This window comes from Lucilia sericata, unplaced genomic scaffold (genome assembly GCF_015586225.1).
Source record: "Lucilia sericata isolate MDLA Ls3-8-SP2 unplaced genomic scaffold, ASM1558622v1 Contig000646F_arrow, whole genome shotgun sequence".
Lineage (NCBI taxonomy): Eukaryota > Metazoa > Arthropoda > Insecta > Diptera > Calliphoridae > Lucilia > Lucilia sericata.
Genome location: NW_023994652.1, coordinates 21,374 through 90,000, shown reverse-complemented (window position 1 = coordinate 90,000; position 68,627 = coordinate 21,374). Strand labels below are relative to the sequence as shown.

The following is a 68,627-nucleotide window of genomic DNA, read 5'->3' as shown; positions in this document are numbered from 1 at the left end:
TCTTCTGGTTTCCAAAATAAATGGACTTTTATGTTTTCACTTAAAAAATCGATTTTTATTGGGAAATATCGATTTTTGATGGGAAATAAAAGTGATCACAGATTAACGTTGTTTTGGCTCTATCTCTTCTAGTTTCCAAAATAAATGGACTTTTATGTTTTCACCTAAAAAAATCGATTTTTGATGAGAAATATAGATTTTTGATGGAAAATAAAAGTGATCACAAATTATCGTTGTTTTGGCTTTATCTCTTCTAGTTTCCAAAATAAATGGACTTTTATGTTTTCACTTAAAAAATCGATTTTTATTGGGAAATATCGATTTTTGATAAGAAATAAAAGTGAGCACAGATTAACGTTGTTTTGGCTCTATCTCTTCTAGTTTCCAAAATAAATGGACTTTTATGTTTTCACTTAAAAAATCGATTTTTATTGGGAAATATTGATAAGAAATATCGATTTTTGATGGAAAATAAAAGTGATCACAAATTATCGTTGTTTTGGCTTTATCTCTTCTGGTTTCCAAAATAAATGGACTTTTATGTTTTCACTTAAAAATCGATTTTTATTGGGAAATATCGATTTTTGATGGGAAATAAAAGTGATCACAGACTAACGTTGTTTTGGTTCTATCTCTTCTGGTTTCCAAAATAAATGGACCTTTATGTTTTCACTTAAAAAATCGATTTTTATTGGGAAATATCGATTTTTGATGGGAAATAAAACTGATCACAGATTAACGTTGTTTTGGCTCTATCTCTTCTGGTTTCCAAAATAAATGGACTTTTATGTTTTCACTTAAAAAATCGATTTTTATTGGGAAATATCGATTTTTGATGGGAAATAAAAGTGATCACAGATTAACGTTGTTTTGGCTCTATCTCTTCTAGTTTCCAAAATAAATGGACTTTTATGTTTTCACCTAAAAAAATCGATTTTTGATGAGAAATATAGATTTTTGATGGAAAATAAAAGTGATCACAAATTATCGTTGTTTTGGCTTTATCTCTTCTAGTTTCCAAAATAAATGGACTTTTATGTTTTCACTTAAAAAATCGATTTTTATTGGGAAATATCGATTTTTGATAAGAAATAAAAGTGAGCACAGATTAACGTTGTTTTGGCTCTATCTCTTCTAGTTTCCAAAATAAATGGACTTTTATGTTTTCACTTAAAAAATCGATTTTTATTGGGAAATATTGATAAGAAATATCGATTTTTGATGGAAAATAAAAGTGATCACAAATTATCGTTGTTTTGGCTTTATCTCTTCTGGTTTCCAAAATAAATGGACTTTTATGTTTTCACTTAAAAAATCGATTTTTATTGGGAAATATCGATTTTTGATGGGAAACAAAAGTGATCACAGATTATCGTTGTTTTGGCTCTATCTCTTCTGGTTTCCAAAATAAATGGACTTTTATGTTTTCACTTAAAAAATCGATTTTTATTGGGAAATATCGATTTTTGATGGGAAATAAAAGTGATCGCAGATTATCGTTGTTTTGGCTCTATCTCTTCTGGTTTCCAAAATAAATGGACTTTTATGTTTTCACATAAAAAAATCGATTTTTGATAAGAAATATCGATTTTTGATGGGAAATAAAAGTGATCACAGATTAACGTTGTTTTGGCTCTATCTCTTCTGGTTTCCAAAATAAATGGACTTTTATGTTTTCACTTAAAAAATCGATTTTTATTGGGAAATATCGATTTTTGATGGAAAATAAAAGTGATCACAGATTATCGTTGTTTTGGCTCTATCTCTTCTGGTTTCCAAAATAAATGGACTTTTATGTTTTCACTTAAAAAATCGATTTTTATTGGGAAATATCGATTTTTGATGGGAAATAAAAGTGATCACAGATTAACGTTGTTTTGGCTCTATCTCTTCTAGTTTCCAAAATAAATGGACTTTTATGTTTTCACCTAAAAAAATCGATTTTTGATGAGAAATATAGATTTTTGATGGGAAATAAAAGTGATCACAGATTAACGTTGTTTTGGCTCTATCTCTTCTGGTTTCCAAAATAAATGGACTTTTATGTTTTCACTTAAAAAATCGATTTTTATTGGGAAATATCGATTTTTGATGGGAAATAAAAGTGATCACAGATTATCGTTGTTTTGGCTCTATCTCTTCTGGTTTCCAAAATAAATGGACTTTTATGTTTTCACTTAAAAAATCGATTTTTATTGGGAAATATCGATTTTTGATGGAAAATAAAAGTGATCACAGATTAACGTTGTTTTGGCTCTATCTCTTCTAGTTTCCAAAATAAATGGACTTTTATGTTTTCACTTAAAAAATCGAGTTTTATTGGGAAATATCAAATTTTGATGGGAAAAAAAAGTGATCACAGATTATCGTTGTTTTGGCTTTATCTCTTGATGGGAAATAAAAGTGATCACAGATTAACGTTGTTTTGGCTCTATCTCTTCTGGTTTCCAAAATAAATGGACTTTTATGTTTTCACTTAAAAAATCGATTTTTATTGGGAAATATCGATTTTTGATGGGAAATAAAAGTGATCACAGATTAACGTTGTTTTGGCTCTATCTCTTCTAGTTTCCAAAATAAATGGACTTTTATGTTTTCACCTAAAAAAATCGATTTTTGATAAGAAATATCGATTTTTGATGGAAAATAAAAGTGATCACAAATTATCGTTGTTTTGGCTTTATCTCTTCTGGTTTCCAAAATAAATGGACTTTTATGTTTTCACTTAAAAAATCGATTTTTATTGGGAAATATCGATTTTTGATAAGAAATAAAAGTGATCACAGATTAACGTTGTTTTGGCTCTATCTCTTCTAGTTTCCAAAATAAATGAACTTTTATGTTTTCACCTAAAAAAATCGATTTTTGATAAGAAATATCGATTTTTGATGGAAAAAAAAAGTGATCACAAATTATCGTTGTTTTGGCTTTATCTCTTCTGGTTTCCAAAATAAATGGACTTTTATGTTTTCACTTACAAAATCGATTTTTATTGGGAAATATCGATTTTTGATGGGAAATAAAAGTGATTACAGATTAACGTTGTTTTGGCTCTATCTCTTCTGGTTTCCAAAATAAATGGACTTTTATGTTTTCACTTAAAAAATCGATTTTTATTGGGAAATATCGATTTTTGATGGGAAATAAAAGTGATCGCAGATTATCGTTGTTTTGGCTCTATCTCTTCTGGTTTCCAAAATAAATGGACTTTTATGTTTTCACTTAAAAAATCGATTTTTATTGGGAAATATCGATTTTTGATGGGAAATAAAAGTGATCACAGATTATCGTTGTTTTGGCTCTATCTCTTCTAGTTTCCAAAATAAATGGACTTTTATGTTTTCACCTAAAAAATCGATTTTTATTGGGAAATATCGATTTTTGATGGGAAATAAACGTGATCACAGATTAACGTTGTTTTGGCTCTATCTCTTCTAGTTTCCAAAGTAAATGGATTTTTATGTTTTCACCTAAAAAATCGATTTTTGATGAGAAATATCGATTTTTGATGGAAAATAAAAGTGATCACAAATTATCGTTGTTTTGGCTTTATCTCTTCTGGTTTCCAAAATAAATGGACTTTTATGTTTTCACTTAAAAAATCGATTTTTATTGGGAAATATCGATTTTTGATGGGAAATAAAAGTGATCACAGATTAACGTTGTTTTGGCTCTATCTCTTCTAGTTTCCAAAATAAATGGACTTTTATGTTTTCACCTAAAAAAATCGATTTTTGATGAGAAATATAGATTTTTGATGGAAAATAAAAGTGATCACAGATTATCGTTGTTTTGGCTCTATCTCTTCTAGTTTCCAAAATAAATGGACTTTTATGTTTTCACTAAAAAAATCGAGTTTTATTGGGAAATATCAAATTTTGATGGGAAATAAAAGTGATCACAGATTAACGTTGTTTTGGCTCTTCTCTTCTAGTTTCCAAAATAAATGGACTTTTATGTTTTCACATAAAAAAATCGATTTTTGATAAAAAATATCGATTTTTGATGAAAAATAAAAGTGATCAGAGATTATCGTTGTTTTGGCTCTATCTCTTCTGGTTTCCAAAATAAATGGACTTTTATGTTTTCACTTAAAAAATCGATTTTTATTGGGAAATATCGATTTTTAATGGGAAATAAAAGTGATCACAGATTAACGTTGTTTTGGCTCTATCTCTTCTAGTTTCCAAAATAAATGGACTTTTATGTTTTCACCCAGAAAATCGATTTTTATTGGGAAATATCGATTTTTGATGGAACATAAAAGTGATCACAGATTAACGTTGTTTTGGCTCTATCTCTTCTAGTTTCCAAAATAAATGGACTTTTATGTTTTCACTTAAAAAATCGATTTTTATTGGGAAATATCGATTTTTGATGGGAAATAAAAGTGATCACAGATTAACGTTGTTTTGGCTCTATCTCTTCTAGTTTCCAAAATAAATGGACTTTTATGTTTTCACCTAAAAAAATCGATTTTTGAAGAGAAATATCGATTTTTGATGGGATATAAAAGTGATCACAGATAATCGTTGTTTTGGCTCTATCTCTTCTAGTTTCCAAAATAAATGGATTTTTATGTTTTCACCTAAAAAAAATCGATTTTTATTGGGAAATATCGATTTTTGATGAAAAATAAAAGTGATCAGAGATTATCGTTGTTTTGGCTCTATCTCTTCTGGTTTCCAAAATAAATGGACTTTTATGTTTTCACTTAAAAAATCGATTTTTATTGGGAAATATCGATTTTTAATGGGAAATAAAAGTGATCACAGATTAACGTTGTTTTGGCTCTATCTCTTCTAGTTTCCAAAATAAATGGACTTTTATGTTTTCACCCAGAAAATCGATTTTTATTGGGAAATATCGATTTTTGATGGAACATAAAAGTGATCACAGATTAACGTTGTTTTGGCTCTATCTCTTCTAGTTTCCAAAATAAATGGACTTTTATGTTTTCACTTAAAAAATCGATTTTTATTGGGAAATATCGATTTTTGATGGGAAATAAAAGTGATCACAGATTAACGTTGTTTTGGCTCTATCTCTTCTAGTTTCCAAAATAAATGGACTTTTATGTTTTCACCTAAAAAAATCGATTTTTGATAAGAAATATCGATTTTTGATGAAAAATAAAAGTGATCACAGATTATCGTTGTTTTGGCTCTATCTCTTCTAGTTTTCAAAATAAATGGACTTTTATGTTTTCACTTAAACCATCGATTTTTATTGGGAAATATCGATTTTTGATGGAAAATAAAAGTGATCACAGATTATCGCTGTTTTGGCTCTATCAATTCTAGTTTCCAAAATAAACGGACTTTTATGTTTTCACTTAAAGAATCGATTTTTATTGAAAAATATCGATTTTTAATGGAAAATAAAAGTGATCACAGATTATCGTTGTTTTGACTCTATCTCTTCTAGTTTCCAAAATAAATGGACTTTTATATTTCCACTTAAAGAATCGCTTTTTATTGAAAAATATCGATTTTTGATGGGAAATAAAAGTGATCACAGATTATCGTGTTTTTGGCTCTATCTCTTCTAGTTTCCAAAATAAATGGACTTTTATATTTTCACTTAAAGAATCGCTTTTTATTGAAAAATATCGATTTTTGATGGGAAATAAAAGTGATCACAGATTATCGTGTTTTTGGCTCTATCTCTTCTAGTTTCCAAAATAAATGGACTTTTATATTTTCACTTAAAAAATCGATTTTTATTGGGAAATATCGATTTTTGATGGAAAATAAAAGTGATCACAGATTATCGCTGTTTTGGCTCTATCAATTCTAGTTTCCAAAATAAACGGACTTTTATGTTTTCACTTAAAGAATCGATTTTTATTGAAAAATATCGATTTTTAATGGAAAATAAAAGTGATCACAGATTATCGTTGTTTTGACTCTATCTCTTCTAGTTTCCAAAATAAATGGACTTTTATATTTTCACTTAAAGAATCGCTTTTTATTGAAAAATATCGATTTTTGATGGGAAATAAAAGTGATCACAGATTATCGTGTTTTTGGCTCTATCTCTTCTAGTTTCCAAAATAAATGGACTTTTATGTTTTCAGCTAAAGAATCGATTTTTATTGAAAAGTATCGATTTTTAATGGAAAATAGAAGTGATCACAGATTATGGTTGTTTTGACTCTATCTCTTCTAGTTTCCAAAATAAATGGACTTTTATGTTTTCAGTTAAAAAATCGATTTTTATTGAAAAGTATCGATTTTTAATGGAAAATAAAAGTGATCACAGATTAACGTTGTTTTGGCTCTATCTCTTCTAGTTTTCAAAATAAATGGACTTTTATGTTTTCACTTAAACCATCGATTTTTATTGGGAAATATCGATTTTTGATGGAAAATAGAAGTGATCACAGATTATGGTTGTTTTGACTCTATCTCTTCTAGTTTCCAAAATAAATGGACTTTTATGTTTTCAGTTAAAAAATCGATTTTTATTGAAAAGTATCGATTTTTAATGGAAAATAAAAGTGATCACAGATTAACGTTGTTTTGGCTCTATCTCTTCTAGTTTTCAAAATAAATGGACTTTTATGTTTTCACTTAAACCATCGATTTTTATTGGGAAATATCGATTTTTGATGGAAAATAAAAGTGATCAGAGATTATCGTTGTTTTGGCTCTATCTCTTCTGGTTTCCAAAATAAATGGACTTTTATATTTTCACTTAAAAAATCGATTTTTATTGGGAAATATCGATTTTTGATGGAAAATAAAAGTGATCACAGATTATCGCTGTTTTGGCTCTATCAATTCTAGTTTCCAAAATAAACGGACTTTTATGTTTTCACTTAAAGAATCGATTTTTATTGAAAAATATCGATTTTTAATGGAAAATAAAAGTGATCACAGATTATGGTTGTTTTGACTCTATCTCTTCTAGTTTCCAAAATAAATGGACTTTTATATTTTCACTTAAAAAATCGATTTTTATTGGGAAATAAAAGTGATCACAGATTATCGTTGTTTTGGCTCTATCTTTTCTGGTTTCCAAAATAAATGGACTTTTATGTTTTCACTTAAAAAATCGATTTTTATTGGGAAATATCGATTTTTGATGGGAAATAAAAGTGATCACAGATTAACGTTGTTTTGGCTCTATCTCTTCTAGTTTCGAAAATAAATGGACTTTTATGTTTTCACTTAAAAAATCGATTTTTATTGGGAAATAACGATTTTTGATGGGAAATAAAAGTGGCTCTATCTCTTCTAGTTTCCAAAATAAATGGATTTTATGTTTTCACCTAAAAAAATCGATTTTTGAAGAGAAATATCGATTTTTGATGGGATATAAAAATGATTACAGATTATCGCTGTTATGGCCCTATCTCTTCTAGTTTCGAAAATAAATGGACTTTTATGTTTTCACTTAAAAAATCGATTTTTATTGGGAAATAACGATTTTTGATAGGAAATAAAAGTGGCTCTATCTCTTCTAGTTTCCAAAATAAATGGATTTTATGTTTTCACCTAAAAAAATCGATTTTTGAAGAGAAATATCGATTTTTGATGGGATATAAAAATGATTACAGATTATCGCTGTTATGGCTCTATCTCTTCTAGTTTCGAAAATAAATGGACTTTTATGTTTTCACTTAAAAAATCGATTTTGATAAGAAATATCGATTTTTGATGGGAAATAAACGTGATCACAGATTAACGTTGTTTTGGCTCTATCTCTTCTAGTTTCCAAAGTAAATGGATTTTTATGTTTTCACCTAAAAAATCGATTTTTGATGAGAAATATCGATTTTTGATGGAAAATAAAAGTGATCACAAATTATCGTTGTTTTGGCTATATCTCTTCTAGTTTCCAAAATAAATGGACTTTTATGTTTTCACTTAAAAAATCGAGTTTTATTGGGAAATATCAAATTTTGATGGGAAATAAAAGTGATCACAGATTAACGTTGTTTTGGCTCTTCTCTTCTAGTTTCCAAAATAAATGGACTTTTATGTTTTCACATAAAAAAATCGATTTTTGATAAGAAATATCGATTTTTGATGGAAAATAAAAGTGATCACAGATTATCGTTGTTTTGGCTCTATCTCTTCTAGTTTCCAAAATAAATGGACTTTTATGTTTTCACCCAAAAAATCGATTTTTATTGGGAAATATCGATTTTTGTTGGGAAATAAAAGTGATCACAGATTATCGTTGTTTTGGCTCTATCTCTTCTAGTTTCCAAAATAAATGGACTTTTATGTTTTCACCCAAAAAATCGATTTTTATTGAAAAATATCGATTTTTGATGGAAAATAAAAGTGATCACAGATTATCGTTGTTTTGGCTCTATCTCTTCTAGTTTTCAAAATAAATGGACTTTTATATTTTTAGCCAAAAAATCGATTTTTGGTGTAAAAATATCGATTTCTGATGGAAAATAAAAGTGATCGCAGATTATCGTTGTTATGGCTTTATCTCTTCTAGTTTCCAAAATGGACTTTTATGTTTTCACCCAAAAAATCGATTTTTATTGAAAAATATCGATTTTTGATGGAAAATGAAAGTGTTGCCTCTATCTCTTCTAGTTTCCAAAATAAATGGACTTTTATGTTTTCACTTAAAAAATCGATTTTTATTTGGAAATATCGATTTTTGATGGGAAATAAAAATGATTACAGATTATCGCTGTTATGGCTCTATCTCTTCTAGTTTCCAAAATAAATGGACTTTTATGTTTTCACTTTAAAAATCGATTTTTATTGGGAAATATCGATTTTTGATGGGAAATAAAAGTGATCACAGATTATCGTTGTTTTGGCTCTATCTCTTCTAGTTTCCAAAATAAATGGACTTTTATGTTTTCAAAAATCGATTTTTATTGGGAAATATCGATTTTTAATGGGAAATAAAAGTGATCACAGATTATCGTTGTTTTGGCTCTACCTCTTCTAGTTTCCAAAATAAATGGACTTTTATGTTTTCATCCAAAAATTAATCATTTAATTTAAAGTTATTGTCATTTATTTTAAATTATTTCGTTTTATAAAAAGTTTCTTACTTCCTTAACTACAACTTAAGATTACTTTAAACTACGATATGCTGTTTGTAAAAAAATACAATTCATTTCGAACCCCATATAACCCAATGAAAAAAATCTGGTTATTAAAACATTATAAATACAATAATTTAGGTTATTTTATATCTAATGATATAACATTTTTCCCCCACTTAAATGAATAGAATTTAAATTATGGCAACATGAAGAAATGGCAATTTAAACAGAATTTCTGTTAAATAATTACTTATAGAAATGCAATTAAAATTATTATTTAAACTTAAAGTTAGATTATTTTACAAAAAGAAACCTCTTAAATAAAACATACAACACTGGCAAATTTGGCTTAAATTTAAAACAATACGAATTGCGTTTAATATTAAAATGTGTTGAAAAAACTCTTAAGATTATTTAAACAAAATTAAGTGAAAATTAATAAATTAAGTATTTTTTTTTTTTTTTTGTTTTAAATGAGTACTTATTTGTAAATGTTTTAAAAAGGCACTTTTAAAGCACTAATTAGCACGAACAGAAGAAAAAAAAGAACAATGTGACTTAAACCTACAAACATTAGTGATGCTCAGACCCAATACTGATTACGCCTTAGCAAGGGATTACTAGGCGGCGCCGAAGGCGGTGTGGCTGATGCCGCTTGCCCTGTACTCTGCGGTACACTAGAGTAACCACCAAAATCATTTGCCATATCACAGGAAGAACTCCAAGTGTCATTTTCCAATTGATAGGGATTATAGCGTTGTGGCAGCATCATTTGTTGGGCATCACAGGGATCATCGGTTTCATCTTCATCGGGATCATAGTCTGGATAGTCGTGTTTATACGATTCAACTGGTATAATTTTACAGTGAGGTATATTACTAAAACCAGGTAAAGGTGTTGAGTTACCAGTAACGGGCACTGAGTCAGCCTCTGAGCTGGCATAATGATGCGTATGATGATGTGTTAGATGATGCTGAGGTGAAACTGAAGTTAGATCTGGTGGGCAGGGTAAAGAGGGCGGTTGATCTTTGGATATATTTGCCTTGTGGCGTTTCAAATAACGGAATTTTAATATCAGCATTATAATCAAAATACACATGAGCAATATAATGAGAGCACAAATAATGGCTACATAATTTAAAGAGAAATCGGTGGCGGCCTTAGTAACCGTGCCATTATCTTCCAAAGCTTGCCGATAGACAATTTTCACTGAGGCCTGAGCCGGCTGTACTGTTTTTATATGTAATTGATAATCAAATCTATCCACATCTTGTACAGTTGCCTCCACCGTTTCGTAAGGTATAAAATACACTACGCCACTTCTTAATTCCTTATAGGAGAAAGTATTTGTAGGTCTTTCATTGGGACTATCTGCTGCCAGCCCGGTGCTACGTATAATTTTTCTTATTTGTCCCGTAGTGGGCAGTTTGGTTATTAAAAATTTCGGATTAAATTTATTTAGTTTCAACGATAAAGGATTATCGGCCACCAATAAAGACATCAAACGTATCTTTTCTCCCTCCTTTACACCCTTCATGGATATATCGGTAATTTTGATAACCGGTTCCACTTGCACTAAAACATCTATAGTGGCAGCATAATTGGTGCCCGGAACATAAGCTGATACCTGAAAAGTATCATTTGATCTATTCAAATCGGTTTGCATATAATTGATCTGGCCCGTTTCCAAAAGATGTTGATTAAACCTCAAAGTGGGCTGATGTTTTAGCACTATTATGCCATACAAAGGAGAATTGGTTATGTTATAGGCTAATCGTACCGGTTGAACATTGGTTCTCAAACCAATATGATCCAATTTCATTACCGCTGTAGTAGAACCCTGTTGCACTTCTACAGGGGTTTGTTGATCGGCCGGCAACAAAGAAATGGGAGCTATTTTGATGGTAAAGACCTCATAGGCTGGATTGAATTTACCATCGGATACGGTAAAACAGAAAGTAGTGGACTGGGGTGTTCCAAAATGTACATAGACTATGCGATCATTGTTAATATCTGCCTGGGTAAATTGATTGGAATAGGCCAGTAATTCCTCGGCCTCGCCATCTTTAGAGAGTTTCTTTAAAACTCCCAAGGTGGGGCCACTCATAACATCATAGATAATTTCTTCAGGCGGAGTGTCTTTGTCTTCGGTTAAGAGCACATTGCGCGTAATAGTGCGATTTTCTCCCTCCACTACAGTCATTTGGGGGGAGTGTGTTACCAGCTTAAAGATTTGATCATTAATTGGATTTATGGAGACAGGAATGGTGAGATTACACAGGAAAATATTGCTGTTAAAAGAAAAATATCAAAAATTGTTTTCTATATAAATATAAGACTCCAACTTACCCCTGTTCCAAGTACACCGACATCAAAATCGTATCCTCCAAAGTATCGCTATGATCGTGTATATAATACACCTTCTTGGTAAAGAAATCACTAGGATGAAACTTTTGCAGGGGTCTAAATTCATGGCCCAAACCTATAGAGCCATGACTGGGTTTCTGAAAAGCCTCTATATACAATTCGGGATTATTCAAACCCGCCCGAGTCTTCAAATATTCCAACATTTTGGAAAAATCCAATTTTATAGGCACCGAACCGCCCTCATCTACGGTCAATTTGGAGACCGGTAAAAATCTCAGCAAACCTCCTGAAGACACCGATATTTCAATATTAAATTTCTGATCCAACAAACGATCGCTACGCTCGGCAATAACATCAAAATAAAACGAATCATTTATGCGAAATTCTATAATAACTGCTGTATGTTCATAGAATATACGACCATTATCTATATCATCTTGGGTAAACTCGGAAACTTCTCGAGCTGAACCCGTTTCCGTTTCCATGTCCTCATTAATAATACGACCCAAACTAGGTGGTACCGTAATATTATAACGTATTTCTCTCTCCTCATCGGAACATTTGAAGAACAAATGATCACGTAAGATTTGTTTTTTAGTCAAAGGAAAAACATGTAAATTCTCATTACGATCCTCGATAATTTCTATGGGTTTAATGGCGATATTAAGCAATTGCTCGGTGGTGTTGAATAAACCATCGGTGACAATAAAAGACATTTCATTACGCCGAGAATTGGAGTCGTGTATAAAATAAATCTGTTCATTGTTTATATCATTCTGGGTAAAGGCTTCAAGTTTTCTTTCTGGGGCCGTTTTATAAGCTAAATAACCACCATAGATGTGATGTATAATAAATGTAAGATTTTCAGCGGGTGTATCATAATCTCGAGCCACTAAAGGAATAAAAATAAATTAATTAATTTCTCAAACTACTTGAAATCTTCTCTACTTACTTAAATCCGTATAACGTATGACATATCTTCCTCCATTCCACACTTGCAACCCGGTATTTGTAACTACCATGGGCAGTTCATCATTTACTGGAATTATGGAAAATTCCAATTCAAAAGGTTCACTTTCCTTATTGCGTGCCGTTGCTATGATAGTCATGGTATCGGTGGAATTTTCACTGCCATTGTGTATGTATTGAATGGATCCCTGATCCAGTTGTTTTTGTGTAAATCTTTTTACCTTTGAATTGGCAGCCATTATATAACCCGATGTAGGATTTATAGTTATAATATATTCCAATATTTTGCCTCTATAGTATTCGGAAAATGGTTGTATATCGGAGGCACTTAACTGTACCGTCTTACCCTCTACCACAGATATAACATTCGAATGCATATATAACTTTTCGGGTATGATAACAATGCGTAGCATTAGATTCCTTAGCCATGTTATGCCGTTGGTAACATCGAAAACGAAATAATCGGTAGATTGATTTACTCCCGCCTGTATGTAGAACATTTTTTCCGTATTTATGGCCAATTGATCGAATACCTTGCAGTTGTATTCATCATCGAAAGACATAGATTGCATTTCCAAGTAGCCATGTAGGGGAGAAGAGGTTACCAGGAAGGTTATGTCTCCGGGAGAGATGTTGGGGTGAACGACCTTAAAGGGGAGAAAATGAAAAATGTTTAATATTATCGTTGAGGTAAACTGGGATCATTTGAGTTAACTAAATCAAGTATCAACTATTAATTTAATCAAAACTCTTGGTCGGATCCATAACGTCATAGAATAGATCTTTGGCAAAAACTTAAAGACGTCAAATCGCAGCTACAATGCGGCCAATAAAGATCGAAAAGTTAACTGATAATACAAGTGCCAAACTCTTGCACAAAACATTGATTGTCAGATCTGCTGGAACCAGAGAAATACTAGATCATCCCATAAAAGTCCGAAATCATGGCGTTATAGCGATTGTCGTTGGGAGAAATGGCTTCCCCAGTTGTTACACACTATTACTCCCGGCACACACCAGTATCATACGGTATGACTAATTTTTCTTACTATATCGTGGATCATTCAAAATTTTCGGAATACAATCCTCCAATATTTTTCCAAAATGTTAAAACTCACCTCTAAAATATCTCTCGATATCAAAACACTTGTTGACTCTTCCACATACAAAGTTTGATTCTTCTTTACTTGCAAAGATTCCCAATAAGCTGAAGGATATATACGAAACATAACCTCACCCTCGGCTGTGATATTCTTAATATGAACTCGATACCTATAAAAATAACAAAAAACCCATAAAATCATACTTTCTCCATAAATACAAGATCTCCCACTTACCTCACTTTATCCATGGTAGCGGGTTCGGTATTCCAATACACCAAACGGTCCCTCTCAATATCCAAATGTGTAAAATTATTCAAAGAAGTCAAATTCGAGGACTTATAATGTAAAGTAGAAGATGAAGAACCATCTTCTGTTGCCCGTGGTCTACCCAAATACTTAACGATACCATAGGCCGGCTTAGTAACCTCATAGTAAATCTCATCCAATTTCATATCCAAATTTGTTTCCAATATAAAATCTTTATTGCGTAAAATAACAAATTTACCCTCCTGCACTATGGTGGCATTAGTGGGCAGCATAGAAACAAAAGCATCGGAAGCATGTATCTCCAACAGACCATTAACTTCATGCTGGCGATCGGTAACAATAAACGAAGCTGTACCCACATCAGCACCACTATGTTGAAACATAATGCGACGATTGGCAATATCATCTTGGGTAAAACTATCCACAAAATGACCCGACTTATAAAAGGCACCATTTGTACAGGATATATGGATATAATGAATATCTGAACTATTGGTGTTAACATCAGCATCCAAATACTGCAAAACCTCTGTATTTAAAGTACGTATGCCACCACGCATAACATGGAAAATACGCTCCATAGTACGATACGGAGGATTATCATTATTCAATTTAATGCGAACCTCAATGTTAGAAACAAACTGCAAATCCGTATCATCACTGGATAAGATCAACAGATCAAACGAATCATCTGTGGACTCGGTGTCGTCATGACAATAGTAAATTTCATTCAAAAACAATTGTTCCAAAGTAAACTCTGTTATGGTTAAAAGTTTCATATCACGCTCATCGTAACGACACAGAGTACCATGTTCCGGTTTATTGGTCACGAGGAATTTAAGACTTTCATAGATATTGAAACGTATTTCAAAATGATTTTTTGTTATTAATGCTCTATCACCTTCTTGAACATGAAGTATTTCGGGTGTTTGATACGACATTTTACTGGTTAACTCCTCCAAAGGTGTAAACATGATTTTCAATTGACCCACTACATCATCACACTCAGCTACAGAGACAATAAATTCGAGATAATCGGAGAAACTGGAATAGGAATTGTGATGAGTTTTATAGCGTATGCGATTTTTATCGATGTCAAGTTGGGTAAAAGAGTCCATTTCCTACAAGAGTGAAGAAAAAATATTAGTGGTGACAAAAGAACTGAACTAAAACTGAACCAGAACTGAAGAAGAACTGAACTATAACTGAAGTAGAACTGAACTATAACTGAACTAGAACTGAACCAGAACTGAACTAGAACTGAACCAGAACTGAACTAGAACTGAACTAGAACTGAACTAGAACTGAACTAGAACTGAACTAGAACTGAACTAGAACTGAACTAGAACTGAACTAGAACTGAACTAGAACTGAACTAGAACTGAACTAGAACTGAACTAGAACTGAACTAGAACTGAACTAGAACTGAACTAGAACTGAACTAGAACTCAACTAGAACTCAACTAGAACTGAACTAGAACTGAACTAGAACTGAACTAGAACTGAAATAGAACTGAACTAGAACTGAACTGGAACTGAACTAGAACTGAACTAGAACTGAACTAGAACTGAACTGGAACTGAACTAGAACTGAACTAGAACTGAACTAGAACTGAACTAGAACTGAACTAGAACTGAACTAGAACTGAACTAGAACTGAACTAGAACTGAACTAGAACTGAACTAGAACTGAACTAGAACTGAACTAGAACTGAACTAAACTGAATAGAACTGAACTAGAACTGAACTAGAAACTGAACTAGAACTGAACTAGAACTGAACTAGAACTGAACTAGAAACTGGAACTAGAACTGAACTAGAACTGAACTAGAACTGAACGAACTGAACTAGAACTGAACTAGAACTGAACTAGAACTGAACTAGAACTGAACTAGAACTGAACTAGAACTGAACTAGAACTGAACTAGAACTGAACTAGAACTGAACTAGAACTGAACTAGAACTGAACTAGAACTGAACTAGAACTGAACTAGAACTGAACTAGAACTGAACTAGAACTGAACTAGAACTGAACTAGAACTGAACTAGAACTGAACTAGAACTGAACTAGAACTGAACTAGAACTGAACTAGAACTAGAACTGAACTAGAACTGAACTAGAACTGAACTAGAACTGAACTAGAACTGAAACTAGAACTGAACTAGAACTGAACTAGAACTGAAACTAGAACTGAACTAGAACTGAACTAGAACTGAACTAGAACTGAACTAGAACTGAACTAGAACTGAACTAGAACTGAACTAGAACTGAACTAGAACTGAACTAGAACTGAACTAGAACTGAACTAGAACTGAACTAGAACTGACTAGAACTGAACTAGAACTGAACTAGAACTGAACTAGAACTGAACTAGAACTGAACTAGAACTGAACTAGAACTGAACTAGAACTGAACTAGAACTGAACTAGAACTGAACTAGAACTGAACTAGAACTGAACTAGAACTGAACTAGAACTGAACTAGAACTGAACTAGAACTGAACTAGAACTGAACTAGAACTGAACTAGAACTGAACTAGAACTGAACTAGGAAACTGACTAGAACTGAACTAGAACTGAACTAGAACTGAACTAGAACTGACTAGAACTGTAACTAGAACTGAACTAGAACTGAACTAGAACTGAACTAGAACTGAACTAGAACTGAACTAGAACTGAACTAGAACTGAACTAGAACTGAACTAGAACTGAACTAGAACTGAACTAGAACTGAACTAGAACTGAACTAGAACTGAACTAGAACTGAACTAGAACTGAACTAGAACTGAACTAGAACTGAACTAGAACTGAACTAGAACTGAACTAGAAACTGAACTAGAACTGAACTAGAACTGAACTAGAACTGAACTAGAACTGAACTAGAACTGAACTAGAACTGAACTAGAACTGAACTAGAACTGAACTAGAACTGAACTAGAACTGAACTAGAACTGAACTAGAACTGAACTAGAACTGAACTAGAACTGAACTAGAACTGAACTAGAACTGAACTAGAACTGAACTAGAACTGAACTAGAACTGAACTAGAACTGAACTAGAACTGAACTAGAAACTGAACTGAACTAGAACTGAACTAGAACTGAACTAGAACTGAACTAGAACTGAACTAGAACTGAACTAGAACTGAACTAGAACTGAACTAGAACTGAACTAGAACTGAACTAGAACTGAACTAGAACTGAACTAGAACTGAAAAACTAGAACTGAACTAGAACTGAACTAGAACTGAACTAGAACTGAACTAGAACTGAACTAGAACTGAACTAGAACTGAACTAGAACTGAACTAGAACTGAACTAGAACTGAACTAGAACTGAACTAGAATTAAACTAGAACTGAACTAAACTAGAAGTGGACTATATCTGAACTTACCTTTGCAAATTTCCTTGACCCTTCCACATAAATGTTGCCATATTTCGTAGGATTCGAAATTTTATAAATAATATTACGAGGAAACGTCTCAATTGGCACCGTTTCGTAGGACACATCGCTCGTCAATATAAATTCTCGGGATCCATTTATCGCAATTATAGAAGGTTTGCGAGAATTAATGCGTAGGCGTGTAAAAATAATGCGAAAATCAAATGTCTGGGTAGTAATGAAACCATACGAGGCAATAAACTGGAAAATACAAATAAAATTATTATAAAATGGAATTCTTCAAAACCTAAAATCCCTCCTACCTTAAATTCATCTTGCCAAGGCAAATCATGATTGTGCACGTAACGTATGTGACCCAACAACATTTGACTATCACTAAACCAGTCGACATTAACCCAGGTGGCATCTACCTGTCTCAGCCGTTGAATGGAACCATACTGAGGTGGCTTTACTATATCATAGCGGATATCAATATTTTCTACAACTGTTGTAGTGCCAATGGATAAATTCGAGGGTGTTATCAATAATGAAGATTTGTGTATCATTATGAGGCCGGTATTGTTAACCAACCCCAATTCCATTGGATGTACGGAAACGGAAAGGAACACGGTATCACTAGTTTCAATACCATCCGATACTTGCATTAGCAATTTGTAACTAAAGGTTTCCGAAGTTGTGGCATTATATAGAAATGTGACTTTACCCATGTTGACATCGGCTTGGGAAAATGTCATGGTCGATTGGCCATTTACCATAAAACGTCCAAAAGCCTCTTGAGGATTTGTTGAGGGTAAAATGGTATAGACCAGAACATTAGCAGGACTATCGGGATCTTGTATGTTAAACAAATCTACATCCAAGCTCTTTTCTATACCTTCTATAACTCGAAGAATTTTATTGGATGGTACTTTCAGCTGGGGCGGATCATTGATCGGAGTGATATTTGCATGTAGCATAAAACGGTGTTTGCCTAAAAGGTTCTCAGGAACTTTGTGTATATCGCCATAGATTTGCATGTCTAGGGTGGCATGATCATTGAAATTTTCCATACCATTGTGTACATATTTAACCTTATCGGTGGATAAGTCTACCATATTGAAAGTGCGACAAGTAACGAAGTTATTTTTCTCGGGAGAGAATTGCAACAATTGACCATAGCGAGGCTGTTGCACCACATGGAAAACTATGGATGAATCAGAAATACCCGAAGTTTTACGGGTATCCAAAAGAACGTCCAGAAAGTGAGGTGAAAGAAAAACAGTGCCGCCTTCCAACAGTTCTACGGGAGAGACATATAATAACTCCACAGTGGGACTGATTTCCGTGAAAATCTACCAAAATAATAGAAAATAAATATCAAGAAATTATATCTGCATTAAACAGCAAATACCTTATAAGGTCCCTGAAAATCGGCCTTAATACAATACGACTGATCGCAGTAGCATATAAACTCATCCACTCCATACTGATTACAATAGCCACTCTTAAGACAGGGTTCATACTCCACACACGGATATTTCCATATACAGTTCAAGGCCAAATGCTGTGATTTATTCATTTGTGGAAAGCCCAAATCCAAATTATTTATCTGAATATCTTTCATACAACCCATAAAACTGTGATCATTGATGCGCAAACCCTTGTGCCACAAACGTCTACGCATATCCTCCTGCACACCACCGATGAAAACACTTTTCTCTAAATTTATAGTAGCTTTAGTGTCATTATCATGTGTGCCACGATACATTTTATCATCCAAAATCATTTCTGCCATTACGGCATTATACCGCAAAATCAATTTATGCCATCGGCCATCGGAGACCGTCTCATTGGCTATTAGTTTAATTAAACTGCCTTCTTTATTAAAATTGAAATTTAATTGTTTATTTTCAATTTCCAGCAAAACAAAATCAAAACCGCCATTGTAAAAGATTACACCAGTCTCTTCCATAGTGCGAAATTTTAAAAATAATCTGTAATAGAAATTGTCTTTGATGTTTGCTTTTAATTGTTTAAAATGTTTATTTTCGAAAATACTTACGTTTCTCCTGTTGCCTGTGAATCTTTAGACATGAGAGCATAGGAATCACTATTCAGAAAACTTATACTATCCTTAACTGTCCCCTCAAACTCAGTGCTACAGGTCCATGATACTCTCTTGCTGTCGGTATGACCTGTACCTTCTTTGGCCTCTTTTATGACATTGATGTTATTGTAAAATACCTAAAAGAGAAAAGGAAATTTCAATGATTTTTCAGATTTATTCAGATCATGATAAAATAGAATTGAACCAGAACTGAACTAAAACTGAACTAGAACTGAATTAAAACTGAACTAGACTGAACTAGAACTGAACAGAACTGAAACTAGAACTGAACTAGAACTGAACTAGAACTGAACTAGAACTGAACTAGACTGAACTAGAACTGAACTAGAACTAGAACTGAACTAGAACTAGAACTAGAACTAGAACTAGAACTGAACTAGAACTAGACTGAACTAGAACTAGAACTGAACTAGAACTAGAACTGAACTAGAACTGAACTAGAACTGAACTAGAACTGAACTAGAACTGAACTAGCACTAGAACTAGAACTGAACTAGAACTAGAACTGAACTGAACTGAACTGAACTAGAACTAGAACTAGAACTGAACTAGAACTGAACTAGAACTAGAACTGAACTAGAACTGAACTAGAACTGAACTAGAACTGAACTAGAACTGAACTAGAACTGAACTAGAACTGAACTAGAACTGAACTAGAACTGAACTAGAACTGAACTAGAACTGAACTAGAAACTGAACTAGAACTGAACTAGAACTGAACTAGAACTGAACTAGAACTGAACTAGAACTGAACTGAACTGAACTACTGAACTAGAACTGAACTAGAACTGAACTAGAACTGAACTAGAACTGAACTAGAACTGAACTAGAACTGAACTAGAACTGAACTAGAACTGAACGAGAACTGAACATAGAACTGAACTAGAACTGAACTAGAACTGAACTAGAACTGAACTAGAACTGAACTAGGAACTGAACTAGAACTGAACTAGAACTGAACCTAGAACTGAACTAGAACTGAACAGAACTAGAACTGAACTAGAACTGAACTAGAACTGAACTAGAACTGAACTAGAAACTGAACTAGAACTGAACTAGAACTGAACTAGAACTGAACTAGAACTGAACTAGAACTGAACTAGAACTGAACTAGAACTGAACTAGAACTGAACTAGAACTGAACTAAACTGAACTAGAACTGAACTAGAACTGAACTAGAACTGAACTAGAACTGAACTAGAACTGAACTAGAACTGAACTAGAACTGAACTAGAACTGAACTAGAACTGAACTAGAACTGAACTAGAACTGAACTAGAACTGAACTAGAACTGAACTAGAACTGAACTAGAACTGAACTAGAACTGAACTAGAACTGAACTAGAACTGAACTAGAACTGAACTAGAACTGAACTAGAACTGAACTAGAACTGAACTAGAACTGAACTAAACTGAACTAGAACTGAACTAGAACTGAACTAGAACTGAACTAGAACTGAACTAGAACTGACTAGAACTGAACTAGAACTGAACTAGAACTGAACTAGAACTGAACTAGAACTGAAACTAGAACTGAACTAGAACTGAACTAGAACTGAACTAGAACTGAACTAGAACTGAACTAGAACTGAACTAGACATAGAACTGAACTAGAACTGAACTAGAACTGAACTAGAACTGAACTAGAACTGAACTAGAACTGAACTAGAACTGAAACTAGAACTGAACTAGAACTGAACTAGAACTGAACTAGAACTGAACTAGAACTGAACTAGAACTGAACTAGAACTGAACTAGAACTGAACTAGAACTGAACTAGAACTGAACTAGAACTGAACTAGAACTGAACTAGAACTGAACTAGAACTGAACTAGAACTGAACTAGAACTGAACTAGAACTGAACTAGAACTGAACTAGAACTGAACTAGAACTGAACTAGAACTGAACTAGAACTGAACTAGAACTGAACTAGAACTGAACTAGAACTGAACTAGAACTAGAACTGAACTAGAACTGAACTAGAACTGAACTAGAACTGAACTAGAACTGAACTAGAACTGAACTAGAACTGAACTAGAACTGAACTAGAACTGAACTAGAACTGAAGAAGAACTGAACTTGAACTGAACTAGAACTGAACTATAAACAAATTTATTTCATACTTACATCCGATATACAACCACGAAAACTACCTAGATCACTAATAAATTCGGGTGAATATTCTCCAGGTCCACCTAAAAATGTACCAAAGTGAACATTTAAAGCACCCATCTCTGGCGGTAATGTTTTCCTTATTATATTGCCATCAACTTGTAAAGTAATATTATTTTCATAACGCTGTACGGCCACATCATGCCAATCGAGATCATTAAGCTTCTGTTTTTTAGGTGAACGCAACTGCAAAGAGTTAAGAACAAGAAAAGGAAATGAAAAGCAAGAAAACTATTAAATTTTTACTCTTTAAAACTAGGAATGTAGTTGTTAAAATATTTAAAACTAAAAACAGAAATGTTTCTGTAATTAAAGCTTTTAGTTTTTTTTTTTGTTAAGTCTTGCTACTTACCTGCACCACATTGCGTTCTATTTTGTAGGTGAAACTAATGGCTCCAGCCTCCAAACGCATTAGACAGTAATCGGTACGACCATGCGCCATAAACACAAATGAATTCTCTTGATGTGTGCGAAATTTAACACGAATATTTGTAGACATTTTTGCCTCCTGCAGTGGCATCGATATATAACCATCGCCAAAGAATGAAACTGAAATTAGAGATTTAAAGATGTAGAGAGGAAAAAAAATCCAATTATTTTTGTTATTTATGTGTAAATGAGGAATTTTTACAAGCTGATTTGAAAGAAAATAAAGTAAATTTAATTAAAACGATTATTGTAGATGGAACGCGATCTATGATCTGAAAGCTTATAAGAGGGGGCTAGTTTCTTTGAGATTTTTACATAAATTTATGTTTGTTGTTTTTATTTTATGACTTTAGATTGGGTTTGTAATTTATTTTCGTTATAATTTGCGTGAGAAAGAGTTGGTAGAGATTTTATTTTATGATTGTGCATTTAGATTAGATCGTTATCGGGGATTTGTAAGTATCAAGTTAGCACTTTTGTAATTTGTCGTGTTTGTCAAGTACGGGAATATGAGTTGAATTTCAAATCCATTGGAATTTTAGAGGTTGATTTAATGAAAACGGTAAATTTTTAAAAGCAGAATATTTTGTCTAATTATTTAAGAAATTTTACTTCACGATCAGTTATTAACTGATCAAAATGAGTCGATCTTAAATACAGTTTTAAATAGATTTCCTTAAATAACTTTTAACATCTAAATATATTAATATATAATAATTAATTTAAGATTTTTTCAATTTCATCTTTATGCTAATGATGATCATTATGATCATTAACATCATATCTCAACTATTATTATCATCTGATATTGTTAGCAAACATTTTATAGCAGCCAATAAAATCACTATCAAATAAACAAAAAATGCTATCAAATAAACATATTAACTAATAAAAAATTCTTAAAATAAACATAAAACAACAAAAAATCTAGTTTACAGCCAACAAACGCCATAAATATAACATTTGTGAACATTGTCCCAACAGCAAAAGACGGAATATCATGTAAAATATATATTCAAACATGTGTTAGATTTTCCATCAGAAAAACTAATGAAAAACACATAAAACGTTTTTATAAGCAAATAAAAGCAAAAAATTGCTTGCTTTTTAAGGTAATAAACGAAATTTGAAAATAACTCGTTAAAATACTTTTAATAGAATTGCGATCACAATCTGCAATTAAATTAATGAGCAAGTTTTAGAATAAATTTTTATATGTATGTATGTAAATTTTATTTTATGTTTAGTTTTTTTTTTTTCAAAAATTCCTTTACAAAAGTTTTATGCAATTTTTGTTTTTCTTAAGAATTTTTATAACGCAATCTATTGAATTTTTATTAGTTTTTGTGTGTAAAACATTGTTAAATACTTTTCAACTCATAACAAAATGTTGATGAGTGTATTTCGTCAAAAGCTAAAGACAGTCCACGGAAAATGTGTGTGTGTCTATTAGCAGTTGCTAATAGGGAGAAGTATACCTTGGAGACAAAATATAATTATATTTATTGTATTAACATTTTAAATTTATAGTTTTGACTATAGATCAATCTATAGTCTTGGCTTTAGATCAATCTATAGACTTGACTATATATCAATCTATAGTCTTGATGAGTCTATAGTCATGATTGTAGGTCAGTCTATAGTCTTGAATGTAGGTCAGTCTATAATCTTGAACATATATTAATTTATAGTCTTGACTATAGATCAGTCTATAGTCTTGACTATAGATCAGTCTATAGTCTTGACTAGAGATCAGCCTATAGTCTTAACTATAGATCAATCTATAGTCTTGACTATTGATCAGTCTATAGTCGTGACTATAGATCCGTCTATAGTCTGGCTTTAAATCCCCCTATAGTCTAGACTATCGCTCAGTCTATAATCTTGACTATAGATCAGTCTACAATCTTGACTATAGATCAGTCTATAATCTTGACTATAGATCAGACTATAGTCTTGACTATAGATCAGTCGATAGTCTTGACTATAGATCAGTCTATAGTCTTGACTATAGATCAGTCTATAGTCTTGACTATAGATCAGTCGATAGTCTTGACTATAGATCAGTCTATAGTCTTGACTATAGATCAGTCTATAGTCTTGACTATAGATCAGTCTATAGTCTGCACTATAGATCAGTCTATAGTCTGGACTATAGATCAGTCTATAGTCTGGACTATAGATCAGTCTATAGTCTGGACTATAGATCAGTCTATAGTCTGGACTATAGATCAGTCTATAGTCTGGACTATAGATCAGTCTATAGTCTTGACTATAGATCAGTCTATAGTCTTGACTATAGATCAGTCTATAGTCTAGACTATAGATCAGTCTATAGTCTGGACTATAGATCAGTCTATAGTCTGGACTATAGATCAGTCTATAGTCTGGACTATAGATCAGTCTATAGTCTGGACTATAGATCAGTCTATAGTCTGGACTATAGATCAGTCTATAGTCTGGACTATAGATCAGTCTATAGTCTGGACTATAGATCAGTCTATAGTCTGGACCATAGATCGGTTTATAGTCTGGACTATAGAACAGTCTATAGTCTGGACTATAGATCAGTCTATAGTCTGGACCATAGATCGGTTTATAGTCTTGACTATAGAACAGTCTATAGTCTGGACTATATATCAGTCTATAGTCTGGACCATAGATCGGTTTATAGTCTTGACTATAGATCAGCCTATAGTCCTGACTATAGATCAGCCTATAGTCCTGACTATAGATCAGCCTATAGTCCTGACCATAGATAAGTCTATAGTCTTGACTATAGATCAGTCTATAGTCATGACTATAGATCAGTCTATAGTCTTGACTATAGATCAGTCTATAGTCTTGACTATAGATCAGTCTATAGTCTTGACTATAGATCAGTCTATAGTCTTGACTATAGATCAGTCTATAGTCTTGACTATAGATCAGTCTATAGTCTTGACTATAGATGAGTCTATAGTCTTGACTATAGATCAGTCTATAGTCTTGACTATAGATCAGTCTATAGTCTTGACTATAGATGAGTCTATAGTCTTGACTATAGATCAGTCTATAGTCTTGACTATAGGTCAGTCTATAGTCTTGACTATAGATTAGTCTATAGTATTGATTATAGACCATTATATAGTCAGGACGATAGAGAAGCCTATAGGCTTGACTATAGACTAATCTGTAGTCTTGACTGCAGGTCAATCTATAGTCTTGACTATAGATCAGTCTATAGTCTTGACTATATATCCGTCTATAGTCTTGACTATAGATCAGTCTATGGTCTTGAATATAGATCATTCTATAGTCTTTACTATGCACCATAGATCGGTCTATAGTATTGACTATAGATCGGTCTATAGTCTAGGACTAGGTTTATAGTCTTGACTATAGACTAAGTCTATATTCTTGACTATAGATCGGTCTATAGTCTTGACTGTAGATCAGTCTATAGTCTTCATTATAGATTAGTCTATACTCATGATTATAGATTAGCCTATAGACTAGACTATAGATTAGCCTATAGGCTTAACTAAAGATTAGTCTATAGTCTGGACTATAGACTGTTATAAATCAGTTTATAATCGTTGCTATTGATTAGTTTATAGTCGTTACTATAGATCAGTCTATAGTCTTGACTGTAGATCAATCAATATTCTTGACTATCAAACTGTAGTCTTGGTTATAGATTAGTCTATAGTCTTGAATATACATCAGTATATAGTCATGTCTATATATCAGTCTGTAGTTTTGATTTTAGAGTCTATAGGTCAGTCGCTTGTCTTGTCAATAGAGTAGTCTTAAGTATTGCCTCTAGATAAGTCTTGAGTCCATAGTTTGGATTATAAGTATATTAGTATATTAATTTTAAATCTTTCCCTTGGGCTACCTACCCAGCCCTTTCTGAACTTGTCTAAAAAATGTTTTTCTTTCTTCCTATATTTTGTTCTTCTATTTCTTGAAATATATTAATTTCTTTCTCAACCTTTCTTCTTTAACACATAATTATTAAATATATTTGTTTTTCTATGATTTTAAAAACAAAATATTTTTTTTTTCAAATTTATTTACGTAAAGGCATGGACAACATCTTGTTTTTATAGTTTTTACAGTGTTTTTCTTTCGAGTGTGTCTGTTTGTTGCTATTCTCCTATATCTGTTGCAAATATGGGTCAATCATATGATGTTGTCGTTGTCGGAAGTGTTTCTTATTTGTTTGGTTTTCTAAAAATTTGTTGTATGCTTAACTACTTGAAGATTATGGTTAATTGGTGTTAAAAAATCTAAAGGAATAATATTATTTTAGAAGATTCTTATTTTCTTTTTGACAGATTTGTTCATTTGTGTTTCTTCTGCTGGTGTTACTTAGTTTTAGGAAAAAGGTGACCTTACCATTAATTATGTATATTTGAAAGTATAAGTTGGTTTTAAGGATTAGAAAAAATAGAGTAAGGATATCTATGAGAGTGAGATTAATGTGAGTAACTACTTAGTGAAGATTAATGAAGATGATTTATTGTTCAAATCTGAACAACTACACGCCATTAATATTTACCCCCAAACACCTGTCTTCTTACAGCATTATTCATAATAAGTTATCAAAGGAACCAATTTTGTATGAAAAACTGTCTTATAAACCTTTGATAAATTGTTATGAATCCAATGGTTAACGCATTGCCATTTGAAATTTTATCAAGAAATATTTTTCCTGCCCCCTAGTGCATTTACAAATTTTGTAAATAACCTATAAATGTTCTTAATTTCTTAATGCAATCATGTTCTTTTGTTTTTCTACTTCATTATAAGCTATTTATCTTAAGTCAAATATACAAAATCGTACATTTTTTAATCTTCCAGAGATCAATGCACGATTTTTACTGAGTTCATTCATAAACAAATTAATAAAAAAAACAAGCCAAAATAATCATAAAACCAAAAATGGTTTGGACACGACAAAAAAATCTCCCAAAATACTATATACTGACCAACCCAGCAAACATTTGCTAACAAATTTGGAAAAATATAAATTGATAGACATGTATGTAAGTTACAAATTCAAAGAAATTTCCGTAAATAGTATTTTGTGGCTTTAAACATCTTCCAAAGTAATATCACTCTAATAAACTGTTAATTGCAATCCTAGCGGACTCAATTCGCGAACATTCGTTGCAAAATACACCTTGTTTACTGGGTTATTTAAAAAGCTACTGATTGTCTATTTTTAATACAGTTGTTTTTACAATTTGTATAATAAAAACAAGTAAGAAAGTATAGTCGGGCGTGGCCGACCATATGATACCCTACACCAGTTATGAATATTAAATGTGATTTATTTTTCATAATATCGCATTTATCTTCAATATTCCCTTGTTCCGATACATTTAAGCAATTTATGGATGAAAAACTAATTTTCTGAAAGAGGCTTTATATGGGGGCTATGGGCAAATATGGACCAAGCCCGATAAAATTTTGTGAATATATTTATATTTACATAATATTTTATTGTGCTGAATTTCATCGCGATATTTGTGTTTATAAGTTAATTTGGGACATTCAAGTAATTTTCTGAAGTGGACTTTGTATGGGAGCTAGGGTCAAATGGGGCCCGATCTTTATGAAATTTGGCAGGGTTATCAAGACTTCTATAAAACTTAGTTATGCCGTATTTTATCGATATATCTGTATATTTAACATAATTATGATCTCAGAAGCCCTTTTCGGGGGGTTCTGTTCTATGGGGGCTAGGTGAAATAATGGACCGATTTTAACCATTTTCAATAGGCTTCGTCCTTGGGTCAAATAAAACGTGCGTGCCAAATTTCATCCAATTATCTTGAAAATTGCGACCTGTAGCTTGCGCACAAGGTTTACATGGACAGCCAGCCAGCCAGCCAGCCAGCCAGCCAGACGGACGGACGGACGGACATAGCTTAATCGACTCAGAAAACGATTCTAAGCCGATTGGTATACTTTAAGGTGGGTCTAGGACGAATATTTTTATATGTTACAAACATCAGCACAAATCCAATATACCCTCCCCACTAAAGTGGTGTAGGGTATAAAAACGAGAATATTGAATATATTCGCGTCCTCAATTTTTCGTTTATAGTTGAGGGTAAAAAAGTGTGAGTGCGCGACCATGTTGTATTTATGCCAAAAATAAGAAAGAATAAATTAATTACAAAAGACTTCAAGTGAAATAAAGTCAGTCGTCATATTTACATTTAGTTATAAACAAATTATGCATTGTATGACTGTAAAGCAGCAGAGGTGGGCAACGTTTTTAAAGGCAGTGGGATAGATAAGTACTGGAGATAGTAAGGTGTCAGGATAAAATTTGATTTGATACTCTAGTCTTTAACATAGATATTCTAGACTACAATCTAGATAATCTACCCTGATAGACTAGAAAGTCTAGTCTATAGTCTAGTCTATAGTCTAGTCTATAGTCTAGTCTATTGTCTAGTCTATAGTCTAGTCTATAGTCTAGTCTATAGTCTAGTCTATAGTCTAGTCTATAGTTCTAGTCTATAGTCTAGTCTATAGTCTAGTCTATAGTCTAGTCTATAGTCTAGTCTATAGTCTAGTCTATAGTCTAGTCTATAGTCTAGTCTATAGTCTAGTATATAGTCTAGTCTATAGTCTAGTCTATAGTCTAGTCTATAGTCTAGTCTATAGTCTAGTTTATAGTCTAGTCTATAGTCTAGTCAATAGTCTAGTCTATAGTCTAGTCTACAGTCTAGTCTATAGTCTAGTCTATAGTCTAGTCTTTAGTCTAGTCTATAGTCTAGTCTATAGTCTAGTCTATAGTCTAGTCTATAGTCTAGTCTATAGTCTAGTCTATAGTCTAGTCTATAGTCTAGTCTAAAGTCTAGTCTATAGTCTAGTCTATAGTCTAGTCTATAGTCTAGTCTATAGTCTAGTCTATAGTCTAGTCTATAGTCTAGTCTATAGTCTAGTCTAGTCTATAGTCTAGTCTATAGTCCTAGTCTATAGTCTAGTCTATAGTCTAGTCTATAGTCTAGTCTATAGTCTAGTCTAGTCTATAGTCTAGTCTATAGTCTAGTCTATAGTCTAGTCTATAGTCTAGTCTATAGTCTAGTCTATAGTCTAGTCTATAGTCTAGTCTATAGTCTAGTCTATAGTCTAGTCTATAGTCTAGTCTATAGTCTAGTCTATAGTCTAGTCTATAGTCTAGTCTATAGTCTAGTCTATAGTCTAGTCTATAGTCTAGTCTATAGTCTAGTCTATAGTCTAGTCTATAGTCTAGTCTATAGTCTAGTCTATAGTCTAGTCTATAGTCTAGTCTATAGTCTAGTCTATAGTCTAGTCTATAGTCTAGTCTATAGTCTAGTCTATAGTCTAGTCTATAGTCTAGTCTATAGTCTAGTCTATAGTCTAGTCTATAGTCTAGTCTATAGTCTAGTCTATAGTCTAGTCTATAGTCTAGTCTATAGTCTAGTCTATAGTCTAGTCTATAGTCTAGTCTATAGTCTAGTCTATAGTCTAGTCTATAGTCTAGTCTATAGTCTAGTCTATAGTCTAGTCTATAGTCTAGTCTATAGTCTAGTCTATAGTCTAGTCTATAGTCTAGTCTAGTCTATAGTCTAGTCTATAGTCTAGTCTATAGTCTAGTCTATAGTCTAGTCTATAGTCTAGTCTATAGTCTAGTCTATAGTCTAGTCTATAGTCTAGTCTATAGTCTAGTCTATAGTCTAGTCTATAGTCTAGTCTATAGTCTAGTCTATAGTCTAGTCTATAGTCTAGTCTAGTCTATATCTAGTCTATAGTCTAGTCTATAGTCTAGTCTATAGTCTAGTCTATAGTCTAGTCTATAGTCTAGTCTATAGTCTAGTCTATAGTCTAGTCTATAGTCTAGTCTATAGTCTAGTCTATAGTCTAGTCTATAGTCTAGTCTATAGTCTAGTCTATAGTCTACTCTATAGTCTAGTCTATAGTCTAGTCTATAGTCCAGTCTATAGTCTAGTCTATAGTCTAGTCTATAGTCTAGTCTATAGTCTAGTCTATAGTCTAGTCTATAGTCTAGTCTATAGTCTAGTCTATAGTCTAGTCTATAGTCTACTATAGTCTAGTCTATAGTCTAGTCTATAGTCTAGTCTAGTCAGTCTAGTCTATAGTCTAGTCTATATAGTCTAGTCTATAGTCTAGTCTATAGTCTAGTCTATAGTCTAGTCTATAGTCTAGTCTATAGTCTAGTCTATAGTCTAGTCTATAGTCTAGTCTATAGTCTAGTCTATAGTCTAGTCTATAGTCTAGTCTATAGTCTAGTCTATAGTCTAGTCTATAGTCTAGTCTTAGTCTAGTCTATAGTCTAGTCTATAGTCTAGTCTATAGTCTAGTCTATAGTCTAGTCTATAGTCTAGTCTATAGTCTAGTCTAGTCTATAGTCTAGTCTATAGTCTAGTCTATAGTCTAGTCTATAGTCTAGTCTATAGTCTAGTCTATAGTCTAGTCTATAGTCTAGTCTATAGTCTAGTCTATAGTCTACTCTATAGTCTAGTCTATAGTCTAGTCTATAGTCTAGTCTATAGTCTAGTCTATAGTCTAGTCTATAGTCTAGTCTATAGTCTAGTCTATAGTCTAGTCTATAGTCTAGTCTATAGTCTAGTCTATAGTCTAGTCTATAGTCTAGTCTATAGTCTAGTCTATAGTCTAGTCTATAGTCTAGTCTATAGTCTAGTCTATAGTCTAGTCTATAGTCTAGTCTATAGGTCTAGTCTATAGTCTAGTCTATAGTCCTAGTCTATAGTCTAGTCTATAGTTCTAGTCTTCTAGTCTATAGTCTAGTCATAGTATAGTCTATAGTCTAGTCTATAGTCTAGTCTATAGTCTAGTCTATAGTCTAGTCTATAGTCTAGTCTATAGTCTACTCTATAGTCTAGTCTATAGTCTAGTCTATAGTCTAGTCTATAGTCTAGTCTATAGTCTAGTCTATAGTCTAGTCTATCTGTCTAGTTCTCAGTCTAGTCTATAGTCTGTCTATGTCTAGTCTATAGTCTAGTCTATAGTCTAGTCTATAGTCTAGTCTATAGTCTAGTCTATAGTCTAGTCTATAGTCTAGTCTATGTCTCGTCTATAGTAGTCTATAGTCAGTCTATCGTCTATAGTCTAGTCTATAGTCTAGTCTAGTCTATAGTCTAGTCTATAGTCTAGTCTATAGTCTAGTCTATAGTCTAGTCTATAGTCTAGTCTATAGACTAGTCTATAGTCTAGTCTATAGTCTAGTCTATAGTCTAGTCTATAGTCTAGTCTATAGTCTAGTCTATAGTCTAGTCTATAGTCTAGTCTATAGTCTAGTCTATAGTCTAGTCTATAGTCTAGTCTATAGTCTAGTCTATAGTCTAGTCTATAGTCTAGTCTATAGTCTAGTCTATAGTCTAGTCTATAGTCTAGTCTATAGTCTAGTCTATAGTCTAGTCTATAGTCTAGTCTATAGTCTAGTCTATAGTCTAGTCTATAGTCTAGTCTATAGTCTAGTCTATAGTCTACTCTATAGTCTAGTCTATAGTCTAGTCTATAGTCTAGTCTATAGTCTACTCTAGTCTAGTCTATAGTCTAGTCTATAGTCCAGTCTATAGTCTAGTCTCTAGTCTATCTATAGTCTAGTCTATAGTCTAGTCTATAGTCTAGTCTATAGTCTATCTATAGTCTAGTCTATAGTCTATCTATAGTCTAGTCTATAGTCCTAGTCTATAGTCTAGTCTATAGTCTAGTCTATAGTCTAGTCTATAGTCTAGTCTATAGTCTAAGTCTAGTCTATAGTCTAGTCTATAGTCTAGTCTATAGTCTAGTCTATAGTCTAGTCTATAGTCTAGTCTATAGTCTAGTCTATAGTCTAGTCTATAGTCTAGTCTATAGTCTAGTCTATAGTCTAGTCTATAGTCTAGTCCATAGTCTAGTCTAGTCTATAGTCTAGTCTATAGTCTAGTCTAGTCTATAGTCTAGTCTATAGTCTAGTCTATAGTCTAGTCTATAGTCTATCTATAGTCTAGTCTATAGTCTAGTCTATAGTCTAGTCTATAGTCTACTCTATAGTCTAGTCTATAGTCTAGTCTATAGTCTAGTCTATAGTCTACTATAGTCTAGTCTATAGTCTAGTCTATAGTCTAGTCTATAGTCTAGTCTATAGTCTAGTCTATAGTCTAGTCTATAGTCTAGTCTATAGTCTAGTCTATAGTCTAGTCTATAGTCTAGTCTAAGTCTAGTCTATAGTCTAGTCTATAGTCTAGTCTATAGTCTAGTCTATAGTCTAGTCTATAGTCTAGTCTATAGTCTAGTCTATATCAGTCTAGTCTATAGTCTAGTCTATAGTCTAGTCTATAGTCTAGTCTATAGTCTAGTCTATAGTCTAGTCTATAGTCTAGTCTATAGTCTAGTCTATAGTCTAGTCTATAGTCTAGTCTATAGTCTAGTCTATAGTCTATCTAGTCTATAGTCTAGTCTATAGTCTAGTCTATAGTCTAGTCTATAGTCTAGTCTATAGTCTAGTCTATAGTCTAGTCTATAGTCTAGTCATAGTCTAGTCTATAGTCTAGTCTATAGTCTAGTCTATAGACTAGTCTATAGTCTAGTCTATAGTCTAGTCTATAGTCTAGTCTATAGTCTAGTCTATAGTCTAGTCTATAGTCTAGTCTATAGTCTAGTCTATAGTCTAGTCTATAGTCTAGTCTATAGTCTAGTCTATAGTCTATCTATAGTCTAGTCTATCTATAGTCTAGTCTATAGTCTAGTCTATAGTCTAGTCTATAGTCTAGTCTATAGTCTAGTCTATAGTCTAGTCTATAGTCTAGTCTATAGTCTAGTCTATAGTCTAGTCTATAGTCTAGTCTATAGTCTAGTCTATAGTCTAGTCTATAGTCCAGTCTATAGTCTAGTCTATAGTCTAGTCTATAGTCTAGTCTATAGTCTAGTCTATAGTCTAGTCTATAGTCTAGTCTATAGTCTAGTCTATAGTCTAGTCTATAGTCTAGTCTATAGTCTAGTCTATAGTCTAGTCTATAGTCTAGTCTATAGTCTAGTCTATAGTCTAGTCTATAGTCTAGTCTATAGTCTAGTCTATAGTCTAGTCTATAGTCTAGTCTATAGTCTAGTCTATAGTCTAGTCTATCTAGTCTATAGTCTAGTCTATAGTCTAGTCTATAGTCTAGTCTATAGTCTAGTCTATAGTCTAGTCTATAGTCTAGTCTATAGTCTAGTCTATAGTCTAGTCTATAGTCTAGTCTATAGTCTAGTCTATAGTCTAGTCTTATCTAGTCTATAGTCTAGTCTATAGTCTAGTCTATAGTCTAGTCTATAGTCTAGTCTATAGTCTAGTCTATAGTCTAGTCTATAGTCTAGTCTATAGTCTAGTCTATAGTCTAGTCTATAGTCTAGTCTATAGTCTAGTCTATAGTCTAGTCTATAGTCTAGTCTATAGTCTAGTCTATAGTCTAGTCTATAGTCTAGTCTATAGTCTAGTCTATAGTCTAGTCTATAGTCTAGTCTATAGTCTAGTCTATAGTCTAGTCTATAGTCTAGTCTATAGTCTAGTCTATAGTCTAGTCTATAGTCTAGTCTATAGTCTAGTCTATAGTCTAGTCTATAGTCTAGTCTATAGTCTAGTCTATAGTCTAGTCTATAGTCTAGTCTATAGTCTAGTCTATAGTCTAGTCTATAGTCTAGTCTATAGTCTAGTCTATAGTCTAGTCTATAGTCTAGTCTATAGTCTAGTCTATAGTCTAGTCTATAGTCTAGTCTATAGTCTAGTCTATAGTCTAGTCTATAGTCTAGTCTATAGTCTAGTCTATAGTCTAGTCTATAGTCTAGTCTATAGTCTAGTCTAGTCTAGTCTATAGTCTAGTCTATAGTCTAGTCTATAATCTAGTCTAGTCTATAGTCTAGTCTAGTCTAGTCTAGTCTAGTCTAGTCTAGTCTAGTCTAGTCTAGTCTAGTCTAGTCTAGTCTAGTCTAGTCTAGTCTAGTCTAGTCTAGTCTAGTCTAGTCTAGTCTAGTCTAGTCTAGTCTAGTCTAGTCTAGTCTAGTCTAGTCTAGTCTAGTCTAGTCTAGTCTAGTCTAGTCTAGTCTTCTTCTATCTAGTCTAGTCTAGTCTAGTCTAGTCTAGTCTAGTCTAGTCTTGTCTAGTCTAGTCTAGTTAGTTTAGTCTAGTCTAGTCTAGTCTAGTCTAGTCTAGTCTATAGTCTAGTCTAGTCTAGTCTAGTCTAGTCTAGTCTATAGTCTAGTCTATAGTCTAGTCTATAGACTAGTCTTTAGTCTAGTCTAGTCTAGTCTATAGTCTAGTCTATAGTCTAGTCTATAGTCTAGTCTATAGTCTAGTCTATAATCTAGTCTAGTCTATAGTCTAGTCTATAGTCTAGTCTATAGTCTAGTCTATAGTCTAGTCTAGTCTAGTCTATAGTCTAGTCTATAGTCTAGTCTATAGTCTAGTCTATAGTCTAGTCTATAGTCTAGTCTATAGTCTAGTCTATAGTCTAGTCTATATCTAGTCTATCTAGTCTAGTCTAGTCTAGTCTAGTCTAGTCTAGTCTAGTCTAGTCTAGTCTAGTCTAGTCTAGTCTAGTCTAGTCTAGTCTAGTCTAGTCTAGTCTAGTCTAGTCTAGTCTAGTCTAGTCTAGTCTAGTCTAGTCTAGTCTAGTCTAGTCTAGTCTAGTCTAGTCTAGTCTAGTCTAGTCTAGTCTAGTCTAGTCTAGTCTGTCTAGTTAGTCTAGTTTAGTTTAGTTTAGTCTAGTCTAGTCTAGTCTAGTCTAGTCTAGTCTAGTCTAGTCTAGTCTAGTCTAGTCTTGTCTAGTCTAGTCTAGTCTATAGTCTAGTCTAGTCTAGTCTATAGTCTAGTCTATAGTCTAGTCTAGTCTATAGACTAGTCTTTAGTCTAGTCTAGTCTAGTCTATAGTCTAGTCTATAGTCTAGTCTATAGTCTAGTCTATAGTCTAGTCTATAGTCTAGTCTATAGTCTAGTCTATTGTCTAGTCTATAGTCTAGTCTATAGTCTAGTCTATAGTCTAGTCTATAGACTAGTCTTTAGTCTAGTCTTTAGTCTAGTCTATAGTCTAGTTTTTAGTCTAGTCTATAGTCTAGTCTTCAGTCTAGTCTATAGTCTAGTCTTTAGTCTAGTCTATAGTCTAGTCTTTAGTCTAGTCTATAGTCTACTCGTCGATAAACTCGACTTTAGCCCTGACTATGATCTTCTCTTGAGTGTGATCAGAAGTCATGTATCTAGTGACTTCGTGCCTTACTTGTCCCATCACAGACTGTTCTCCACTGAACAAAGACCCCAAATGGAAGTGTTAAGAAACATTAAGCAACAGCAACTAGAAGAAGAGCAACAACACAAAGATATTAATAATCTTAAAATAGCTGCCACATAGACCACATACAACAGCAGCAAAAACAACGTCAACAAAATTGATCGTACAGTCGTCTACTTTAGCAAATTTCCCGTTGCCTGCAATTGTTATTAATGTTGTTGTTTTTGTTCTAGTCACTGCTGTTGCTGCTGGTTAAATAAAGTGTGCAAAATAAAAGTAAATGCATCAGTGCAACCAAACACTCAACGCATTTTTCACGCTTGACATTTGACTTGTAAAAGCACATTCTAGTCATGATTAGTTTTTTTTTTGTTTTTGGTTGTTGGTTGTTGTTTATTTTCAATTTCATTTTAGTTTTATTTTTCTATTTATTTTATTTGCTTGCAACATTAAACGTGCAACAAGAACATTGTCGATCACATGCCGACAATAACACTGAAAGATCTACTATTTGTGTGTAATACAAAGTCGAGGAGCTAAAGTTAGACAAGGACAGGAGTTTGAAACAGCGAAATGATTAAAAGTTTGAAAACAATTGTATTTTTTTTCCGTTCTTAATTTCTTTAATTCATTCCTTTAAAGTTCTGCTGTTTACACACTCACAACACCCAATTGATTTTAATTTTAAATTTTACATTTAAAATGTAAGATTTTCTTTGTTGATTTTTCATGTTGGTCCGTCCGGTCGTCTTCTATTCTATTTTTTTCAATAATTTCGCGCTTATGGTGCGTGACGTCATTTTCTTTAAAAAGTCTTTGTGCCTGTGTGCGTTTCAATGTGTATTTAATATTGTGTGTGAGTGTGTCACACTTCAGGATGATTCATTCCCGATTTCTTTTTTTTCTTAATTTCTTCTTTTAGTTTTCACAACTTTTGTGTGTTTGGTTTTATTCACATGTGATAGTTATTGAACCTCGTGCGTTATTTTCACTTTTTAGCCCCATTAATTTTATTTTGAAAATACTAGATGATGATTTTCATTTAAAATTAAGTTTTTTTTTTATTTATTATTGTGTTTTTTGTACAATTAGATTTTTTTGCCAATTTTTAATTATTTGTTTATGTGTGTTTTTCTGAGAATATATTTTATTGAGATTTTGAACCGGCAAGTTTTATAATGAAATGTAAATGATGTTTTTGAGGACATTTAGAGTGTGACAAGCTGTGTTTATAGCCAGTCGGTCTATAAAAGGAAGTTTATTTGTGTTTATTGCACCTAAAAGTATTGGTTCCACACTTAATTTACTGGACCAGAATTATTTTTGCAGACGATTTAAAAATATCCACTTGTTTGTCCACTTAATCTTTAAACTTATTTCGTCTATAGTCTTGACTATAGTCTCATCCATAGTCTTATCTATAGTGATGACTATAGTCTTGTTTTCTTCGCCTCTATAGTATCTACTATAGTTTCGTCTTTAGTCTTGACTATAATCCGCCTAGAGTTCATCACAATAGTCTCCTCTATAATTTTGACTAGTCTATAGTTTTCAATATAGTTTCGATTATAGTCTTGTTTTTAGTGCTGACTATGTAGTCGAGGTCTATAGTCTCGACTACATTTTTTGCTATAGTATCAGCAATAATCTTTACTGTAACCATGTCTCTATAGTGTTGACTAAAGTCTTGGCTATGGTTTTATCTATAATCTGTCTGATATCTTGCCTCTTGTCACGTCTCTAGTCTTGACTATAGTCTCGTCTATATTCGTATAAACTGTTGACTATAGACTTGTTTTAGTCGCCTATATTGTATATTTTATAGTCTCGCCTTTAGTATTGACTATAGTCCATATATAATCCTTCTCTATAGTCTTGACTATAGTCTTATCAGTAGTCTACAGAATTTGCAATAGTTTTTAGTATATAGTATTGAATGTAGTCTCGACTAAACTATAGACTAGACTATAGACTAGACTATAGACTAGACTATAGAGTAGACTATAGACTAGACAATAGATTGACTATAGACTAGACAATAGACTTGACTATAGACTAGACTATAGACTAGACTATAGACTAGACTATAGACTAGACTATAGACTAGACTATAGACTAGACTATAGACTAGACTATAGACTAGACTATAGACTAGACTATAGACTAGACTATAGACTAGACTATAGACTAGACTATAGACTAGACTATAGACTAGACTATAGACTAGACTATAGACTAGACTATAGACTAGACTATAGACTAGACTATAGACTAGACTATAGACTAGACTATAGACTAGACTATAGACTAGACTATAGACTAGACTATAGACTAGACTATAGACTAGACTATAGACTAGACTATAGACTAGACTATAGACTAGACTATAGACTAGACTATAGACTAGACTATAGACTAGACTTCAGACTAGACTATAGACTAGACTATAGACTAGACTATAGACTAGACTATAGACTAGACTATAGACTAGACTATAGACTAGACTTCAGACTAGACTATAGACTAGACTATAGACTAGACTATAGACTAGACTATAGACTAGACTATAGACTAGACTATAGACTAGACTATAGACTATAGACTAGACTATAGACTAGACTATAGACTAGACTATAGACTAGACTATAGACTAGACTATAGACTAGACTATAGACTAGACTATAGACTAGACTATAGACTAGACTATAGACTAGACTATAGACTAGACTATGACTAGACTATAGACTAGACTATAGACTAGACTATAGACTAGACTATAGACTAGACTATAGACTAGACTATAGACTAGACTATAGACTAGACTATAGACTAGACTATAGACTAGACTATAGACTAGACTATAGACTAGACTAGACTAGACTATAGACTAGACTATAGACTAGACTATAGACTAGACTATAGACTAGACTATAGACTAGACTATAGACTAGACTATAGACTAGACTATAGACTAGACTATAGACTAGACTATAGACTAGACTATAGACTAGACTATAGACTAGACTATAGACTAGACTATAGACTAGACTATAGACTAGACTATAGACTAGACTATAGACTAGACTATAGACTAGACTATAGACTAGACTATAGACTAGACTATAGACTAGACTATAGACTAGACTATAGACTAGACTATAGACTAGACTATAGACTAGACTAGAGACTAGACTATAGACTAGACTATAGACTAGACTATAGACTAGACTATAGACTAGACTAGACTAGACTATAGACTAGACTAGACTATAGACTAGACTATAGACTAGACTATAGACTAGACTATAGACTAGACTATAGACTAGACTATAGACTAGACTATAGACTAGACTATAGACTAGACTATAGACTAGACTATAGACTAGACTATAGACTAGACTATAGACTAGACTATAGACTAGACTATAGACTGGACTATAGACTAGACTATAGACTAGACTACATAGACTAGACTATAGACTAGACTATAGACTAGACTATAGACTAGACTATAGACTAGACTATAGACTAGACTATAGGCTAGACTATAGGCTAGACTATAGACTAGACTATAGACTAGACTATAGACTAGACTATAGACTAGACTATAGACTAGACTATAGACTAGACTATAGACTAGACTATAGACTAGACTATAGACTAGACTATAGACTAGACTATAGACTAGACTATAGACTAGACTATAGACTAGACTATAGACTAGACTATAGACTAGACTATAGACTAGACTATAGACTAGACTATAGACTAGACTATAGACTAGACTATAGACTAGACTATAGACTAGACTATAGACTAGACTATAGACTAGACTATAGACTAGACTATAGACTAGACTATAGACTAGACTATAGACTAGACTATAGACTAGACTATAGACTAGACTATAGACTAGACTAAGACTATAGACTAGACTATAGACTAGACTATAGACTAGACTATAGACTAGACTATAGACTAGACTATAGACTAGACTAGACTATAGACTAGACTATAGACTAGACTATAGACTAGACTATACTAGACTATATAGACTAGACTATAGACTAGACTATAGACTAGACTATAGACTAGACTATAGACTAGACTATAGACTAGACTATAGACTAGACTATAGACTAGACTATAGACTAGACTATAGACTAGACTATAGACTAGACTATAGACTAGACTATAGACTAGACTATAGACTAGACTATAGACTAGACTATAGACTAGACTATAGACTAGACTATAGACTAGACTATAGACTAGACTATAGACTAGACTATAGACTAGACTATAGACTAGATATAGACTATAGACTATAGACTAGACTATAGACTAGACTATAGACTAGACTATAGACTAGACTATAGACTAGACTATAGACTAAACTATAGACTAGACTATAGACGAGACTATAGACTAGACTACAGACTAGACCTAAGATCAAGTTTCAATAGAAAACTTATGAACAATTTTCATTTTATAATAAATTTACGACCAATTATAGAAAATTTATAATCGATTATAATTGTAGAGAAAATTTATTATATTTTGTTCATTTATAGAAGATTTTCGATCAATTATTATATTATTTATAGAAAATTAACAGTGATTTTCCTATTATATAAAGTTTTCGATATTTTTTTTTTTCAAAGAAAATTTATCATAAATTTTTTTAAAAAAATTTTAATGTCAAGAAATATGTGACAAAAACAAATACCAGGAAATCATTTTAAATTTAATTAAATTAATTTTCTAATTAAAAATACCTAAAATTAAAAACATACATCTCATTTTTAAGTTCTTTATAAAGACATTTATCATAATTTTTTACACAAAAATTCTTACTCACCTTTCATGCCGCCTCCCAGACGACTCAGTTGTAGTAACAGCAGTAAAATGACAAATATATTTCGTTGTATTAATGCCATATTTTCATTCATTTGTTATCAATCAAACTGAAACTTCATGAAATTCAATACAAATCCTTAGCTGTTGTTAATTTAGTAGAAATTAAAGTGTGTGGTTTCGTTGTTGTTTTTTTAATTATAAATTTTATTTTTTAGATTTTCAACACTTTAATAGATTTCCATGGTTGTTAGGTTGTTACGACAAACGGAAAGACAAAAAAACAACAAAGAACACGAAAAAATGATTAAACATTGTTTAAAATGTCCGATAACAGCTGTTAAATGTCAGCATTTTTGACACATCTTGTCGGTGTTTATTCTCTTTGAGCGATGAGAGAGACGTTTTTCTCCTTCTTTTTGGTTACAGCAAAAGTTTTTGTTTTTATTAAAATTTGATTTATTTGGTTTTTAATTTTTTGTATATTTATAAATTTTTTGATTTATTGTTGTTTTTTAAGTTACAAATTTGTTTATTTAATTTTTTTATTTTGTTATAATTTTAAAACTTTTTTTAAATTTTGTTAAAGTTTTCTGTAAAAAATAAATAAAAAATTTATAATTTAGTGAAATGTTTATTAAACAAAATTAAAATTTTAAGGTTTTTACAAAATGGGGCAGATTGCACTGTAAACAGTTTTAAATATTTAACGATCTTACACATTATCGCATCGATCTTTTTATGCACTTCTTAGTTCAACTAGTTTCTGGAATACCTCCGAATCCTCTAATAATAATCTCCCTCAAACTATTGTTTTTATATAAAAAAAAATCTTTTAAAATTGTTTAAATTAATCATAGCATTCCTACAATATGGTTATGTCTCCTCCCTGATCATGTCACAACCCACTAAAGCCACATTACAAGGGTCACATAATTACGTGCAGATGCATGAAGAGACAACAAAACAACAACTTTCCATTACACAGTGTCAAATGCAATTTATACCTAGATTTTTTCTTAAGTTTTATTTAATAAAATTTCTATAAAGTTTTTTTTTTTAACAAAACACACAATTATACGTAACGCATCATACTTTAACATTAATATGATCATAATGAAGTTGTTGCTGCATCATTATAATCAAGAAAACAACTTACAGTTACTATCGGGCCCCTTTTTTTTGTAACATGCAGATGCGTTCTTTGTTTTGAGTCTAAGAGCGTCAAACACCACTATGTGAGATTTTCGTATACAAGTAGTTTGTCTTCCAAAAACATAAATCTTATAAAAATAACATTTGTTTGAGTCTAAAAAGTCATATATAGCATCAACTATAGATATTGGCTGAAGTTAAGAAAAAAATGGGGAAGTATAGCTAGATAAGATAAGGGCCTTTATATAGTATCCACATGGCAGGTCTTATTAATCAGAAAATAAAAAAATAGGCCTGCTTGCTAGACCTTTGGTAACCGTCGCTGTATCTCGAGTAGATGAGATTCCACACAGTCCCTTGGGTGTTGTGCTAGCAGACTTCGTTATGCTGCTTTGGTCATCACATCTCTTTGGTACCGACGAGGCCTCTTTTGATCAAGATGGCTGTACGTCAAGATTTTCCGAGATGATCAACATGTTCATTCCAGTGCTGACATGGGGCACAGTTTAGATATGATCCTGGCCTGACCTCCACAACAGTAATATTTATCATGGATTCATACTTCTGTATGTTGTAGGTGTGTTTGAGCCACAAACGCTTTTCCGTTCGTCCTGTTCTGTGACCTGTCCCTTGTTTATCTGTTTTTGGGCACATGTTTAGATGTGATAACATACCTGCTCTGGTTTGGTTCAGTCTTAGCTGTGGCTGGCTTGACCTCCACAACAGTAGTATTTAGCATGGCTACATACATGGGTATGAGAGTCGCAGGATCCCGAGAGTCCAGCGATCTGACATACCGGAAAGAGCGTTTGTAGCCCGCCAAACTTGTACCTTGCTTAACTGGTTTTGGTCTACCTTTACGGAGTCTCCCTTTGCAGGGTCATGTGCCTTTGTATTCTGTCCACTTTTTGTGGCTCAGAGGACCTGAGAGGCTGTCGTCACTGTCCTCCGAGGTTGCTCTGTCCTGTCTGGTTAAAAACCTGTCTGTTTTGTGTACCCAGTAGCATCTTCGACTACCAAACCCGGGGAACTTGTGGCACTCAGACCTGTGGCTTCCACCTGAATACTCACCTTACCCTTGGAGATTTTAGCACCCTCGACCAAGGACATAGGGCCGTCATTACATATTGACATTTCATATGTGAGAGTGAGTTTGGTAGTTTATACCTCTACTACAGGTACGAAAAGGACACTACCACTCCTCTGGAGTCAGACGCAGACCAGGGTGCCGCTCAATGTGAGTCAGACGCATACTGGATTTTGTTTGAACTAAAAATATTCGGACTGACAGAACCAGAATGTATTTTCCAGCCGCCCCTTAACATAGGGAACAGACGCTAGACGGTTATGTTGCCTAGGTAAGCTAAACCACAGTGCCGGACCAACATCGTAAAGATGGGGCGAAGAGAAAATCACCATAAATTTTTAGAGAGTTCAGATTCTATTTTCTATTTGGAGAAAAAAAAACGATCAATTATTTTCCAATTTATAACAAATCTATTGTTTTATTTAGTGAAAACTCACGATCAATTTTCCATTGAATGAAACGATCAATTTTCTTTTTAAATAAAATTATCGATCAATTTACTTTTTTATAGAATCACGATCAATGGCCTATTTACTATTTATAGAAAAGATTTATATTTTTATTAAGAGAAAATTCGCGATAATTTTCCGTTCAGGAGAATTAACGATCATGTTTGTATTTAAAACAAAATTCACGATCAATTTTCTTTTTACATAAAATTTATCGATATTAAAGAAAACCAGCGATCAATTTTCTATATAGACAGATCACATTCAAGATCACAGTTCATGGAGAAAAAATTACGATCAATTTTATATATCTCATTTTTAGAAAACTCCATTATTTTTGAAATTCAAGATCAATTGTCTTCTTATAGAAAATTGTCAATCAATTTCCGGTTTTGTAGAAAATATTTGTTCAATTTAAATTTTTTTGAAAATATTCGATCAAAGTTTCTTTTTAAGAAAAATTGTTGATCAATTTTCTTTAAAAAGAGTTCATCAAGATTTATTTTATACAACATTATCGATCAATATTTCGTTTTATAGAAAATGATCGATCAATTTTTTATATAAAATGGTCGTTCAGTTTCCGTTTTATATAAAAATTTTCATTTAATGAAACGATAAATTTTCATTTTATAGAAAATTTTCGATAAAATTTTCTTTTTAACGAAAATTATTGATCAATTTTCTTTTTACACAAAACTATCGATCAATATTAATTTTAATAAAAATGGTCGATAATTTTTTTTATACAAAATGGCCGTTTTATAGAAAATTGTCGATCAATTTTTCGTTTTTTAGAAAATTATCGATGATCTTTCGTTTTCTTGCCAAATTGTCGATCAATTTTGTTATTGTAGAAAATTTTCAATTAATTTGAATGTTTTAGAAACTTGTTAATCAATTTATTTTTATTCAAAATTTTGATCGATTCTCTTTTTTTTTAGAAAATGCTTGATCAATTTTCTGATCATCTGAATGATCGATAATTTTTTGTTATAGAAGATTATCAATTTTTTTTTTTTTTTAAACTTTTAATCAATATGGTTTTTTAGAAAATCATCGATCAATTTTCGTTTTTTAGAAAAAAATTGTGGATCAATTGTCTATTTAAGGAAAATGGTCGATCAATTTCCGTTTTATAGAAATTTGTCCATCATATTTTCGTTTTTTAGAAAATTGTCAATAAATTTTCTTTTTATAGAAAATTATCGATCATCTTTCGTTTTCTTGCAAAATTGTCGATCAATTTGAGTTTTATTGAAAATTTTGTTTTTTTAGAAATTTGTTGATCAATTCTTTTTATTCAAAAATTTTGATAAATTTTAATTTTTTTTAGAAAATATTTGATCAAATTAATTTCTATAGCAAATGATCGATAATTTTTTGTTATAGAAAATGATCGATCAATTTTTCTTTTTTAGAAGATTATCAATCAATATGTTTTTTAAGAAAATCATCGATCAATTTTCGGTTTTTAGAAAAAAATTGTGGATTAATTGTCTATATATAGGAAATGGTCGATCGATTTACTCTTCATACAAAATTTTTGATAATTTTTTTTCAAATTTTCGATTCTCGATCACTTTTCTTGTTCTATAAAATTGTCGATCTCTTTTGTTTTTATGGAAAATTGTTGTTCAGTATTCTTTTTATATCAAATTATAGATCAATTTTTTTTTTGTACAAAATTGTCGATCACTTTTCTTTTTTTGTTTTATGGAAAATTGCTGAGCAATTATCTTTTTATACAAAATGCTCGATAAATTTACGATAAATTTCTCTTTAAGAAAATTGTTGATCATTTTGCTATTTAAAGAAAATTTTCGATAAATTTTATATAAAATGGTCTAACAATTTTCTTTTTATACCAAATTGTCGATCAATTCCTGTTTATAGAATATATTCAATCAGTTTTCTTTTAGTCTTTTTTATTTATGATCTTTGTAAATTACTAAAAATTATTAAAATTTCCTAGTTTACTGCTTAGCATACCTTCCCTTCTTTTCCCCCTGGCGCATGTAAAGTATATTTAAATCATCACTAATTTAGTTTGTTTTCGTATATATTTTGGATATTTTTATATTTAGAGTTTAGTTTCTCTGTTTTTAATTTATCTCGAGAAAAAAATGCACAAGATTTGTCATTTATGTGTTTTTATATAGATTTGTAGATTTTCATTTTGAAATCTGTGTCTGATTTCATTTACCAAACCAAACAGCAGCAACAACACAACGCAGAGTATATAAGTACAACTAATTCTAAATTTGTAATTTTTTTTCTTTAAGGTTTTAAGTTTGAGATTTTTATTAGTGGGGGCATTTATGGTTTATTATTTTTTTGAATTTAATGCTTTTTTGATGTAATGCCTGCATAAAAAAGAGCAATGCATTTACATACATTTTTTTAAAAAAGATATAAAATGATGTTTTATTAAAAAAATATTAAAAAAATAAATCCCAGACTCAGACAAAAAAGTTGTAAAAAAAATTTGTATTTCTTATACCACCACTAAGACTACTTTAAACAATACTAAAGATTAATTTTGTCTTTATAAAATAAAACAAAAATTCCAAATGCTTTTTTACGTTTAAAATCTTTTACATAAATTTTACAAATTTTAATAGATTTTCTATCTTGTTTTTTATAACTTTATCGTGTGTTAAATATTTCATATAAAAATTTTCTAAATCGTGAAAATATTGTCATAAAATTACTAAATATTTAAATATTTGAAATTTATTTGATCTAAATTTTAATAGATTGTGCCATAAAAATGTTGGTTAAGTGCTAAAATTATAACGCGTTTTTATTGGATTTTTTTTTTTTAAAATTAGTAGTTTGGTAGTAATTTAAAAACTGCTTGAAGTCCCAGATCAATTTAGTTTGTTAATATAAACAATTAAATTTAATTAATATTTATATTTTTTTACCTACAGGTAATAAAAATTTAATAAAGTTCCAATATTTTATTATTGAACTTATAATAGGTTTTTGGTAAATGTGTTGAAATAGGGAGATTTTATTCCATAAAATGTTTAACCTGGGGTGGCCATAAATATTTTTAAAGCTTTAAAATTAAAAATTTTTAACACTTTCCAACTATTAAAATTTTATAATATGATTAAAACAATATAAAGCTAATGGACTTTAAACCCTAAGATATCTATTCAAAAGACGGACTTTAATTTAGATAAAATTGACAAAACACTCTCGATAAAAGAAAAATTATCACAAATTTTCTGTGAAGAAAAAATAGTATGGCCTATTAAAAAGTCTAATCTATAGTCTCGACTATAGACCAATCTATAAACTTAAATATAGAAGAGTCTATAATATTGATCAGACTATAGTTTAATCTATAGTTTTGACTATAGATGAGTCTATAGTCTTGACTATAGATCAATCTATAGAATTGATTGTAGATTAATCTATAGTCTTGACTATAGATCCATCTATAGTCTTGACTATAGATCCATCTATAGTCTTGACTATAGATCCATCTATAGTCTTGACTATAGATCCATCTATAGTCTTGACTATAGATCCATCTATAGTATTGACTATAGATCAGTCTATAGTATTGACTATAGATCAGTCTATAGTCTTGACTATAGATCAATCTATAATCTTGACTATAGATCAATCTAAAATCATGACTTTAGATCAATCTGAAGTCTTGATTATAGATTAGTCTATAGTCTTGATTGTAGATCAGTCTATAGTCTTGACTATAGATCAGTCTACAATCTTGACTATAGATCAATCTATAGAATTGACTATAAACTGATCTATAGTTAATACTATAGACTGATCTATAGTCAAGACTATAGACTAATATATAATCTTGACTATAGATCAGTCTATAGTCTTAACTGTATATCAGTCTATAATCTTGACTATACTATAGATGAATCTATAGAATTAACTATAGATCAATCTATAGAATTGACTATAGACTAATCTATAGTCTTGACTATAGATCATTCTATAGTCTTGACTATAGATCAGTCTATTGTCTTGACAGTATATCAGTCTATAGTTTTCATTACAGATCAATCTATAGTTTTCACTACAGATCAATCTATAGTTTTAACTATAGATAAGTCATAGATCAATCTTTAATTTTGACTATAGATGAGTCTATAGTCTGGATCAGTCAATCTTGACTAAAGACCAGTCTATAGTTCTGACTATAGATCAGTCTAACGTGTTGACTATAGATCAATCTATAGAATTGACTTTAGATTAATCTATAGTCTTGACTATAGATCATTCTATAGTCTTGACTATAGATCATTCTATAGTCTTGACTATAGATCATTCTATAATCTTGACTATAGATCATTCTATAGTCTTGACTATAGATCATTCTATAGTCTTGACTATAGATCATTCTATAGTCTTGACTATAGATCATTCTATAGTCTTGACTATAGATCATTCTATAGTCTTGACTATAGATCAGTCTAAAGTCTTGACTATAGATCAGTCTAAAGTCTTGACTATAGATCAGTCTATAGTCTTGACTATAGATCAGTCTATAGTTTTTAATATACAACAGTCTACAGTCTTGACTATAGACCAGTCTAAAGTCTTGACTATAGATCAGTCAAAAGTCTTGACTATAGTTCAGTTTAAAGCCTTGACTATAGATCAGTCTATAATCTTGACTACAGATCAGTCTAATGTCTTGACCATAGATCCGTCTTTAGTCTTGGCTATAGATCAGTCTAAAGTCTTGACTATGGATCAGTCTATAGTCTTGACTATTGATGAGTCTATAGTCTTGATTATAGATCAGTCTAAAGTCTCGACTGTAGATCATAGTCTTAACTACAGACTAGAGATCAATCTAAATTCTTGACTATAGATCATTCTATAGTCTTGACTATAGATCAGTCTATAGTCTTGACTATAGATCAGTCTATAGTCTTGACTATAGATCAGTCTATAGTCTTGACTATAGATTAGTCTATAGTCTTGATTGTAGATCAGTCTATATTCTTGACTATAGATCATTCTATAGTCTTGACTATAGATCATTCTATAGTCTTGACTATGGATCATTCTATAGTCTTGACTATAGATCATTCTATAGTCTTGACTATAGATCATTCTATAGTCTTGACTATAGATCATTCTATAGTCTTGACTATAGATCATTCTGTAGTCTTGACTATAGATCATTCTATAGTCTTGACTATAGATCATTCTCTAGTCTTGACTATAGATCATTCTATAGTCTTGACTATAGATCAATCTATAGAATTGACTATAGATTAATCTATAGTCTTGACTATAGATTATTCTATAGTCTTGACTATAGATCATTCTATAGTCATGACTATATATCAGTCTAAAGTCTTGACTATAGATCAGTCTATAGTCATGACTATAGATCAGTGTTGCCTACTGTAGATCAGGCTGTAGTCCTGACTGTAGATCAGTCTATAGTCTTGACTATAGATCAGTCTAAAGTCTAGACTATAGATCAATCTAAAGTCTTGACTATAGATCAGTCTAAAGTCTTGACTATACACAAGTCTATAGTCTCGACTATTGTTGAGTCTATAGTTTTGGGACTTAACAAATTGAATCTTCCATTCCACATTGAGACATAAACTAAAAATAAAATCAAGGAAATTGCAATAAAGTCTTTATTACAATTTCTGTCTCAAAATACTTGTACATGTAAATCAGGCATCATGAATTTCCCCCAAATAGAAAACTACTCCTAATAACATTGTATTTTTACCAAATTTGTCTGCTGTGAAAAAAAACATGAGTTTTTAGCACCAATTTTTTTCAAAAGTCTTTTTTTATAAATGCTATTTTCTGCTTTGGTATTTGTTTAACAACATTTGTGCCCTTCTTTGAATTTGTTGCACAGCATTTGTGGCAACAGACTTATTTTGCTTTCTGCCTCATGTACTCAATTCTGTTGCAGTTTTCTTTTTATTATTATTGTTGGCAACTGCTGTTGCTATTGGTCTGATGTTGTTCTTGTTTATATTCTTTGGAATCGCTTTGAGTGTGAAATCGTTTGATGTTGACTTTTTTTATAGCCGCCGCACAGTGGTATAGGAAAAAAAAAGAGGGAAATAATTCGGTAACTTCTAAACGGTTATTCCGATTTTAATGAAATTTGGTATGCACAAAGAGGAGGTGTTGTCGAGTTTAGGTTTTGAATTTGGACCTTATAGGCCAACCAGGGGCCCGGCGGGGGGTCCTCAAATTAGGACACCTCGGCTATGTTAAATTTTTAAAACGATCCTATTTCTTCATTTGAGTTCCGATTTAAAAAAAAATTCGTATATAGAATCTCCTCATCGAGCACTATAAAAAATGTCGTCGTAGCAGTAAATTATCTCTTATAGTTTAGGAGATATTCGCATTTGAATATTAAAATTTTAAAATTTTTACCGTCCTTACTTTAGTTTTTTTGATAATAGCAGGTCCAAATATTTCCGATTTTCGCCATTTTTTTTTATTTGCTTAACAACAAGTTTATATACCAAGCAGTGAAAGAATTATGTAAAAATCATGACTGAGTCCAAAGTTATAGGCATTTAAATTTAAAAAATTAAAAAAAGGCGATTTTTTGTAATTTTTTTGGGAAAAAAGTATCTTTTTCTTTTTAAGTTATCTAAAAAGTTTCTAAGAAGATGTATATAGAATTTATACTTTTTGGAAAGCTGACTTTACATAAAATACGATAAATGAAACAAAACCTAAAAATTTTTGATACCGAGGGGACCAGGTCCATCCAAAAAAACCCTATTTTTTATGGAAAATTAAATTTTGAGCAAAAATTCTCAAATCGCATAGTCGATATCAAATTATAGTGACCTGTTTTATATGACCCAATAAGTTCTTAATCATTTTGTAACGGGTTTCGATAACCCCGCCCCTGGTATGGATATAATAGGCAAAAAACCAAAAAATCCCATTTTTGGGATTTTTTAAAACTTTTTTGGGAATTCCGGGATTTCTAATAAGAAAATTCGAAATTTTTATTTAATTTTGGATTTTGAGTAAAAAAATCTACCTAACTGTAAAATTTCATCAAAAAATATTCATAAATAAAATTTTTATTGCAATTTGAAAAATTTGTATCTTCGCAAAAACTGAATAAAAAACATTTTTTAATTTTTTTTAAAAAAAGTATTCCGCGAATTTTTTAATTTTCAAAAATTATATACAGTTTTGAAAAATAGACAAAATTACCTTTCCATTGATATATAACATGCCTACCTAATGTTTTTTAAGTGACAAATTAATTAGGGAAAACTCAACATCTTTTAGAAAATTTACCTAGCACTATTATTTTCATCCATATATGTAACAAATTTAAGAGTTAACCTTATGGATGAAAATAATAGTGCTAGGCAAATTTTCTAAAAGATGTTGAGTTTTCCCTAATTAATTTGTCACTTAAAAAACATTAGGTAGGCATGTTATATATCAATGGAAAGGTAATTTTGTCTATTTTTCAAAACTGTATATAATTTTTGAAAATTAAAAAATTCGCGGAATACTTTTTTTAAAAAAAATTAAAAAATGTGTTTTATTCAGTTTTTGCGAAGATACAAATTTTTCTAATTGCAATAAAAATTTTGTTTATGAATATTTTTTGATGAAATTTTACAGTTAGGTAGATTTTTTTACTTAAAATCCAAAATTAAATCAAAATTTCGAATTTTCTTATTAGAAATCCCGGAATTCCCAAAAAAGTTTTAAAAAATCCCAAAAATGGGATTTTTTAGTTTTTTGCCTATTATATCCATACCAGGGGCGGGGTTATCGAAACCCGTTACAAAATGATTAAGAACATATTGGGTCATATAAAACAGGTCACTATAATTTGATATCGACTATGCGATTTGAGAATTTTTTGCTCAAAATTTAATTTTCCATAAAAAATAGGGTTTTTTTGGATGGACCTGGTCCCCTCGGTATCAAAAATTTTTAGGTTTTGTTTCATTTATCGTACTTTATGTAAAGTCAGCTTTCCAAAAAGTATAAATTCTATATACATCTTCTTAGAAACTTTTTAGATAACTTAAAAAGAAAAAGATACTTTTTTCCCAAAAAAATTACAAAAAATCGCCTTTTTTTAATTTTTTAAATTAAAATGCCTATAACTTTGGACTCAGTCATGATTTTTACATAATTCTTTCACTGCTTGATATATAAACTTGTTGTTAAGCGAATAAAACAAAATGGCGAAAATCGGGAATATTTGGACCTGCTATTATCAAAAAAAACTAAAGTAAGGACGGTAAAAATTTTAAAATTTTAATTTTCAAATGCGAATATCTCCTAAACTATAAGAGATAATTTACTGCTATGACAACATTTTTTATAGTGCTCGATGAGGAGATTCTATATACGAAATTTTTTTTAAATCGGAACTCAAATGAAGAAATAGGATCGTTTTAAAAATTTAACATAGCCGAGGTGTCCTAATTTGATGACCCCCCGCCGGGCCCCTGGTTGGCCTATAAGGTCCAAATTCAAAACCTAAACTCGACAACACCTCCTCTTTGTGCACACCAAATTTCATTAAAATCGGATTAACCGTTTAGAAGTTACCGAATTATTTCCCTCTTTTTTTTTTCCTATACCACTGTGCGCCGAGGAGTAGTAGTGAATGTTGTAAAAGTTGCAACATTAGAAATGCCATGATTTCTTGCAAAATATAGTGTTTTTTTTTAATTTTTGCAAGAAAAAGAACATAGAAGGGGTCAAATTGTGCCATTTATTTTTAGTGAATTTGAAAGATATCAAAATTTTGCATAAAGACTGTGGAGTAATTTTAGTAGAAGGATAAACTAAGAAGGAAAATAATTTAAAAATGTAAGTTCGTACCACCCAATAGAACGACCTCTTCTAATGCTCTTAATAATTTCCACAATTTAATATAAAATCTTTGTTAACGGTTTGTTAATATATAATAATTTACTTATCATCGCGTTTCCCAAATAAGCTTCTTATCATCATAAATTATTTGATTTTTTTTTCTTCTTCGTAAATGCTCACACGACTTTAAATATGTTTTTATCTATTTTAAAAATCTTCTCATAAATCTTATTTTTTTTCTTTCATTCTTCTGTGATTTTTATCTTTAACAATATTTTCTTATGTTTTCATTTTTTTGATTCATTTATTTATTAGTTTTTTGTCTTTTGCATATTGAAATCATAAATTAATTAAACAATTTAAATATCATGATTTAGGATGAATATGTGTGTGTCATGCCACATGATTTTAAAATAAAATCTTTAATTTTTGTTTGTTTTTCGTTTGATATTTAAACATATTTTATGGGTTTTTATATGTCTAAGTAGTGTATTTATGCTTTTTATATTATTTGTTCAAAAAAAAGAAGATTTTTTATTAAACAATTTTAAAAAGAGAGCGCCATAAGTTTATGTTTAATAATTGTACTCTATACTGAAGTAATGGACATTATAATTTTGGCAGACATTTGCTTTAGCCTTGATTGTAGAATGATCTAAAGTCTCGAGTGCAGTCTGATCTATAACATTGAATATATGTATAATATTCTCAGATTGATCTACAGTCTTTGCTATAGACTGATCTCTAGTCTCGACTATAGACTGATCTCTAGTCATGACTATCGACAAATCGATAGGGTCGACTATAGACCGATCTATAATCTCGAATATAGACAGATCTATAATCTCGAATATAGACTGATCTATAGTCTCGATTATAGACTTATCTATAACTTCGAATATAGACTTATCTATAACATCGAATATAGACAGATCTATAGTCTCGAATATAGACTGATCTATAGTCTCGACTATAGACAGATCTATAGTCATGACTACAGACAGATCTATAGTCTCGAATACAGACTGATCTATAGTCTCGACTATAGATAGATCTATAGTCTCGAATATAGACTGATCTATAGTCTCGACTATAGACAGATCTATAGTTTCGGCTATAGACAGATCTATAGTCTCGGCTATAGACTGATCTATAGTCTCGACTATAGACAGATCTATAGTCATGACTACAGACAGATCTATAGTCTCGAATATAGACTGATCTATAGTCTCGACTATAGATAGATCTATAGTCTCGAATATATTCTGATCTATAGTCTCGACTATAGACAGATCTATAGTCTCGACTATCTGATCTATAGTCTCGACTATAGACTGATCTATAGTCATGACTATAGACAAATCGATAGGGTCGACTGATCTATAATCTCGAATATAGACTGATATATAGTCTCGATTATAAACTGATCTATAGTTTCGACTATAGTCTGATCTATAGTCTCGACTATAGACTGATCTATAGTCTCAATTACAAATTGATCAATAGTCTCGACCATATACTGATCTATATTCTAAACTATAGACATGACTATAGATCTGTCTATAGTCTAGACTATAAACTGATCTTTTTTTTATCGACTATATAGTAATCTTTAGTTTCGGCTACAGATATATATTGATCTTTATTCTAGAGTATAGACTGATCTATATGGAAGAATACAGACTAATCTATAGTCTTGACTATAGATAATCTACTTTACTATCGACAGATCTATAGTCTTAACTAGACTAATCTACATTCATATTTACAGACTGATCTATATTCTCAATTACAAACTGCTCTATAGTCGAGTCTAAATATTGATCTATAGATCTATGTATATTCTTCAATATAGGCTAATCTTTAGTAGCCGTAGTTTTCACTATAGACTGATCTATGTATGTATTCCCTACAAAAAATTTTAATACAGTCCCGACTATAGACTGATCAATAGTCTTCACTACAGTAGGGTATCAAACTTGTCTTTTAAATACTTAAGATCTAAAAATTTGTTTCTACTTAAAGCATTTGCAGTCTCATATTTATTTTGCTTAAGTGTTTTTATTTATTAATTAGTCGTGCGTTTTCTGTCTGGATCATTGTGAAAAATGAATAAAAAATATGTATATATTTATAAAAACAAATAAAACTTTTGTTCTGTCAGAGTGCAATCACTTGTTCATTAATAAAAATATTTGAAATATAATATAAAAATAATTTGCTGCAAAAAACAGAAATAAAATTATTTAAAATCCATGTGCCAAGATCAGAAAATTTGTATGGAATATATTATTTTTAAGAAATATTTTACAATTTATATTAAAAGTCATAATAGCATGACAATGTAAAAAAAATGAGTATGAGCAAACCCGTGTAAATTGAAATGGTCAATGCTCTAGGTTGGAGAGATCATTGGTACGATTATTTCCATATTTTTAACAGAAAAATCATCGATCGAAATCTTAAAAGAATTGCTGTATTTGTACACTTAGGTAAAGTGTAATGAACTATTTTTATATATCAAAACTGTTAATCTCGAATAATGAAAGAATTATTATCCGATCAGGAATGAAATAAGTAGGCTTCTGCTACTGCGGTTATTTGCAAAATGTATGCATTCGTTGATAGACTAAATAACTAACTAACTAACTAACTAACTAACTAACTAACTAACTACTAACTAACTAACTAACTAACTAACTAACTAACTAACTAACTAACTAACTAACTAACTAACTAACACTAACTAACTAACTAACTAACTAACTACTACTAACTACTAACTAACTAACTAACTAACTAACTAACTACTAACACTAAACTAACTAACTAACTAACTACTAACTAACTAACTAACTAACTAACTAACTAACTAACTAACTAACTAACTAACTAACTAACTAACTAACTAACTACTACTAACTAACTACTAACTAACTAACTACTAACTAACTAACTAACTAACTAACTAACTAACTAACTAACTACTAACTAACTACTAACAATAACTAACTACTACTAACTAACTACTAACTAACTAACTAACTAACTAACTACTACTAACTAACTAACTAACTACTAACTACTAACTAACTAACTAACTAACTAACTAACTAACTAACTAACTAACTAACTAACTACTAACTAACTACTAACTACTAACTAACTAACTAACTAACTACTAACTACTAACTAACTAACTAACTAACTAACTACTAACTAACTAACTACTAACTAACTAACTAACTAACTAACTAACTAACTAACTAACTAACTAACTAACTAACTAACTAACTAACTAACTAACTAACTAACTAACTACTAACTACTAACTAACTAACTAACTACTAACTACTAACTAACTAACTAACTAACTAACTAACTAACTAACTAACTAACTAACTAAACTAACTAACTAACTAACTAACTACTAACTAACTAACTAACTAACTAACTAACTAACTAACTACTACTAACTAACTAACTAACTAACTAACTAACTAACGAACTAACGAAACTAACTAACTAACTAACTAACTACTAACTAACTAACTAACTAACTAACTAACTAACTAACTAACTAACTAACTACTAACTAACTAACTAACTAACTAACTAACTAACTAACTAACTAACTAACTAACTAACTAACTAACTAACTAACTAACTAACTAACTAACTAACTAACTAACTAACTAACTAACTAACTAACTAACTAATTACCTAACTAACTAACTAACTAACTAACTAACTATCTAACTTACTAACTAACTACAGACAAGTCTATTTTCAGTCTTTTGTACTGACTATAGTCCAAAGTTTTGACTATAGATGATTCTAAACTATTCACCACAGATCAGTCTTTAGTCTTGATTATTTTGTGTTGAATATAGATCAGTCTACAGTATTGACTGTAAAATTGCCTATAGTCTTGACTATAGACAAATCTATATTTATAGTCAAGACTATAGACATATTTTAAACTGTAGACTGATCTGTATTCAATACAATATTATAAAGACTCTAGAATCTATAGTCTTGACTATAGATTAGTCTACAGTCTTGACTATAGATTAGTCTACAGTCTTGACTATAGATCAGTCTATAGTCTTGACTATAGATCAGTCTACAGTCTTGACTATAGATCAGTCTATAGTGTTGCCTATAGATTAGTCTACAGTCTTGACTATAGATCAGTCTATAGTCTTGACTATAGATCCGTCTACAGTCTTGATTATAGATCAATCTATAGTCTTGACTATAGACCAATCTATAGTCTTGACTATAGATCAATCTATAGTCGTGACTAAAGATCAATCTATAGTCATGACTATAGATCAATCTTTAGTCTTGACTATAGATCAATCTATAGTCTGGACAATAGATCAATCTATAGTCTTGACTATGGATCAGTCTAAAGCCTTGAATACAGATCTTTCTATAGTCTTGACAATAGATCAGTCTATAGCCATAACTATAGATCAGTCTATAGTCTTGACTATAGGTCTGTCTATAGATCAGTCTTGACTATATGTATCAGTATATAGTCTTGACTACATTTTAGTGTATAATATTGTCTTTTCCTCAGGTTGGCTTCCGTTTTATTTTTTGCTTAAAAACTGAATATTTTCCACTTAAGACTTTTAAGAAAGCGTTAAAAAAACCTTAAAAAATTATTTTTCATATTCTTCTCTAGAATTTTAAAAAAGTTTCTTTTGTACTGTCGAAAACTGTCGATCGGTATGAGTTGAAATTTATTTTGCATTTAGCTTCGTTTTGTTTAATTTGACTTGCAAATTATAGCTGAAATGAATTCGAGAGTATTTCATTTGATTGAAATAATCTGATATTTGTTTTTTTTTTTTGAAAATAAGAGAATTTATTAACACTTTGAAAAGCTGTAAGTATATGTGCTCGTCTTGAACAATAGGACAGTTTCTGTAGTACTACTGACCTTAATTAGCGAAAAAAAAACAAACTATTTGCATTTCACTTGTCTGGCAAGTCAATCAAAATTGTATTATTTTTTTTTAAATTTTAGATGCGTGCAAAACGTTTTAAAAATATTTTTTAGGCAGTTTTTTTTTTTAAATTTTAAATCCAACACATGTATTTTTTGAAAAAAGGTCAAAATTCTTGATTTTTATTTAATTATTTGTTATTACTTTAAATCCTTTTTTTTGTTTATTTCAATTTGTTTATATTGTCCATTTGTAGACATTTATTTATAAATTGAAAAATATTATTATTCATTATTTATTTTTTATTTATAAATAATATCAATACACTTTTAAAATTCAATTAAAATATTTGAGTCACTTCGGGTTTGTTTGTGGCAAATATTTATTCATATAAAATTGTTTTTTTTTTTTTATTTCAAAAACACTTTAAAATTGTTTAAATTAAAACAAAAATACTATATTTTTAATTATTTATATTTGAAAATTCTTTACAACAAAACACATTTAAACTTTCATTACATTTCACATAAATATATAATTGTTGCCCCCACCAATTGAATTTTTATTTAAGGGCATATTTTCTTATTATTCTTATACACTTTGTGGCATGCAACATTTCTTTTATTTTGTCTTAACACAAAACTTCAACTTCATTTAGATTCTTTTTTAAATTCTTACAATTTTTGACAACAAATTTTTCAAAAAATACTCATAAATTTTAGTTTGTATTTTGAAATTTTTTTTTATAAATAAATTTTAATTTTTTTGTTGTTGTTGCACCATATGATTTTTTTCAAGAACACCGAAACGCACCCCGCTTTCAATTCGTACGTTTTGTATTACGCGTATTTTTTTGATTTACCAAACAAACGTTATGTCCGACGTTTACTCATAGACTAAAAAAAAAATTGGCCTCTTGAAATGAAAATGAAACGAAAATTCTCGCTGGTGAACAAAAACTACAAAAAACACACTAAATAAAATTGTATGAAGAAAACTTTAACTATTGAATACAAATCGAATGAATACACCACAGACATACAGGGCGCACCCGCGAGTTACTTTGAGTTTGGTTGAATGAGTGTGTGTGTGTGTGTGTTTATGCCTCAGTATCTGTGTAAATGTGTTTTGTGGGTCTTGCAGTCTACTGCCACTACTGCCTGCCACACTTTTCATATATGGTGGATGTATGACTCGATGGATGAATGAATGGTTTTTTTTTAGTTTATTGGCTGCTTCTGTATAATGTTGTCACTCTCTCTCTATGTTTTCTTCGATTTTCCTTTTTCTTGTGCTCATCTTCTTTTGGGTTACTTTTAGGGTGTTCAAATGGCTCCCAAAATAGTTTTTTGTTTACTGTATTCTCTGAGTACTTAAGAGCAAATTGAGAGTATAATAAGTTTGGCTATGGAAGGGAGGATCATATTGATCCTCTTCTTGTAGATCATAGCATGTTGCCAGATGTAGGGAAGATTTTGTATTATTATTGTTGTTCAAAAGTGTATCCCAGATCCATCATCTCACTATATCCTTAAATTGACAACAGCAACATGCTAAGCCTTTAGCTCTTCTCTGGCATATAACTGATGGATTAGGTCTTAGCTTGATAGCTCATTTGTTAGTTAATGAGAGATCATATCTCCTTCTAGCCAATCAATCTATTGTACAGTAACAAAAGTCCCTTAACTATTGGCTATGTCATAACGATAAGAAATTTCTATCCATTCAACCGTATTACTATCATATAACTTTACTTGTTTTAAGATCTTGTTGAAAGTCCTTAGTCTTCAAAATACCTATAACGACCATCGACCTTGGATGCGCCGGTAAACTTAGTAGTGTGCTAGCCTGTCTGCTTCACTACAACGTTCGAATGTATGTAAGGAAAAGGCAATTACTAGTTTAGAGACAATAGACAACATAACATCAAATCCGATTGATGCTGTGTCGAATATTCATATCGCAAGATCATTCTCATCATCTCATGTCTCCCAACCACACTACTCAGATGGCTCTGCTGATTCGGCAACAGCACCTAGGGGACGTAATTGGTAGAACATTTATAATTCAGCGTGTATCAATCTTTTAACCAAGCACCCCCTTCCAGCGAATTTGGGTTTAAATCACAGCCACTACGTGGATCACGAATGAACCTCAACCAACTGACTAGCCAGCACAAGTCCTGAGGTCAACTGGCCACTCGTGGTTCTCTGGTTAGACTCCATATTAAATCATCCACTGGGAATAGTTAGTTAGTTAGTTAGTTAGTTAGTTAGTTAGATAGTTAGTTAGTTAGTTAGTTAGTTAGTTAGTTAGTTAGTTAGTTAGTTAGTTAGTTAGTTAGTTAGGTAGTTAGTTAGTTAGTTAGTTAGTTAGTTAGTAGTTAGTAGTTAGTTAGTTAGTTAGTAGTTAGTTAGTTAGTTAGTTAGTTAGTTAGTTAGTTAGTTAGTTAGTTAGTTAGTAGTTAGTTAGTTAGTTAGTTAGTTAGTTAGTTAGTTAGTTAGTTAGTTAGTTAGTTAGTTAGTTAGTTAGTTAGTTAGTTAGTAGTTAGTTTAGTTAGTTAGTTAGTTAGTTAGTTAGTTAGTTAGTTAGTTAGTTAGTTAGTTAGTTAGTTAGTTAGTTAGTTAGTTAGTTAGTTAGTAGTTAGTTAGTTAGTTAGTTAGTTAGTTAGTTAGTTAGTTAGTTAGTTAGTTAGTTAGTTAGTTAGTTAGTTAGTTAGTTAGTTAGTTAGTTAGTTAGTTAGTTAGTTAGTTAGTTAGTTAGTTAGTTAGTTAGTTAGTTAGTTAGTTAGTTAGTTAGTTAGTTAGTTAGTTAGTTAGTTAGTTAGTTAGTTAGTTAGTTAGTTAGTTAGTTAGTTAGTTAGTTAGTTAGTTAGTTAGTTAGTTAGTTAGTTAGTTAGTTAGTAGTTAGTTAGTTAGTTAGTTAGTTAGTTAGTTAGTTAGTTAGTTAGTTAGTTAGTTAGTTAGTTAGTTAGTTAGTTAGTTAGTTAGTTAGTTAGTTAGTAGTTAGTTAGTTAGTTAGTTAGTTAGTTAGTTAGTTAGTTAGTTAGTTAGTTAGTTAGTTAGTTAGTTAGTTAGTTAGTTAGTTAGTTAGTTAGTTAGTTAGTTAGTAGTTAGTTAGTTAGTTAGTTAGTTAGTTAGTTAGTTAGTTAGTTAGTTAGTTAGTTAGTTAGTTAGTTAGTTAGTTAGTTAGTTAGTTAGTTAGTTAGTTAGTTAGTTAGTTAGTTAGTTAGTTAGTTAGTTAGTTAGTTAGTTAGTTAGTTAGTTAGTTAGTTAGTTAGTTAGTTAGTAGTTAGTTAGTTAGTTAGTTAGTTAGTTAGTTAGTTAGTTAGTTAGTTAGTTAGTTAGTTAGTTAGTTAGTTAGTTAGTTAGTTAGTTAGTTAGTTAGTTAGTTAGTTAGTTAGTTAGTTAGTTAGTTAGTTAGTTAGTTAGTTAGTTAGTTAGTTAGTTAGTTAGTTAGTTAGTTAGTTAGTTAGTTAGTAGTTAGTTAGTTAGTTAGTAGTTAGTTAGTTAGTTAGTTAGTTAGTTAGTTAGTAGTTAGTTAGTAGTTAGTTAGTTAGTTAGTTAGTTAGTTAGTTAGTTAGTTAGTAGTTAGTTTAGTTAGTAGTTAGTTAGTTAGTTAGTTAGTTAGTTAGTTAGTTAGTTAGTTAGTTAGTTAGTTAGTTAGTTAGTTAGTTAGTTAGTTAGTCTAGTTAGTTAGTTAGTTAGTTAGTTAGTTAGTTAGTTAGTTAGTTAGTTAGTTAGTTAGTTAGTTAGTTAGTTAGTTAGTTAGTTAGTTAGTTAGTTAGTTAGTTAGTAGTTAGTTAGTTAGTTAGTTAGTTAGTTAGTTAGTTAGTTAGTTAGTAGTTAGTAGTTAGTTAGTTAGTTAGTTAGTTAGTTAGTTAGTTAGTTAGTTAGTTAGTTAGTTAGTTAGTAGTTAGTTAGTTAGTTAGTTAGTTAGTTAGTATAACTGTAGCCCTGGCAACAAATCCCCGTAAATTTTTTGGCTGAAATTATTTTTCCACCATCTGGCACCTCACCTTCTATTTGCAGCATCTTGTAGAATCATTTCTCTAGAACATAACATGTGTTAATAAAACTAACAACAGACTCTTGTTAAAATGTTCGTGCGAGTACTTTGTATTTTGCGTTCTATTCCGATTTTTATTTGTTTTAGTTACAGGGAGCATTTTCCGTTTGTGCTTTTTGTTTTCATTTAGGAAACATTGCTACTCGTACCATTTTTCATCCATCCATACACATTCAATAACATCATCATAGGAGCAACAACATTGAGGGAACCTCAAAGTTATCATGTGTGTGCAGTTGGTGTTAAAACAATTGCAACAACAACAACAACAACAACAAGAGGAACAAAATATGATGCACCACATGTTTTGGTTGCACAAAAATACATGAGTTTTTTTTTTCACGTTTGTTTATTTGTTATTATATTGTTTTTGTTTTTTTATTTGCTTTTTTCACATTCTTATTATTTTTTTATTATAATTTGTTTATTGCTTTTTGTTTCTTTTTGTTGTATTACTGTGAGGGGGAAGTACCAAAAATATTGAATAAAAATTTTACCAGGAGTCTAAAACTCTGGGTCTATGTTTTCATAGAGGGACTTACGATTAGTTTTAAGCCAATGATCGAATTTTATAAGTCATTTGTGGTCGTTCGGTGGGGGACCTATTCCGGATGTTATATCTTGCTAGTCCCAATGGTACTAAATACCAACTGATACAACTCTCTCTCTCATATTCTTATGTCATTTCGTATTGGAATGAATCTACTTCATTGCTGTTTAATGATTGTTTGGTTGTCTTCGCTGACTGGATGTTTGCTTATATTGCTTTCGTTGGACGACAACGACAATGATGATCATCAACTCATTCATTGATGCCAATAATGACGTTTAAGATGTTGTTGTTATAGCATTTTGTGTAAACATATGGGAATTTGTATTGGGCTCTCAGAAATTGTAGTTCAAAGATTTCTTTATTTAGAATTTTTATGCAGTCTAAAGATATTGTTATTATTTTGTATTTGTTTTTGTTATTCCTCCTCTTTGTTTCTCAATTGATTTTTTTTATTTTATTTGAATTTATTGGATTGTGAGTATAGATGTTTGTTTTTGTATTTTTAAGATACGTCTCATATAAAAGTGATTGTTTTTTATTCCATTATGTATTTTATATGGATGTGTGGTTGAGGGAAGATTACATGCCGCAGTTAAGTACAATTTGGTTGAACTGCATGTGCATTTCGATTTAGTACGCTACTTGTTGTTGTATCACATTTGGTTCTAAATGTGCACAAAGTATGACTCTAAGGAGCTATAATTACGGACTTTACATGATCGGAAACTTTTGTTTCAGCTGAATGAACAACCCAGCTCATCAAACAATTGATCATTATCCCCTTTACATTTGTCCTTGTGGGTTGCCTTTAAAAACCGATGATATGCGAATAATCCAGAAATGATCTACACCTTTAAGCTTAATATCGATCGAGCCATTCGTGCGGTATTACCACAAACCATCAACGAAGTCTTTAAACATATATTTCTCTGGAAAAACAAATTGTTTAGCCTTATGTAGGGTGTTTAGTATCTCTCTTTTAACAGTTCGATTTATTGATAACAACTAAATAAATTGAACCTATCTCAATAGGACTGATTAGTTTGTTAAATGTGTGTTTTTATTAACAAAGAGAGAAAAATAGAAATGAAGTTATAAAATTCATTAAGATTAATTGATCGCAGTCTGATGAGGAGTTAATGATTTCTAAAGACAAAAGGGAAATGGCAAATTAAAATGTATACCTATAGATAAATAAAGTATTCCTAAGCTAGATCCAATTATAGTTTAACGTGCAACTAATGTTTACTTTATTCTCCATTATATACAATACAACTTTATCCCAAAAAATAGAAAAAATATACATGATCACGTATTAATGAACTCTTCGATAGATCGTTATTGATGTTTCGGTCATATAATTTGGTTAATAAGGAAATGTTTACTCTTGCTATGATTGCACATTTTTGAAAATAAGGAAAATTTTTATTATTTATGAATGGAATCTTTATCACAAAAATTTTGATAGAAAACATGTCATATTTAAGGAATATGTCGGTCTTACACACTTCGGAATATGATTTACTGTTTATCAAAATTTCAATTTTGAAACCCATGTTGAAAATTCCCAAAATAAATTTCAGGAAACAGAAAACTGTTATCGAAGCCTTGATGTGTTTCCTATTTATCTCCAAAGTATTTTCCCAATCCGGAGTGAAATGTCGACCCTATGGTCAAAATTGTAAGAAATACTCTTTTTGTGAAATTCGCTTAAATTTTTGAGAATTGCAGAATTTCCTTTGACCTTTTGACTAAGATTTGCATCAAAATTTTAAAACATTTTTAAATATCAGGAACAATTTGATAAAAATTTCTACAAACTTTATTATTTCGGTTTATATACGTTAATTTTGGATCTAACAAAAAAAAATTAATTGAGATATTAAATTTCAAAACCTAACGCTTTTTAATAACATAAACTTGTTTAAGCCCATGTCAAACTTTATCCTGATTGCGAAAAATTTTTCGGGAAGTCTTGATCTTTTATATTCATTCAAATGAAAACGTAACCAGTGTTGTGTTCTCAATTATGAAATCAAATGCTGAACAAATTGCTAAGGCAAGAGGTATTCGGGAGCTATGGCACTCAAATAATAGTACGAATACATAACCATCGTCTGAAATATTCGGGGTCTCCAGATTTGAACTAAGAAATCGAATGTATATTGAACGCCAAATTTTTTTTAATTTTAATGAAATCATGTCTGATATTAGTTAGTTAGTTAGTTAGTTAGTTAGTTAGTTAGTTATTTAGTTAGTTAGTTAGTTAGTAGTTAGTTAGTTAGTTAGTTAGTTAGTTAGTTAGTTAGTTAGTTAGTTAGTTAGTTAGTTAGTTAGTTAGTTAGTTAGTTAGTTAGTTAGTTAGTTAGTTAGTTAGTTAGTTAGTTAGTAGTTAGTTAGTTAGTTAGTTAGTTTAGTTAGTTAGTTGGTTAGTTAGTGTTAGTTAGTTAGTTAGTTAGTTAGTTAGTTAGTTAGTTAGTTAGTTAGTAGTTAGTTAGTTAGTTAGTTAGTTAGTTAGTTAGTTAGTTAGTTAGTTAGTTAGTTAGTTAGTAGTTAGTTAGTTAGTTAGTTAGTTAGTTAGTTAGTTAGTAGTAGTTAGTTAGTTAGTTAGTAGTTAGTTAGTTAGTAGTAGTTAGTTAGTTAGTTAGTTAGTAGTAGTTAGTTAATTAGTTAGTTAGTTAGTTAGTAGTAATTAGTAGTTAGTTAGTTAGTTAGTTAGTTAGTTAGTTAGTTAGTTAGTTAGTTAGTTAGTTAGTTAGTTAGTTAGTTAGTTAGTTCGTTAGTTAGTTAGTTAGTAGTAGTTAGTTAGTTAGGTAGTTAGTTAGTTAGTTAGTTAGTTAGTAGTTAGTTAGTTAGTTAGTTAGTTAGTTAGTTAGTTAGTTAGTTAGTAGTTAGGAGTTAGTTAGTTAGTTAGTTAGTTAGTTAGTTAGTTAGTTAGTTAGTTAGTTAGTAGTTAGTTAGTTAGTTAGTTAGTTAGTTAGTTAGTTAGTTAGTTAGTTAGTTAGTTAGTTAGTTAGTAGTTAGTTAGTTAGTTAGTTAGTTAGTTAGTTAGTTAGTTAGTTAGTTAGTTAGTAGTTAGTTAGTTAGTTAGTTAGTTAGTTAGTTAGTTAGTTAGTTAGTTAGTTAGTTAGTTAGTTAGTAGTTAGTTAGTTAGTTAGTTAGTTAGTTAGTTAGTTAGTTAGTTAGTTAGTTAGTTAGTTAGTTAGTAGTTAGTTAGTTAGTTAGTTAGTTAGTTAGTTAGTAGTTAGTTAGTTAGTAGTTAGTTAGTTAGTTAGTTAGTTAGTACAAATCCAAAGAAAACTCCTGTTTCAGTTTTTTAGGTGGGAATTTAACCCATGACCAACGGTCTACCGCCTAGAACACTAGCTACCGGAGGTAACACATGGGTTAATATGTTTTTGGGTATGTTTAGCTTTTCTAGGTATTTCTTTTCTTAATTTACTTTCTTATAATAAAATCTTTTAGGAAAAACTTGTCAATATACATCCTTATTTTCCATCTAAACTTTATTTCTACGAAACTATTAAGAATTTCCATAAATAAAAATTGTATGCAACATTTAAAATAACCCGCCAAACGGATATTTAAAGTTAAAAGCGTCTTCTAAAAACTATTTCCTTAATTATGCTAAATACTTTCCATTTGACGCAAACAATTATTAGGAATAATATTCTGAGAAACAATAAAATAGGAACAAGTCACAGCTAGACAAAAAAAAAACTACAAAGAAAATAAAATATTTTCTAAATTAATTAAATTAAATGATGATTAAATTAAAAGGCTGGCACACACACACAACCAATGACAATGATTAAAAATACAAAATCGTGATGTTTTAGATTAAAAACAAGAAAAAGCACAACGACAAAACGATTTATATGAAAATCTAATTGTATGGCATAATGACGACAAACAATAGGTCCAAAGGTAGGGCTAAGTTTTGCCATTGAATCATTTGGAAAAACATGTCAAAATTGGCACCAAATATACAAAGTAATAAAATAAAATAATATGGTATTTAAAAGCTTATGAAAAATGTTAAACATTGTTTTGGATATTCTAACAATTAAACTTTAATTGATGAGTTAATTTAAAATTTGAAGCAAAATTAAAAAAAAACGCACCCGTTACTTTTATTCCATTTAATACGAATTTAATGATTCACTTGATTTGTTAGACCTAAATTGTAATATAAAACTACATATTGAATTGTAGAATTATATGTATGTAATTTTTTTACATTTAATCTTCTAAAGTTTTGCTGGCCAATAAATGCCGACCACCCAGCAGTGAAGGGGTTTGTTAATAATTATTTCATTTCATAATGACTGAATTCAATGAAGACATTGACATGATTTGACACAACTGACAATGTGTCAATATTAATTTAAACTTCTACACATTTGTTAATATTTAACAAAAACAACAAAAACACAAAGAAAATAACGCTCATAATTTGTCTCTAATTTGAATGTTGTTGTTACTACGAAAAAAGGGCCCATCATCGTATCTACATGTTAGAGGAAATAATCTCAAAACAGGGTGCAGTTTTTATTTTCCCTTTTTTTCTGACATTTCATTTAATCCATACATTTATTATTATTATTACAATACTTTATTTTAAATACGTAAATAACAAATCACCAGGAATACAATTTGTTTATTATAAATATATTTTTATAATGGTCATACGCTCAATATTTACCCGCATGGTCAGAGGTCTTGTCATCTTTTCACAGTCAGTCAGTTAGCAAAAGGAGGCCCATCATTAGTTTATAGTTTTTTTTCTTCTTGCTGTTCTGAAAGGCACACACGCACGCACGCAATTCAATTAAATTATGTTTTATTTTGTAAGGTTATTTATGGTACTCTACAGTGGGTATGTATAGGTTAAAGGTTTGGCATGTTACATTTGTGAAAACCTTACTAGTTTTTGGTTTAAGTTGACATGAATTATTGTTAAATATTAGTTTTTAAATGAACTAAAATAAATTTCTCTAATGGTAGAACTTGGAGCCGTTACCGCCCCTGTCGTAAGATCATAAATATCATTCTTTGATTTGATAATATGTCGGGTTCAAATCGAACTATATCTTCGGTTCAGTAATAATGTAACATTCAATCTAACCATATCCATGATATACTTTACGAAGGTTTACGTTTAAGCCTTTGCGGAGACCATTTTCATAACTTAGGCTTGGTTAAGCCCATGTCAACTTGTATCTTGATCGAAAGTCAGATTAATTTGCAAAAAATTTCCATTACACCTTTCTGACATTCTGATGTTCTTTTCTGATATACTTTACGCATGTTTACGTTTAGAATGATACTGCAACTGCAATCGGAGACCCTAATGTCCTTTGTGATCCCATTCCTAGAGTGTGGAGTTCCAAAGATAGCGAATCAAAACAATAGAAGAAAACAAAAAGAAAATAAAGAGAGGAGAGAGTAATAAAAGAGTCAATATCCGATTTGTTTCAAACTAGAAGTATTAAACGAATTTTCGAACTGATTTCCTAAGAAAGAAATAATCTGAGTCTCCCTATAGAAACCCAGTCGAAGAAATGACTTATTCCCCTTATAAAACCTAGTAGACTACAAGGGTTGAGCCCCCACAATTTCCATTACTTCGTCATGGAACCTATTTCTCAGACATATCAATCTGAGACCCTGTATTCTACTAGGATAGTGGCATATTATGTACTCAATCGTCTCTAGTTCCTCTGCATCTTCATACATCCGGTAATGGTTGGTTAACGTGGAAGTCCGCAGCGCGCAAACAGTCAAGTAAAGTCTAAGAGTCTCCGTTTTGGAGCGCACCACTCCATTCATCATATCCAGCAATAATCCGGTGTATATTTGTCCCACTTACTAACAAAGCGCTTAATTGAGTAAGGCCCCCTTAAGACCCTGTCAGAATTCTTAGACTGCGCCTATCCAGTCTTTTAAGTATCTTGGTAGCCTCTACAACAAGTGTTGACCATAAGACCCTTGATATTTTTCCTTGATATCCTTTCTACTACTCCAGTGGCAGATATATGGTTTCATTCTTCCATCCCTAACATCTATATCAAGGTTCGAACCTAATCTAGCTAGTTCGTTCGGAAAATAAAAGTGATAATATTCATTAGATTTCATAATTTGAACTAATTTTGATAACCGTATATGTTGCATGGTTTGTGGCCAGTATAACAGATCCAACTTCCCCAAGAACAATGTAAAAACCAAACAATTGCTTCACCAATTCGCCATCATGCCAATTTTGATGATAATTGTTGGTGGATCGGATTCCTTTAAGAAAATTTCATTCCCATCAAGTAAAATTCTATGGCAATCATAGCCAGAACATTCTACAAATGCTTTTTATCACTACCACCAGAAACCTTAAGCGATTCCGCTGAAGACCCAACTACACTTTAATATACATAACTTCCTGTTGTTGCTATTTGTGAGGAGCAGATAGCATTAACTATTGCGTTCTATTCTCGTCTACCTTTGTTTCTGATTAGTGTTTATAAAAAACCGACTTTTGGAAAAACCGGTTTTTCGGTTAACCGAAAATTGACCACTTCTAGAAAACCGGTTTGTCGGTTAACCGAGTATAAAAAAACCGGTTAAACCGGTTAACCGAAATGTTTGGAAATCTTTAAAATATTATAATATTTAGTTGAAAAAGTCATTACTATGAATTACTTAATAAGATATTTGCACTTTTTAGTATAGATATGCACATTAATATATCATAAGAAAACAAACTTATATAGATCTGAAGATATTATTGATTCGTTAGGTATATGGAAGTTGCCATAGGAGGGATAAATTGACCTTTGAATATATAATCCATCTATATCAATAGCAAAAATTATGTCCAGAACTATCAAGGCTCGCGACGATTTATCGGGAACGGAAGTAGACGACGACTGTCTCGACATAGACAGTGACCTCCCTTCGCTCGCTACGCCTGTGGTTGTTCAAATTACTGTGAATGACTCTTAGGAATATTGACAGGTGTCATTCTGACTTCCTGTCAATCAACCTAAGCGCCATTACAGTTTGTGAAAAACCCCAGCAGCATAAGTTCTCGGACGGCAACAACAATCCTTATGTTTCGATAAATAAAGTCCGTTTTGAGAACGTTTGTGAAACTTCTCGATTTTTATTATACTCACGCAGTAAACAAGTAAGTGCATCCTGAATTTTACCATCAATGTTATTTATCCGTCTTAATAAATAACAAATTTCTTCATATAATGGTTGGAATTTGTTTAAATAGTTAATTTTTTATTGGTTTAAATGCCAACTTTTTACTAATTTCCTGATTATCTGAAATTGTAAATCTCCATTTTATATACATAACATTTGTTTAACAATCTTAGGTCTGTTTTCATATGCACAAACGGAAATAATGTTTAGAATTATCTATCCAAAATGTTTAAAAACCACAATAAAAATCAGAGAAAACATACAATTTTGTACCAAAAATTTGTTTTTTTTTGGAACCGGTTAACCGAGACTTAAAACCCGGATAACCCGGT

At 31.1% G+C, this 68,627-nt stretch overlaps 1 protein-coding gene across 1 annotated transcript; it reads right to left on the bottom strand.

Moving 5' to 3' along the window:
• Positions 1-9,112: 9,112 nt before the first annotated feature.
• Positions 9,113-40,470, bottom strand: LOC119607029 (chondroitin sulfate proteoglycan 4). Its single transcript, XM_037960747.1, has 12 exons — positions 39,962-40,470; positions 21,771-21,967; positions 21,374-21,604; positions 19,181-19,362; positions 18,530-19,112; positions 17,442-18,470; positions 17,131-17,379; positions 13,705-14,858; positions 13,486-13,639; positions 12,351-13,014; positions 11,381-12,290; positions 9,113-11,322 (listed from the first exon to the last, which is right to left on the bottom strand). The coding sequence occupies exons 1-12, from the start codon at positions 40,050-40,052 to the stop codon at positions 9,615-9,617; spliced, it is 7,152 nt and encodes a 2,383-aa protein (XP_037816675.1). The 5' UTR covers positions 40,053-40,470; the 3' UTR covers positions 9,113-9,614.
• Between the last annotated feature and the right edge of the window lie 28,157 nt (positions 40,471-68,627).

What these genes read in the sequence shown, in the direction of transcription:
- LOC119607029 (XM_037960747.1), bottom strand. Translation starts at nt 40,052, where the DNA reads ATGAATGAAAATATGGCATTAATACAACGAAATATATTTGTCATTTTA. An exon ending in TTCGTGGTTGTATATCGGAT is followed by an intron (nt 19,363 to 21,373) that starts GTAAGTATGAAA and finishes TTTCTCTTTTAG; the next exon opens with GTATTTTACAATAACATCAA. An exon ending in TATCGAGAGATATTTTAGAG is followed by an intron (nt 13,015 to 13,485) that starts GTGAGTTTTAAC and finishes CTCCCCTTTAAG; the next exon opens with GTCGTTCACCCCAACATCTC.